At 42.2% G+C, this 72,089-nt stretch overlaps 2 protein-coding genes across 2 annotated transcripts; one reads left to right on the top strand and one right to left on the bottom strand.

The window, feature by feature from the left end:
- Positions 1 to 14,750: 14,750 nt before the first annotated feature.
- On the bottom strand, positions 14,751 to 16,849 carry LOC148826651 (uncharacterized). Its single transcript, XM_088926292.1, has 4 exons — positions 16,793 to 16,849; positions 16,391 to 16,471; positions 15,382 to 15,750; positions 14,751 to 14,936 (listed from the first exon to the last, which is right to left on the bottom strand). Exons 1-4 carry the CDS (start codon positions 16,847 to 16,849, stop codon positions 14,751 to 14,753), a joined length of 693 nt encoding a protein of 230 aa, XP_088782418.1.
- Positions 16,850 to 16,937: 88 nt separating this feature from the next.
- On the top strand, positions 16,938 to 59,241 carry LOC148826650 (antigen WC1.1-like). Its single transcript, XM_088926363.1, has 20 exons — positions 16,938 to 16,956; positions 26,766 to 27,071; positions 33,319 to 33,624; positions 33,951 to 34,119; positions 34,154 to 34,299; positions 39,341 to 39,568; positions 39,717 to 39,815; positions 41,216 to 41,530; positions 42,959 to 43,261; positions 43,709 to 43,766; positions 43,836 to 44,020; positions 44,894 to 45,037; positions 45,324 to 45,422; positions 45,788 to 45,859; positions 46,319 to 46,405; positions 46,902 to 46,988; positions 47,382 to 47,434; positions 47,646 to 47,696; positions 49,375 to 49,503; positions 58,843 to 59,241. The coding sequence occupies exons 1-20, from the start codon at positions 16,938 to 16,940 to the stop codon at positions 59,239 to 59,241; spliced, it is 3,255 nt and encodes a 1,084-aa protein (XP_088782489.1).
- The last annotated feature ends 12,848 nt before the right edge of the window (positions 59,242 to 72,089 follow it).

The following is a 72,089-nucleotide window of genomic DNA, read 5'->3' as shown; positions in this document are numbered from 1 at the left end:
CCATTGACACAGTAAAGCTCTTCGGTATCAGATGAATGTTCGACTAACAACGCTATAAAAACAATGCAGTGTCGACCATGAAAATGTCTGAACAGCCGAAATGTTGTTTCTCTTTCTCTCCTGTTCATTTGCGGGATCAACATGCTGTAAACGAGTCGGTGCTCCGGGATTTCTCTACGTCAGCTTGTTCAATGTGTTTCCCCCCGGTTGCCATGACGACTGGAGTCCAGCAGCCGCGGAGCCAGTGAATCGTGTTTGCAGTGACACCGCGCTCTCGCGTTTGATAAAGTTATTTTAGACACTTCCCACCCTTTTCTGAATACAAATACGCGAACAAATACACAATTAAAATTAGGAAAAGCCACTGACAGGACAAACCGTGATAAGTAAAACATGCTAAAACCGACGCGAGACTCGGGTAAATTACATTCACTCACTAAAACACAGTGAGTTCGGGGTTCCCAGTCCTGGTCCCTGGGTCACCTGGCTCTAGGTGAGCTCTGTCCCAGGCTGATGGTTCAAGCTGTCTGTGCGCCTAGGTGTGTCGCCTGCTGTCACTCAGAGCTGTCTGTCCCGCGCGCACAGGTCTGAAATAACCCTGCCAAGGAGTATTAGTGCTTTATCAACAAACTGTAATAACTTTTATTTTATACAGTATCTTTCCTGGGGCCTCTCATGACATCAGTTTGTATAGAATTTCCCTATGTCGGATTTTTTACCAGTAAAAACAGTATCTGCGACACACACAAGCAAATACGTGTAAAACAAGTCTAACAGGTTACCGAAACCGAAAGTACTTGAGTGTTATGAAACACTGGCGTCCTCACCTGCACAATCACCTTCGCTTTGGTGTTTTAAGGGCTCTTTTTCTTTTTCTTTTTCTTTTTTAAGAGCTCGAATCAAACAGAGCAGGGGCATGATGATGCTGTTCGCGGTTCTGGTGGGTTTGGGTCTTCCAGGCTGGGTCGCTGGAGATGAGTCCTGCTGGTGCTTTTCCAGATGCACGAGTAGTAAACTCGTGATAAAAGCTCGCTGTTTTTTTATGTTTATGTATGGCTAAAGCTATACTTTAATCAATATTTTATTGTCGTCACTTTGTTTGCATCTGTACATTTTGTTTACAGCCTTAAGGGTAATTAATTATGATAATTATGATACGCTTTCCGTGAACAACAACAAAAACATAATTTCCTCTTCACGTCTCAATTCCATAGATTTAATGTACAAACAGGCCTGTTGTCATGACTGAGTGATTTCTAGCAATTTGTGTCTTGCCAGACTCACCTAGCTGGGTAATTTCATAAAGGTCCAAGGAAAGTGTGCTCATATTTGGAGCAAAAGTGTCTACAGCGCTGAATATTGATGGACCTGAAAAGCTGGGAGAGGCAGTGACAAAAAGGCTGTATTTATACACATGAACTGATTTATGTTAAATCAGCTGATTTGGAATGAAAAAAAAATGCAAACAAACCATCTCTCCAGGACCACTGTTAATATAATATAATGTTGAGTGTGTCTGTATTAAACTCTCTTAATGCAGTGTAATGTCCAGTCAGTGTGTATTAACCCCTCTCTCTCGGTGCAGTGTTAATGTACTGGAGTGTACATACTGTGCAGTAAGTATTAACATACCATTTCTTTTTTTTCCAGAGAGACATATTTTGGTAGACTCATATATGGTTGAACTTGGTTCGGTGCAATGGGAAATTCCATGGCTTAGTCACTCTGGATGGGGAGCCCTTGATGGAGTACAGCAGTGTGACACATGAAGTGTGTCGTATTCAAGCAGGACTGGCTGAAGCAGGTCGCAGTAGATTCTGCAAACCAATGCATTCTGGAGGAGCTTTTCTTCTATGAAATTATGAAAGAGCTAAAAAACATAACTGGTGGTGAAAGGAAAAACCTAATATTTTGTCACAAATATGTGATATTTTGTCCTCACATGTATAGAACTCTTTGTTGACACATAATGTTGATTGCCTGTGAATTGTGTATGTTATTTCTCTGGTGGTCTCTCAGATGTTGAAGAGAGGTAACAGTGCAGCTCATTCTTGTCTGTCTCTCAGGGGTTCATGTCCTGCAGAGGTTTGTGGGCTGCTCAAAGGATGAGAAAGGGAGGGTGGAATCATTCGACTGGATCGGGTACGATGGTCAAGTTCGACAGCTTCAACACCCAGTGGGAGGGTCTCTCTCCCATCCACCAGTCTCTCAAGATGCACATGGACCGCAACACAGACTACAACAGAGAGAACAGAGATGATCTGAAATACATCTGTCCCGAGCTCATGGACAGCTACCTGAAGGTCAGGGGACATCACTCAGGTGAGTGTGTGAAAGGAAATTGTGAAAAAATATGGCCCAGGACTTAAGTGTGCATAAATGTGACAGCAGCCATATCACCCTGCAACTCACAACTAACAACCCACTGAAGCTCAGCAGGCATGTGTAGCGGCGAGGCTTATTAAAATACAGGAATTAAGTGTTGCGGTGCTTTCCCAAATGAGGCCCCATCTCACCCTCCATCTCTGTGGTGCAGCCATAGAGAAACTATTCATGCAGGCTGATTTAAAGATGTTTTCTTTTGATAAGGGACAGCTCCCAAAGGGGGATGCACTTAGCTAAGCCTGGCTATCATGATCAATGGTCATCCATTGGCGCCTATCTGTCTAGGGAGTGCCAGATGGACATCTGGACTGCATTCCTAGGTGTCAGGAGTAAGTGACTCATATCTCACCTTGATCAACCAATCAGGGACTGGTAGGGCCAAGTAACCCACGAGGGTCTCTGATGCCCATGAAACTTTCAGCCAATGAACGAGCTGAAGTTCCTCCAGGTAAAAACAGGCAACAAAGAGAAATTCTAAGGAGAATCTCTAAGGAGAATTCCAGGGGTGCACTATGGCTGCCTTTGCATTGTCCAGGTGGGGGCTACACTTTGGTGGTGGTGGAGGGGAGTCCCCATTACTTGTAAAGTGCTGTGAGTGAAGTGTCCAGAAAAGTGAGACGTAAGCATAATTATAGAGGGAGTGTGCTTTGGGTCTAGAGTTTTGAGGAGCCTCTACCCTCTTGACCCTGTCTGTTTAAAAAATTGTAGTTTCCTCTGTGCAGGAAGAGAACTTCAAGTCCCAAGATACCTTGGGGGGGAAACAGCCTGCTCATTTTTTTCTGAGCTGTGAGGAATTACCCGCCTTCTCTCTGGCTCCGAAGATGTTCAGTGTGTGTCTGTTGTTGTTGGTCAGTAGTCAGTGGCTGTGGGAGCAGTGATGGCCAGTGTGTCTGTTGTTGTTGGTCAGTAGTCAGTGGCTGTGGGAGCGGTGATGGTCAGTGTGTCTGTTGTTGTTGTTGGTCAGTAGTCAGTGGCTGTGGGAGCAGTGATGGTCAGTGTGTCTGTTGTTGTTGGTCAGTAGTCAGTGGCTGTGGGAGCGGTGATGGTCAGTGTGTCTGTTGTTGTTGGTCAGTAGTCGTGGCTGTGGGAGCAGTGATGGCCAGTGTGTCTGTTGTTGTTGGTCAGTAGTCGTGGCTGTGGGAGCAGTGATGGTCATTGTGTCTGTTGTTGTTGGTCAGTAGTCAGTGGCTGTGGGAGCAGTGATGGCCAGTGTGTCTGTTGTTGTTGGTCAGTAGTCGTGGCTGTGGGAGCAGTGATGGTCATTGTGTCTGTTGTTGTTGGTCAGTAGTCAGTGGCTGTGGGAGTGGTGATGGTCAGTGTGTCTGTTGTTGTTGTTTGTCAGTAGTCAGTGGCTGTGGGATCGGTGATGGCCAGTGTGTCTGTTGTTGGTGGTGGTCTGTAGTCAGTGTCTGTGGGAGTGGTGATGGTCAGTGTGTCTGGTGTTGTTGTTGGTCAGGAGTCGTTGGGTGTGGGATCAGTGATGACCGGTGTGTCTGTTGTTATTGTTGTTGGCAGTAGTCAGGAGTCGGTGACCGTGGAATTGGTGATGGCCAGTGTGTCTGTTGTTGGTCTATCAGGTGTTTCTTCACAAATCAGTTTGGAGGGGAGTACCAGTTCCAGTGTGACAGATAGAGGAGCTTGCGATCAGGCTGAAGAATTTGACCCCATGCTGCCCCCTAAAAGCCAGAAGCTAAACAGTGATGCTGAGACAAAGCAAATAATGCTGGAACATAATTTGTGACCCCTAGTTCACACAATATATTGTCATAGGTGTTTTATACACACTGACCTACACAGTTTCACCAGTGTCTTGACTGCAGCATCAAGAAGCAGTGAAACACAATGCTTAAACAAACACTCAGCTCCTCCAGCACTGAGAGAAATGTGTGCCAGAGCAGAGAAGCAGGTTTAAAGTTAGCTGTGCCGAGACATTTTCACCAGTAATCTTTCATGCCCTTCTTCACTTATTCTGCTTGTTCTTTAATGTTTGTTTTTTTAGGCCTGTGATTGTATCTAGGTTTCTGGGTTGTATTGTATCTGGGTGACTGTCTCAATGAGATATGAAACTGGCATAGTTGCTTCAGGCTAATTATCCTGATGTATCTGAGACACTGCGCTGTTCAGGGCTCCTCCTCTTGGAGGCACTGTTGTGACAGGAAGCGGTCAATAATCTGGGAACGGAGACAAGACAGGACTAAGGGAACAACCTCCCCGTCTTCCCTGCACCCCAAGAGGAGGACATGAGGAGATCAGAGAATCAGAGGATTTACAAACCAGCCAACAGCTGATGATACTGGAATCCAGCTACAGTGAGACTTGAGCACTGGGGCTTGGTCATTGTTGCACTACTGAAATTTGAATTTAAAATCAAAATATTAAATTTCCTCTTTTCTTTCTGGGTATTATTTAGCATACGTACTGTATTTGACCATGTTTGAAGATGATTTGCGATAAGTTGACAATGGTATAGTGAGTGGAACATTGGAAAAACATGTTTGCACCTGAATATGCTTTTCATTTTATATTAATTAAATCCATATTGTAGCACATTAAAATGCACCAAGAAGAGAATCAGAGAACTAATTGCATGTTTCTCAGCTCTCAAAAACCTTTCTAGTCTGTCTGTTTGAGAATTTTGCAGGACTATGTTTCGAAACTTTTATTGTAATATTTATTTCTAACCAAGGTCTTCAATAAAATAAGTCAGACTTTAATATTTGAGGCTTGCAAGCAATGCTGCATGTTAGTGACTGAGTATTGGTTTACTAGATGCTTCCCTACAGGCCTGCATGTTGCACTATGAACCTCAGGGGTGAAGACTTGATTTAAACTGTTTTCTGTCAAAAAGGAGCAGTTTGAAGTGAAAGGTGAACAGGGTGCACAGTGTTTTGGTTGAGATGACAGGTTGGTGATGGGAGAGAGGTGGGGGTGGGGCTGGACAGGAGATGTCAGAATGGCGGGAAGTTTGGGTGGGGCTGTGCAAGTACTGAGTGCCCTGTAAACAGATATCTGAGATAGCTACAGCATGCAACTGGGAGAGAGTCACTGTGCCAGGGCTCTGGGCTTTAACACAGGTCTCAATCACAGAAGAGAGGTAGTACATTTTACCAGGTGAGAGAGTCATTGTCTCAAGGTGAAACTGTCTTCGAGGGATGTTGCATCCAAAATACAATGGAAACCAACACATTTAAGCTTTTTTGGGGGGATCGAGAAGACGATCATGGTGAGACTCAAAACATACCTGTATTTTCTTCTTTTGAGAATGAGTGGATTATTGAGGCTCAAATATTGGTTCAAAATAAAAAATCCATTCCTGTCATTGTTTATCCTTTGATAGATTCTTCAAATCCTTCCTCTGAACGTTGATATTTAGTGATAATATAAAAATTGTGGTTTTCTCTTATTCGCTAATTTTATTAAAATAACAGGCTCTTTTACAATTGTATTGGATGTTTGGAACAGTCCCTCGTGCATCCACAGCTAAAAAATATATATTTTTTTAAATTACAAAATATTGAATGGCATTTGTCTTTAGATTCACATTAAAATTAAGATAAATATGCCAAAAGATTATAATAGAACTCTACAGTCCTAACCTAATGACGCCGGCGAGCTGTCATTTTTACTTGTCAAGTTCTCTAACAAATCTGTACTGTATTTTTAAAATATTTTAGCTGAGGAGACAAGAGGAGTATAAATGAATTCTTCTGCCACCCACTCAATAAATATTTGCATTAAACTAAATCAAGACGTATGTTGTCCATGACTATAAATTCTGTACAACAAGACAGAAAGAAAGGCACCACTGGGATTTGAGTGTAGGATCTGGGATGTTTACTAGACAGGTGCTTTATCAGCTAGGCAACAGAGTGCTCCCCTTTTACAGCCACTTGTACACACCGCTCTGAGACACCCAAGTTCGGTGTGCGCTGAGCCTGCTCGCTGAGCAAGCTGTCTCCTTTACAAGCAATAGTAGCACTGAAACTGAGAGAAAGGATGAGAAAATGCTATTATCTGGCACTTTTCATGTTAAAGGAGCTCAATGTGCTTTCTGTGTACAACAGGATGTCCTGTACACCCGCCACTGAAGCACAGCACAGCCTTGGTAGCTTGACAGCTCCCAAGAAAAATTTTGAAATTGCAATTGGAAGAGGAAAATGACCCTCACCTACAGGGAAAGATGGTCATCTAGAGCATGACACCTCATGCCTGGAGGTGCTAGTTTTCTTGACGAAGTGGCCAAGTAGTTAAGGCGATGGACTACTAATTCATTATGCACTGCACCTGTGAGTTCAAACCTCATCATTACCAAGCTCACAGATGTGCCTTGTTTTAATAAAAAAGCTGGGTATGCTTTCATTTCCTTTTTTGCTCTTGTAGTACATCAGCAGTATATCTGGACTGAACATGCTATAGCAGGCTTACAGCAGGAACTTGTGAGCCACAAGCAATGACAGTATCAGTATCATATCTGGCTGCAGTATATTGGTTGAAGAGAAGCAGTAACGATTCTGTGGAAACAGGTGAGCTTGCTTTAATACAGCTCTTTGAGCAGAATGTGTCACAACAAAACTGACCTAAACTCAACTATTTCAGTAGCTAAAGACATAAGTGATGTTGCTCCAGCTGAGACTCGAACTCATAACCTCGGTATGACTCCGCTGTGCACTAATGACCGATTGCACCCCTGGAGCTGCGTAAGTTTCTCTCTCTACACAGACTGACGCTGCACAAACACAAGGTGAAACACAGGGTTTTGACTGTGGATCCATCTCCACGTGGGGGAAGGAGACAGTAAAATAGCAAGGAACATACAAAAGAAGGAACCGAAAGAATTGTGCTCGCTGCAAATTAAAAAGGAAAGAGGTGGTCAGACATGTAAAACAGCTCGGCGGATAATTTGTAGCAACATTTTTTGCGTCAATCAGCATACAGATTTCTCTTTGTGTGCCTTAAGATGTGCAATTTGTGCAGTCGTTGTATGACATTGGTTTCTTCAAAAGTCCAATCAATTGGCAGTAGAGAGCTAGGCAACGCATGCCTTCGTGAAGACCCTCTGTAAGGCAATTACACATTTTATTTTCAAGTCGCCTCCTTAACATGCAATAGCAGCACCGACACTAAGAGAAAGGACGAGAAATGGCTTTTATCAAGCGATTACAGCCTTTGTTTGAAGGAGGGTATTTGTGTGCTGAACTGGCTCCTGGAGAAGTGCAGAACAGTAGGATACAAGGTTTATCAAAACTGACAGCAGCCCCAGACAATAAAGCTTCACACACGCATGACAAAATGCGTGTACGTCTGGGCTGCTCGCCTTAATGGTATAGTGGCCAGTACTTTGTATTGACACCACAGTACTCCTGCTTTGAAACTGGGTTACAGCAACCCAAGACGAGAGCTGCCATCTATGATATTTGAGTGAAGGGGAAAACGGTCATAGAGCTGATGTGCCGTCCCACATAACCAATCCGAACAAACACTGCTTTACAAAGGAGCACTGCCTGAGCTTATTGTTGGCAAACTCTTCAGTGACGAAAAGTAGAGGACAGGAGCCGCAGTGTTTAATATAAATAAAAGATTTCAGTTTTCTCTGGAGCAACTAGTATGAAACTCTGAATCTCAGGGTTGTGAATTCAAGCGCCATTCACTATGGCAAGAAATTCCATAGTTAATGATAAGATTTACTTGTATTCTAATAAAAAGACATATTATGAAACTTTTCCCGATACCAGTTTCACAGTGACTTTGTTGGTGTTCTTTATGAAAATAAGATTTTGTATGTGATCAATAACCGCACCAGAAAAAATGGCCTGTCACTAACGAAATTCATTAAGTAAAGCAGAGACATAATCAGAAAATCGACATAATTGTAATGTTAATCACTTTGCATATTCTTTTGCGTTTTTTTATATAACGAAAGTAGTTCAAGATGTTCTAGTCCCTTTGTATCTATTATCATAGATAATCTAAACGAAATCACAGTACAGTACAGGACACGCAGTCAGAAGCTCAAGCAGTGAAAATACTCTTGAACATGACAAGAGTAAAGGTACACTACACAACTGCGGACATCACGTCCAAGTTTAGTGAGAACTACTTCAGAGATTGTAAGCTAGGAAGTTTCAGATCGTTTTTTTAATGAAAGGTTTAAGCAAACCTGAAAACCTTTGCAGGAGACATTTCAGAATCCCAGTCAATTCCAGTACGATTGCTGGATTCTTCGAATTCGGCTGAGCTATAGCACAGATCTGCAGTCCACAGTTAGAATACTGTGGGTGCGTTGTATAAGACATACTGCCCAAAACAGTTCTTAAACAGGAGACACATTCTGATTTCAGAATGTGATATACATAAAGTGAAATGGTCTGGGAAGAGTCTTTTGTTTGAACAGTTCAAAATAGATGTAAAGGCGTATTTACAGGCTACTTTGAAATGTCTTTAATATGCCTTGTTCAATCTTTTTTTTAATAAGGTATAATTTATTATAGTATGTATCCCTGACAATGTTATTGATACTTTATATGTGTTCTTGTTTGTATTGTATCTAATTTTTGTTGTTCAAATAAAAAGTAAAAAAACAACTTTCCGGAAATAAAATGACTTCAAGGGCGCTGTATGAAGAGATCTGAAGACTGCTCAACAGAGGAACTATATCCAGAGGTGCCAGAGAAGTCGAGAGGGGAGAGGGGAGAGGGAGAAGCATCTCAGAAAATGGAGGTGCAGTCGCTTCCAGGCGTCATAAAACCACTAGGATGAACAACAAGAGCTGAAGCCACCCAGCATTCTCCGAGCAAGTAATGTGAAGAACAGACACAGGGTATAGGGTAGTGTGACCGAGGGTCTAAGGCGCTGGATTAAGGCTCCAGTCTCTTCAGGGGTTGGAATCCCATGGCTGCCAGTTGTTTCAGGAACTGAACCACGATCACCTGCTTGGGAGGCAGCTATGCTCATCATTATTTTACCAATGCACATGTAAGATATGTGCAAATTTTCACTCAAAAGTTATGTAGACAAAAGTGTTCAATAAAAGTGATTTTTGTTCACTCAAAGCCCCACTAATTACTTTGTTGTGATGATGTTTGAATTACTATTTCCCGTGATAAGGTGTCATTGTGTCTCAAAGTTTAAGAGTCTGCTCCCTTTTTTACTATTGGCTGGTATAGGAAAAACTCAATCTTTGTTTTCACAGCTCCATTATAAATTATTTGTCGACGTTCTAACACCTGTGTGCGTTTACAAAGCATGTCTCAAAAGGACATATTAAATAAGAACACAATCCTTCCTGTTACCATTCCTCTGGTTGGGGCTGTTGTTTTGCCTTTTTTAATTCTCGTACAATATTCACAGGCAGGGCTTTATCACTAGAGTTCTACAGAACAAGTGCGCATCGGCCCATGAAAATCATCAGCAGTGATGGTTTTCTATGCGTGGTTTAAGCGAGAGCACTTAAAAGATGTAAAAAGCTTTCAAAGAAGACAGAATTGAACGACAGTCTAGTAAGAAGGTAGAGAAACAACACATCCCCATCGGCGAATCAACCCCTGTCTCCTGTGTGACTGGATATAGAAACAGCTGATTCATTAGTGCCAAGTGACTGGAAACTTTAATGTGCTATTTTTTCCTTCCATTTCTCTTCATTCCTATGAATTTACTCTGTAGTAAAGGAAACGCATAAGTGGCAGACTGCAGGCATTTTTCATTTATGTTGGATTGCTTGTGTGCAGAGAGCTTCAGCGTTTCCTAGGTAATCTCCACAGACACACTGCTGTGTACAAGTAATTTTCTTATTACTTTAGGTTTTTAAAAACCGCACACACCAGGAGCTACTGAAACTGGTAAGGCTCATATAATGTGCAACGTTTACATTAGCAATAGCAACGTTTACACAAGCAATAGCAACGTTTAGGAGGGAGAAATATGCCTTGCTATGAATCCTAACACTTTACAGGAGGTATTTTAATCATAATCGGCTCAGATATAGCTGTCAATAAATACATCATGCATTTCAACTCCATCAATATCAGCAGTGCTAAATGTAGATCCTGGTAATACTTCATGAGTTCTTACATCCACATTACAGTATTAAACAAAATGTCGGAAGAATCAATTGCATGCTGCTGATAAAATCTCTCTTCGATGGAAGTTATAGCGAAGAGATGCAAGGAGTCACAGCAGACTGAGTTGTCCTATAGTTTAGACTTGAAATAGTGTATTGCACATACAAGAATACAATGCAACTGTATTGTTTGTACTCAGTTCAGCTTTAAGCAAAATGATACTGCACGTGAATTCTCTCTAGGTTTCTGACACATACACGCTTTTATAACTTTCCCTATTAGGTTCTCCTGTAAAATAGTAAAGATTTCATCTAAGTGTATTCTTATGTTGTGTTAGACCATTGCAAAAGTCTCATTTCAATGTTTTGGTTCTTCTTTGTCTAGGCTTCTCCTAGTTTGATTAAGGGTTTAAGTTGCTGCAATTTTAACTCTGGGAGCTTCACTTTCATGTTGCTCTTTATATACTCACCTGTCTCTTATATAGTATATAAAAGTATATACTAAGTAAAAGTATAAGTATTAACTTCATTAATATTTATTCATATTTAATTGGGCTCGATATCACAGTAAAAAAACGCATACTTTTTATAATTTGATTAATAGGGAATATAATATGGAACCGTGTATCTAAATAAATTAATAACGATATTATTATATTCATATAGCTCAAAATATTACAGTAGTAAGCTTTCTTCTACATCTGCATCAATTTGACTCATTCACCCGCGATTACTTGGAAACTTTTGGCCTCCCCTGTTCAGTTATAACTTGAACTGTCAAGCAGTGTGTTGGTATAATGGCTTAGGCATCTGACTTGTATGCTGTAAGTTGGGGGAATGAACCCAGCTCTTGCCATGAGTTTTCTTTTAACAGATAAACATTTCTCTGAAAAACTAAAATAGTGAATATTATTGACAAAATATTGAATTTGATGGTATTTCTAAATATCATAACACATTCAAAGTTAACTGAGTTAAGTGATTAACCTTTTCTATGAATACTTGTGCTCGTTATCGCAGTAAAAAAAACTCATACTTTTTAGAATCCGCTAAATAGGAAATATAAGATGGAATCGCTTATCTAAAGAAATTAATAATGATATTAATTTACTGTACTCCACATTCTTTGCAAACATGGTTTATTTTTAATTTGACTCAATCGCGCATGATTACTTTCAAAACATTTTAAAACTGTTTGTCTCAGCTGTGTTTTCGAGCAGCCCTTGACAATCCAAGTTCAATACCTGCTTACGGCACAAGTTTTTCTTCTAACAAATACTTTAAAAAAATAAAATAGTAAGTATTATGTACACTATATTAACATGTTTTTATATATATATATCATAACATATTCAATGTTAATTTATATTAATAATGAAATAAAAACGTGAATTATCAAACGGGAATACTGTCAACTGTTCAACCGATTTGATTCAAAACCCTTTATTCAGTTGGGCAGTTAAACAGACGCCTCAAGGCTTAAAACGAAGTTGTATATATTGTAATTAGAATCGAGAATAACAAATTAAAAATACCACTGAAACTATAATAATGTGTCTGCTCATTATTAACAGTATTAATTTAATAATAATAATTCCAAGCTTTTTCAGAGTCATTTTTTTCTTCGGTTTTCATAAGCTTCGCTTATTAAAATACCCGTTTAGGAGACACAATGTTTCAGATGTCGATAATTTTGTGAACAAATGACAGAGCCTGCAACCTACAGTTTTAAAGATCGTGATTTGTGAAACATTTCACAGCTTTAATTTAAACAATATCTAGTACCTGGTTGCAGTTTTAGAAATCCTAGTTTGAATAAAGCGGATCCCAGGTGCAAGTGATAACGCGAGAAGACATTATGGTATATTTTTTATGCATCACTTGAAGCATGCTGAAGTCTCTCAAAAACATAAAAATGTAACATAATATTGTGTGGCACGATGGGCAACCGATTCTTTTAATTTTTAAGAAAATCAAAAATAGGAAACATTAAAGTGTGTGTCTCAAATAGACATTGCATGGTTTTAAAACCCATAAAAACTGGTTTAGTTAAAAATACGAAAAAAAAACATTTTTCTTTTGTGTGATCAGCTTAGAATCTTTGTGCAAGCTGTACATTTTTTAAACTTTTTAAACAGTTTTTTAATTAAAGACTTTAATATTGTAAACGCAACACAAATTTCTTACAGATACAGAACAATCACATTCTCCGGTTTTCCCGTGGTGTGAAATGAATTAGCAGTCAGAGAAAAGGAGGGCACCGTAAGGACACCATTCTGCAGAGCAGTGTTTATGGCTCTGAGTACGCCTGCCTTTAAAACTTAATAATAGAGTGTAAATAATTTATTTTAACTTGAAATATTTTATTATTAAACATAGCTTTCTCACCAGTTCGTTTTATTTTTGAAATGATCGTTAAACAAAACAGGGGCTTATTGTACTTTCTAATGACATTACACATGGAAAGATTATACATTTTAATCATTTTTAATTAAAAAAAATAAATTTTAGAAACATTTCATCTACACAAATATCACAGACTATTTTATTTCTGATTGTTATGTCACAAAAACGATTACAATCTAATCTTTCCACGTGTGACGCCATTTGGAAGTACAATAGGCTCTTACTTTGTTTAACGATGGTATGAAAAATAAATCTAAAGGATGAGAAAGCTATGCTTAAAGTTAATTAACAAACTTAGAAGACAAAGATAACGATTTATGTTGCATTTGTCAGATTGTGAATCAATAAAGACATTTAATTAAACACGCGTTTGCGAGTTGTTTAATTTTAAAAACTAAGTGTTAAATGCAGATGCGATTGGTGCCATTTGCACTGCGAAAGCTCAGGCTGTGCTGCTTTCCCCCGTCTCTGACTGGGAAAAAAAGACCAGCTGATCTGACCTACATATCAGGAAGAGAAGAGAATGTGATTTTTTTCTGTATGAAACGTGTGTTACGTTTATGAAATTAAAGTATTTTAAACTTTAATTAAAAAGTAAAAATCTTACAGCAAACACAAAGATTCTAAGCTGATCACGAGGATGAAAAATCACCTGTTTTTTGCATATAAAAAGTGTTTTTTAAATAAACCATTTTTAACAGCTTTTAAAGTCATGTAATGTTAGGCATGGACATGTCATTGTATCTAATTTTTTATTAAATTATTTTAAAATTTTAAAAATCGTTTGCCCATCTGGTTGATAGGCTGTTCTCCGATTACTGGCAATTGTAATTGACTTTTCGTAAAATATTTCTGCATAATTAAAATATTTATGATGAAGGTGGAAGGTTGTGTACTTTTGTCCACATGAGAAATCTTGTTTTTATAAAATATACCTACTTTTTAATGTTTAATGATTGACATTCTGTAATACACAGTTTCAAATGATTAAAAATCTTAAGAGTATGCAACTTAAATTCTTAATTGTAAAAAGACTGTCCCTCAGCAGTGACTGGGATTCGAAACCAGGCGTTTTCTGGTGACAGCTCAAATGCTGTATATGAGATGGTAAGCTTTATTAGCTCCACCTGGTGATTTTACAAGGTGCTTCCAGATACTATTATCATATTTCAATTCAAATGTGGTATGATTCGCCATGCCCACCGTGCTTTACCGCCATGTACTCCACACATTTTGAATGGCTGGATCTGTAGGTGCCATTGCTCCGGGTGAGGCGTGAACACACAACATCGCCATGACTCTGCTGTGGACGCTGACTGATTGTGCCACTGGGGCTTCGCAAGTCGCAAGTCAGTCCAAAGACTTTGAACAAACAAATGGTGAAACAGGGTTTCGTCTGTGGATCCATCTCCACATGGGGGAAGGGGACAGTGAAACAGTAAGGAAAATACAAGAGAAGAAACTGAAAGAATTGTAATCCAGGTGGATGCTGCACATTGGTGGTGGTGGAGGGGAGTTCCCATTACCTGTAAAGCGCTTTGAGTGGAGTGTCCAGAAAAGCGCTATATAAGTGTAAGCAATTATTATTATTATTAATCACTGCAAAATAGGAAGAGGTGGTTGGACATGTTAAACAGTTTGGCGGTTAATTTGTGACATGTTTGGTGACAATCAGCACACGGATTTCTCTTCATGTTCCTTAAGATGTGCAGTATATATTTTCATTGTAGATTGGTTACTTCAAAAGTCCAGTAAAGTGACAGTGGAGAGCTATCCGATACACATCTTAAAGAAGACTCTCTGTAAGTCGATTAAACGTTTCATTTTCAAGTCAAATCCTTTACATGAAATAGACACCAACAATAGAAGGGGATGAGAAATGTCTTTTATCAAAATAAACCTGCTATTCACAGACCTCGGCCACAACATCTCCCAGGTACTTCTGCAGGATAAGGTCAAGCTCGGCTGCAGCCTGGCGGAAGCACTTGTCCACCTCAGATAAGTCACACCTGACCATTGTATTTTCGAAGTAGGATTTCAGCGCCTCTTTCACCTCCTCATAGCTTTCCTGCTTCATGCTTCCTGTGCCCTGGGAGAACAAGAAAGGTGAATATTCATCATCATCCCTCAATGATTCTCCAAATTGCCTGACTGCAGACACCACCATGAGGAGGAGCTGGAGTGACATAACATCATCAGTAGGCAGTGAGTCAAGAGAGGGGGAGTCATCCCACTGTTATCCTTATCCATAATCAAGAGTCTCACCCCCTGCTTTACGCTGTCCCTAGTGGTGATCTGTAGACAGTGTGTCTTCCACCTCACCCACCTCCTGAGGCAATGATCTTGAATAAACAGAGGGCTGGAGGCCCAGCCCGGCTCCTGTCTCTCTCCCCTTGGGGACGGGAGATTTTCTCAGAACCATGTTGAGGTGAAATGGGAGTGGGATGATGCAGGTGTCTTGGAGAGGTGAGTCGCCCCAGCCCCTGCGTACCTCAGTGTGATTCAAGCAAGGGGGAGGGGTTTAAGGGACTTACCAATCCCGCGTATGCACCCTCTGATTCAAAGTCAGGCAGGACTTCATTGTACAGCTCCAGGCAGTCCAGCTGGATAGATGATATCATGTTCTGAGCCCAGGTCCGCACCCGGCTCTCCTCCTCCTGGAGCAGCCCCTCCAGCTCGACCTGCAGGCCCTCCCTGAGCCGCCACAGGGCCGCTGGGGTCTGGCCCGGGTGAGCGGGTGTACCAGGGGGTGGGTGAGGGGGTGTGTGAGGGGGCGAGCAATGGGGTATGTGGGCTGCCAAGGAGGAGGTCCATGCCCTGTCCTTCTGCAGATCCCTCTCCGGGCCCTTAGGGCAGTTCCACAGCTGGGTCTCGGTCTCCTGCCTGGTGATTGGCTGGCTGGCCTGAGGGGACAGGGGCACAGAGAGGGCATGAGGAGGACAGAGAGAAAACCGAGAGGGTCTTCTTTAGGAGGACCAAGCCCTACCCCTGGTCTCCCAGCAATCACAGTCATCATCATTGCAGCTGAAACCAAACTTTCGATAGACATCACAGACATATCAGGCTCACAGACTTGCAGCTCTCGGCTGCCTGGGGTGAGACACAGGGGGAGTCTGCTCCCTCTTCCTCTAACAGTCCTATCAGATGACAGCGGCAGACCTGATCCAACCCCACCTTCCCTTTCACACACAGCCACACACAGGCATGACTGTGTCACCATCATCACCACCTCCACCATCACAATCTCCACTATCTTCCATTACCATCATCATCACTTCCACCATCACAACCCCTACGATCTTCATCACCATCATCATCACCCCCACCATTACAATCTCCACTATCTTTGTCACCATCATCTTCATCACATTTCTAATAAATGATCTACACCATCTTCATTACCATATCCTTCTTCATCATGACAATCATCATGTCCACCATCATCATCATCAACACCTTTCCATCAACATCATTATCATAACCACCTTCATTATCTACACTATCATCTGCATCATCCTGAGCAGAACACATTGGTTGTCTTACACTGGAAGAATCTTTGCTCAGCGCCTCAGTATTGGACGACCCTCTATGGCCTTTCAGGGTCACGTCCGTCTCTGTCGAGACCTGTCAACAAGTTGACTGCTTTAGTCTCACCAGCAGAAGCCAACCAAGTTTGTGTCTCAGTACAGGTTTATTCTTAGTCTAACAGAATTAATACTTGGGGAAGAGCATTTAATAATGAGAGCAGGAGGCACTTCTTTACATAGAGGAGGGTGGGGGTGTGAAACAAGCTGTCTAGTCATGTTGTTGAAGCCGATACCCTGGCTTGTCTCAAGAGAGAGCTGGATGAGACCCTACAGTCAGGACAGGAGGCACTACTGTACATAGAGGGTGGTGGGTGTGTGGAACAAGCTATCCAACCATGTTGTTGAACCCAATACTCACGTTCCTGTGAGATCTGCCCCAGGTCTCGGTGTGACGCCCTTCTCTCTGCTCGGCCATTCCTCTCTCAACGTGAGGGAGTTTCTCTGGGGAGGAGAAAACAGTTACCAGACAGACAAACACACTGTCATCATCATCATGGGCCAAGATGACCCTACATGACAGTGGTCTGTCCTCGATTCAGAAGCAGTGTCCAGCCCTCGTCTATACCGCTTCATGATCCCCAACATCCCTGCCGAGACCTCTTGAGGGGCCAGTTCTGGTAGACCATGGGTCTCAAGCCTAATCACAATCCCTGGAGGGCCAGGTGCATCTCCAGGCTTTCTTTCCAAAAGGGGCTAGCCAATTAAACAATTAAGCTAATTATTTTCATAAGAAGATGTGGAAATAATGTGTTTAATAATATATTTTGATGTCTCTCACTGTTGAAGACTCAAAATATTCAAGGCACAGTTGGATATTTAAGGTCTGAATAAAGGTACAGTATTAGAATATTTTTTGTTTAATTCAAAAATTAGATCAACTTTGTAACCAAAACCTCTGGGCAGGAAACCAGATGATGCACCAGACCCTCTAGGAATGGAGTTTGAGACATGCTCACCCTCTCTCACACACAACCTCACACACACTCACCCTCTCACTACAAATACTACTACTACTACTACTACTACTACTACTACTAATAATAATAATAAAATTAATAATGCAGACTCGCTGTTCTTGGAGTCTTGGGTCTGGCTCCACAACCTGTGTTGGCTGAGTCTCCTGTTACCTCCTTCCTGATCTGGGGATGTCAGACACAGTTGTGTTACAGACATGGGCTGGACTAGACTCACAAGCACACACACCCACAGACACACACTCCCACACACTAACACACACGCAGATACAGACACTGTCAGGTAGAGTCTTTCTCTTCTTCAAGAGAGGACAATAGAGCCCTGCTACTGCGATGAGCTTTAATTTCAGGAGGATGAAGAAGAGGAAGAATCACAATATGAAGAAGATCAGCATTGGACTCACAGCTCTCTGGGTCCGGGGCCTGACTCTCAAACTTGTCTTCAGTCTCTGGTGGGTTTGGACATCTTCTCTGTTCACCTCTGTTGACATCTGTGGACAGAACAGTTCAGTTAGACAAACAAGTTCGACCAGACTTCACTCTCATAGTCAATCAATCAATCAATTTTTTCTTATATTTTACCTTCTAATCCAGAACATCAAAGCACTTTACAAAACATACCTGGAAAATAGAGTATAAATGTGTAATACTGTAGTTCCTGGAGTAAGTGCTTGGATAATCCAACTACCACTGCTGTTACTTCTGCTGCTACTACTATGACCATGACTACAAACTCTAATACTAATTCTGATATTAATACTACTACTGCTGTCATTACTAGTAATAGTGATAAAAACAGAGCACTCACAGCTCTCTGGACGTTGGTCTGGAATCTAGAAAGTGGTTCCATTCTCAGGCGACTCTGGACCTCAACACCTGTTGATGGGTCACTTCTGTCAGACACACGAGTGGAGCCCAAGCCCACCTACACACACACTCACACACACTGACAGATATACACCCACACACTCACACACATTATCACACACTGACAGACACCCACCCACACATATTCACACACAGACATTACACACACTCACAGACACACATTCACACACTGACAGACACACACACATACACTACACACACTCACAGACACACATTCACAGACACACTTATAGACACACACCAACACACACACACAGACAAAAACACACACACACTCATAACTTCAAATACAGTATAACTAACACTAACACAAATGCCACTAACATTAAAACAGTAACACTATCACAAAGAATTACAGTATCATTATCAATGACACAAACTACTACTACACTACTAATACTAATAATAACAGTAATGCTATCACTAAAACTAACATGACTACTAGTGTAAATACTCTAACAGTAACTCTATAATTATCACTAATATTAACATGAATACTGGCATCAAAACTATCAGAAGTGCAATCACCATTAATACTGACATGAACACTAGCATTAATATTAAAGCTACCGATTGTACTCTCACTAATATTAAATATGAATACACTCGCATTAGTACTAGTCCGTGTCGTCAAACCACTCTTTGTGACGAAGGCGAGACACCTAGCCGGGCACAGTGACGTGGCACGTGTCGCCGTGGTTACCATACTTATAATTTGTAAACAGTGGAAAAATGCATTTAAACTGTTACCTACACAAGTTTATCAACTTGGAATATAATTTTCAAGCTCTAGAATACAATTTCTAAACAATCATTTGAATAATCATTCTTTAATTTGGGATTGAACATTATAAACACTAAACGCACAATGGTATTTGATCGATACAGGCTGTATTGACTGTTTTGTAGATATTTAAAGAATTTAAAGAAAGAAAAAAATCAGTACTCACCAATCGGTGAAGTTAATTGATGATTCTAAGGTTTTTTAGTTGAATTAATTGGTTGTCGATAGATAAGTGATCAATATCTCTCCTCCGTGCTCTTAGCGCTCCTCCCGCGGTCTCGCTCTCTGATCCCGGAGCTCTGGCTGGTGTCTGTGACGTCACAGCGCTCTTTCTGACAGAGCAGAGCGCGTCTCCGCTGGAGGAGACTCCTGTCCGGAGACCGGGGGGCTTTTCTTACACATATAACATCTCCAAAAATAACACACCGGGCTGTGAAGAGAGGCGATTCATAACAGCTGGAGAAGGAGACCGACAAACCGAGGAATACAATTTATTAAACAAAAAAAATAGTTTACTAATCTGTTGTAAAGCATACTCGCGTAGAGCAGAAGAGAAGGGGCACAAGTCCCTGTAATGAGCGCTTTTAAGCGTTTTACACGAATCTCCACTCCTGATCCTGGAGGTTGAAGAGCATCTCCTGGTTTTATTTCCACTCCGTGAGAGACGTGTGGGAGACGCTGTATCCCAGGGCTGGTGTGGAATCACACACAGACAGGTCTTCTGTGTGATCTGAGTCTAACTGCTCAGAGGTACAGACTGGCCAACTAGTCACTATTGTAGACCATCAGTCTGCTGCTGCTGATAATCATATTACACTTATAAGAGTAGCAATACTGATGTTCATTAAATCAGTAAAAATAATAATAAGAGATAAACACATATTGCTCAATTTTCAGTAAAACACTTCTGACAGAGGGTTGGAGGCTGACTTACAGTAAAGACAATGAATCAGGGCAGTAATACTGAAGGGCTGGAGGTCCTGGAAAGGGTTAATAGAAGCTTCTAGCTTCTGACCTGGAACAGCCCACAGCTGCCAGATCAGTGACCTCTGAGCCCAGTTCACAGAGAGGAGAACCAGGAGCTCTTCTCTGTCTCTAAGAGGCTGGGAGGAAGGAGAAAAGGGGGAGATGTGACCTGAGTCCAGGCTGTTCTGTCTGATATTATTCATGTAGCAGCACTGATTGTCTGAATGTCCTCTGGTTCTGGATTGTCAGGATAGAGAATAGTATGAGAATAGTATGAAGATGAGCTTCTGTCTGTTCAGGAGGTAGGAGTTTGTGTAAAGTACTGAGGGTCCCAGAGCTCTGTGTGTGAGCCTGACTGAGAGGAGAAAATATTTTTGTTTTATTCTGCCTCTGAGAAGTCTTTTCCTTTGCCAAGCAATGTTCCATCCCCTTCAGATACTCTGCACAGACTGTCAGAGTAAGCAGAGAGGAGAGAGAGAGATGGACAGATAAGAGCACACACTGCGAGAGAGACAGAAAGGGGGAGAGAGAGGAGAAGGAGCAGGAAGACAGTGCAGGTGTTCAACCACACTGTGACCACAGGAGACAAGAGGCTTTTCTCAGCTGCTGAGGAGCTCAGTGCTCATGGCCACTCAGGCTCAGAGGCTCTGGCAGCAGTCAGGTCTCTCCTCATACTGACACTGGAGCTCTGAGAGTCAGCCTCCATTCTGACAGGAACAGCCCCTCCTGTTCAGCCCTGAGAGACACAAAGAGAGAGCTGTGTGGGGAGAGGACCTGTCACCCTGTAGAGCTCTGAACACTGGGCTCTCCTGTGTCTCCCTGTGCAGCACTGGAGCTCTGAATATTGGGCTCCCTGTGTGTCTCTCTGTACAGCTCAGCTCTCAGCTGCCTCATCACACTGACACCCACAGCCTCACAGTACAACCTGGCTTCCTGTGCTGGAAGAGCACGGAGGAGCACAAACCACAGACTCACTGCAGAGCCTGACCTGTAGCTCCAGTGAAGCTCTGCCTTAAATCACCGCTGTATTAACAAGGACTGAACTTTTTTTTTCATAATTTTGTTGCTTTTTCAAATTTGAAACTGACTCCTGCTCTGTGGCTCCTGCTGCTGCAGCTATTATGGTGAAGCTGTAACACAAGAACTCTGCTATATTGAACAGGAGAGTTTAAATACAGCATAACTGCTAATACTACTACTGCTACCACAACTGCTGCTGCCACTGCTACTAGTAATATTTTACTGCTGCTCCTACTGCTGCTCCTACTACCTATAATAATAAGGAAGAGGATGTGAGCTGTGGCCTCACACTGTTCAGACTGGGGGTGTATCAGTGTATCAGTATCAGTTCAGCTCCACTGTGCTGTTAGAAAGTCTCAGTCATGCAGTCGGCTCCACACAGAGAGACACTGGGGCCACAGCTGGACGGGTTGGAACATCTGTGTGGACTGGAGATGCACAAGGACAGACTCAGGGTCTGAGGGAGTCAACTGGAAGAGCTGCTGTCCAACAGGCTCAGTACAGAGGGGATAATCACTGCTGAGCTTTTCTTTCTTTTTCATTTAAATTATTGATCACAGTCACAGGACAGCCAGCTCTTATTCAGTCCACCTTGTCTCTATATTCCTGTGCTGGCCTGAATGACCTCACTGCCACCTTGAGCACAGGCTCTCCTCACACTGCCCTTGACCATGACCAGAAGACATTACTGTCTGGAGACACAACAACTCTGTGACTCACTGCAGGACACCAGTCATTGGACACTGCCTGACACCGACAGCAAGACAGGACCATATTCAGGACACCAGTCACTAGACACTGCCTTACACAGACAGCAAGACAGGACCACGTTCTAGACACTTCCTGATACAGACAGCAAGAATTACAGGACCCTATATACATAATTGATTATCTTGATACTGATTTAAAAATATAATACTTGTCTACAATTTTTTTAGTTTAATATCTGATCTCTTCCTGCCCCTGCAGCACCTGCAGCCCTGCTGTCTGTATCTGTATCTGTGTTTCCTCCAGTGAGACACAGAGCTGCTCCTGTCTCTCCTCTCCTTCGCGCTGCTGGGAGTGTCTTCAGGGAGAGGAAACAGTGATGTGGCTCTGATATATATGGAGAAGACTGAAAGGGCCCTGTCTGATTGGCCATCCCACCTGTGTGAGAGGTTCCTGCTGTCAGTCTGAAAAGGCAGTGCTGTGTGTGATTGGCGGGGCGGGGGGCTGTGTTGTTACTGGGGGTCTGGGGTGCGGAGCAGCAGCTCAGTTGCCCTGTGGGCTCAGGGGTAAAGACAGGGGTCTCAGCAGCGCTCTGTCCTGATGACAATGGAGAGCTGCCTGTCCATCTTCTCTCTCGCTGTCCTGGTGCTGCACAGCTCAGCCAGTAAGTGTCCAGTCTTCTCCTCTCCAAACAGACAACAAGTGCAATTAATATTTTAGATGAAAAAGTATTTTTTTTTAAATAGTTTGGGTTGCGAGGTCCAGACAGACAGACAATAACTGGAATTAAAGTTTAGATGGAAAAGTAGCAAGAAGTGGGTAAAAAAATTAATTATTTACCTTAAAATGTGTCTGTATTTTTCAAAATAATTATGTATTTTTTTCTAAGTCTGTGTGTGCAGAAACATAATTAGTTGCTTAGAAACGTTTTAAGTTGAGATCTTTGTGTTTTATTTTAAATTCAGCTCTATGGGATTTTATTTAAATGTTATTAAAATAATACATCTGAAATTATTAATATTATAATTAATTTTATTCTGATAGTATAATTCAGGAAAAAAAGCTATTGCCTAGAACAATTTTTTTAAAGCACTGTATGAATAATTTCATTTCCATCAATGTACAATCATATGGTTATAGTTTTAGATGGAAATGGAGCAAAAAAGTAATGGGAAAATGAGTGAATTTATAAAAATTGAGAATTTATTTTAAATGAAACTGTGGTATTTTATCAAAATTTGTTCCAAATTACATTTTCTGGGTTTGTTAGTTCCAAAAAAGTTAACAATCTACAATAATTTTATTAATATTTATTTAGTATAATTTCATATAGGAAACATAATTAATATTTACACCATGGGTGCTACATGTACTCCACTCATCTCCCCAGTATACTTCAATTCACTTCAATTTATTTTTATATCATGACTTTCACAACAGGGTTGCCCCAAGGCACTTAATTTACTTAATTACTTGTCAGTTAATTCCATATTCACGTTGGTAATACACTACACTGTGTCAGGCTGGGTCAGAATTGGGTTATTAATTGTTGCCGTGTTAATCATCTATAGTAGCGGTTGGTCACAATCATCCTCTATTGATAATTTGTGAAAATATTTTGTGTGCTAATCTCTTACAACGTTATGTACAAATAATAACAATAATACAATTCTTCATATAGTAGCAGCAATTTGAGTGATTTGCTGGAACATGTGCGACATTCTTCATTTACGTGAAAACAGAAGAAGTGTGAGCAATAAAGAAAAATGGTTCTATAATAATATTATACCATACAGGGTGAATCAGAAATATTTACCTGGGATGTTTATTGTTTTATTGTGCTGAACGTTGTACAAGCTATTATTACAGACTGGTGTATTAACAAATATTAGTGTGTTATTAAAGACTAGAGTATTATTAAGACACAGATATTTTATTATTACAGACAGAAATAGTAATAGAATAAGTGTGTTATTAAAGACTGGAATATTTTTGAGATTCTGATATTTTAGTATTAAAGACTGATGTTTTAATAGATAAACAGTAAGTGTGTTATTAACAACTAAATATTAAAGCATGTATGTGCGATAATTAAGACTGGAGTTTTAATGCTGACATTATGTCACTTGTTTGTTCAAACAGTCACAACAAATGAATCTCACACAGCCTTAATCTGTCTTTAAGATGTGTGAGATTCATTTGTTGTGAAAACAAATATTTCCTCTGTTTTACAGGAATAGGTGTTCCATTGTGATAGGAAGTTATATAATTATGTTTTAAAAATGTAAAGTACTGGAGTGCTAGAACAATTGTAGTTTTTTAAGTGTTAAAATATTAGTACTACCGTATCTGGTTCATGTAGACCAGGTTTTCTGTGTTAAGACATTGAAGAGGCATGCTGTAATGCAAATGAAACATTCTTTACTGATTTGGAAGTCAGAAAATGCAGAATTTAATAACAGTTGTGAAAATTGTTTGTATGGATGCTGCATTATTAGAAACTGGTGTCTTATTAGAAACTGAGGTGTAATAGCAATAATTTAAGAGCTACAGTAGAATGTCAAGAATTAAAAAATGGAAGTTGTGGTTTATGTTAATACAGGATTTGACTGCTATTTCACAGCTAATTAATTTAGTTTGTGTTTTTAGATCTTATCTTAGTATCATAATAACAGGGGTTATTTTTGCATATTGTGACGTTTTAATAAGAATGTGTATTTGTTCTGTGTACATTAGAAATGTATAAAAATATGTAAGTATGTACATAAGGGAAATGCCACTTAAATATGCTGATGGAAAAAATAAACATTTCTGGAATGAGAATACCATAGTTAAAACTTATGTCCTTTCACAAAAAAGTTGTCACTTTGTTTTAATCCCTCTGACCAGCAATACAGCTTGTGCAGTGAGGCATTGCAACTTTCCAATCACACGAAAGCTCGTTAGGTGCACTTTTACCCAATGAGGTCCAGGTGTAACAATGCCTGAGCAGTACACCTTTAAAAAGGCCTTAATTCAAAGCTTAAGTCACTGCAAGATAAAGGCCACACTTCTTAGTTTTCTGTGCATTCCATAATGCCTCGAATGTCACCAGAAGCAATGGAGAGGGCCATTGGCATGCTGCAGGCAGGCATGTCATGTGCCCATATTGTCAGACACTATGGAGTAAGCCGTTCCACTGTGTCCCAACTGCAGAGAAGGTTTCAGCACACCAGCAGGACAGATGTCTGTCCAAGATCCGGTCACCCTCAAGTGACCAGACCAGAGCAGAACTGCCACATCAGACCATCTGAGAGATTGTTTCAGATCTACCACCTGTACTGCTGCTGAAACTGTCGGCAGACATAATGCCTGCATCAGTGACAGGAGAGTGAGGCTAAATGGTGCTGGCCTTAGAGCAAGGCGACCTGTCAGAGGCCCTCTGCTCACACCTTCTAGACGTCACACCCGACTGGCTTGGGCCATCATCAGCAGTGGCATCAGGTCCTCTTCACGACTGAGTCACTCTTCAGCCTGTTCCATGCAGAAGGCCAGAGTGCGGAGGGGAGGTGTTGCATTTCTTTTTTCCATCAGTATATTTAGTTAATTAATATAATATGATTTAAGTTTTGAAATATTAAACAGGTAATCATGTAGAGATTCATACAGGACTTTTTAGCAGTTTTTCAACATCACAATCATACAATGACTGTCATTATCAGTGTTTGTGAAACCCCTCTTGTCACAGGAGCTGGGACAGACCAAAAATTCGTTCATCTGTCTTCCAAACCAGTCCGCAATCCGTTTTCTCTATCCTTATTCAGTCCGTGTTCCAAAAGTCCGTAAAACCCCACAAATCCGCGCCGAGTCCAAATCACAAACCGTATACCGTTATCCATTATTTATTCCGTAAATCCATTGTCCTTAAATCTTTATCCACACCAACCTGATTCCACTATCTCCTCCAAAACGCATTCACCTACTGGCTTCCGTGCCGGTTCACTGTTTCCAGGCCATATATATTTTGTTTCCTGATGAGACCCACCTGCGTCTCGTTGTCTTTCAGACTGAGCCCTTTCCATCTGCGGGTCAGCTGGTTTCTCTTAGCGGCCATCTTGGTCAGGTCCAAGTCAAGTATAGTGAGCAGATCGTTCCTAAAATACCTGTCCTGGATGACCCTTCCTCTGGTCCTCTTACAGTGTCTAGAAAAGCAATATATAAGTGTAAGGAATTATTTTTTTTTTAAAAAAACATAAATCGAAGCCCCCGGAAGTCATGTTGTCACTACAGACACTGTCCACGTTAGTAAACACAGGTCCCAGAAAAAATAAAGGAACACAGGTCCCAGCCCTCTGAAGTAAAAAAGTAATTAAAGCCACAGACCACTGAAGTGACCACAGCTCCCAGAATCCTAATAATACAGTCATTAGTCACAATAATGACCAAAGCTTACTAAAAAAAACAGAAACAGAAGTCTCAGCCCCCTGAACTCATAGTCATTACAGGCACTGTCCACTGTAGTGACCAGAAACCCAGGAAGTTTGAACCCTCTGAAGTCATACAGTCATTAAAACCACTGTCCTCCGTAGTGATCACAGTTTCCGGAAATGCTTAAACACTGCTTCAGCTGTTTGAAGTCATACAGTCATTACAGCTGTCCACTGTCTACCGTGGTGACAATAGCTCCCAAAATCCAAGTAACACAAGTCCCAGCACTTTGACATCATGAAGTCATTATAACCAAGGTCCAGTGCAGTAACCCCAGCTCCCAGAACCACTGCAACACAAGTCACAGATTTCTGATGTCATACAGGCATTACTGTCACTGTCTGCTGTCATGACAACAGCTCCTAGATTATAGAAAAAATGAAGCAATATTTCCATCTTTTCAAACATACAATTCAATCTTTTTCTCTCATGTCAATGACATTAGTTGTGTGAGTCAGTGTGTATTAATCAGTGTGTCTGTCTCTCCAGACATTGTGTTATTAGATCCTGTCCTCTCTCTCCAGGCAGCACTGATGTGAGGTTGGTGAATGGTGCCAGTCCCTGTGAGGGGACAGTGGAGATTCATCGCAGTGGACAGTGGGGGACGATTGATGACAGTGGCTGGGATATCAATGATGCTGCAGTGGTGTGCAGACAGCTGGGCTGTGGATCTGCTGTTACAGCACCAGGAGGAGCTCACTTTGGACCAGGGTCTGGATCAATCCTGCTGAGTCACATTTCCTGCAGCGGGTCAGAGTCTACGCTGAGGGACTGTGGCTCAGAATCAAAAGTTTACTCCCATATTTATGATGTTGGAGTAATCTGTTCAGGTAACAGGCTGCATTCAACAATGAATATTAACTTATAAAAATACATATATCTCGGTTAAATAATAAGAAATAAAACATTAAATATAACAATAATTTAATACTATTTAGAAATGTGAGGAGTTCATTTATCTTATTTTATTTTTCTTCCAGTAGCTCTTTAATCCAGGGACCTCTTTCTTTCTCAGACCTTTGTTAAAGGAAAGCAGGGTTTTGGCCACAACAAAATTGTTAGGTATCTTGTTCCGAACCCCCAGATCCTTTTGTGTAAAGAGCTGCATCCTGTTCTCACTTTTAAATGTTTCAACTTCTGTCCTCTGCACCTTGTTTCTCTGACGTCCACAGGGTTAACATTGCCATGGCCCATGTCATGAGGATTTCTAAATACATATGTCAGTTTCCCTCTCTCCTGAAGACTAGAAAGGTGTTGTTCCTTCAGCCTGTCAGTGTAGAATATCCTTTAATACCCCAATATGTATCTGGTTATCCTTTTATGGACTGATACTAGTGTAGCGGTTTATTTTGTTTTTCCTAAGCGGTGACCAGAATTGCACCACTGTGTCAGGGGATAAAGGTACAGAGACACTGGCCAAAAGGGATCAGCTAGTGCCTGTTTGTTAACATGAAGTAACTGATGTCCCTCAAGTGACTTAAAAAAGGATAAAATATGACCCACATGTTGTCATTTGGGCTGCATACTCTAGTGTGTTAATTTCATTAAACAGTGCTGAATTGGTCAGATCTGCATATTAATATCTGTTGTATCTCTGCTACAACAGATGTTCTACTTGTCTCAGAATTGCTTCATAATCTGCTTTCTGTAAATTTGTGAGATTGGTCTCAACCTGTTCAGTTTCAAAATGTACTTCAAAGCACACCATACTATTATTGCAGTTCCATAATTATTCTCACTTTTGTTACTCTCTGTCTTGATTGTTAAAAAAATAGATTTAAATAAGCATTTCCTCTTGTAGATTCTCTAACCAACTGGACAAGAAAGCTGTCACTATCCATCTTCCATTTTGTTTTCTGTTCCTACATTTCTTATAGGTTTTTTCTAATCTACGTATATGGGGAAAGTTAAAGTCTCTCATAAAATCCATGTCTTCAAAATAAATTCTTAATTTCATTACACAGTGTTGGAATATTATTATCCGCAGTTATTTCTCAGTGGCATATGCCTACTGTAATTTAGCATTAATCTTCTTTAAAACTAAAGGCATTCAGTTTTTGAACAATCGAAAAATGTTTGCAGGTAGAGATATTAATGTTGTCTGACTCTTTGGAAGGTACTCTTTTTTGGTTGGTTTAACCTTAAGGTACTGTAGGAGTGCACAATTTGTATTCCAATTTGTAGGAATACAAATTGAATGTTATTTTGAGTTATGGTGTTGGACTATTCTTGTATTTGTTATGTTTGTGAGCTCGTGATGTGCAAGACAAATTCCCTTTGAAGAAACAACGTTCCAGGATAGACAGTTGCACTAGCAGTTCCAGTCTGTGACAACTCACAGTGCCAGTCTGTGGTCTTGTCCAGAGTGTCTGTGAGTGCCGAGGTCAGACAGTCCTGCTCTAGCAGTGCCAGGCTGTGATAGTCCTGGTCTGTCAGTGTCCAGGTCATACAGTCCTGCTCTAGCAGTCCCAGGCTGTGGTAGTCCTGGTCTGTCAGTGCCCAGGTCAGACAGTCCTGTTCCAGCAGTGTCAGGCTGTGACAGTCCTGGTCTTGTCCAGAGTGTGTGTCAGTGCCCAGGTCAGACTGTCCTCCTTCCGCAGTGCCAGGCTGTGACAGTCCTGGTCTTGTCCAGAGTATCTGTCAGTGCCCAGGTCAGACAGTCCTGCTCCACCAGTGCCAGGCTGTGACAGTCCTGGTCCTATCCAGAGTGTGTGTCAGTGCTAAGGTCTGACTGTCCTGCTCCAGCAGTGTCAGGCTGTGACAGTCCTGGTCTTGTCCAGAGTGTGTGTCAGTGCCCAGGTCAGACTGTCCTGTTCCAGCAGTGTCAGGCTGTGACAGTCCTGGTCTTGTCCAGAGTGTCTGTCAGTGCCCAGGTCAGACAGTCCTGCTCCAGCAGTGCCAGGCTGTGACAGTCCTGGTCTTGTCCCGAGTGTCTGTCAGTGCCCAGGTCAGACAGTCATGCTCCACCAGTGCCAGGCTGTGACAGTCCTGGTCTTGTCCAGAGTGTCTGTCAGTGCCCAGGTCAGACAGTCCTGCTCCAGCAGTGCCAGACTATGACAGTCCTGGTCTTGTCCTGAGTGTCTGTCAGTGCCCAGGTCAGACAGTCCTGTTCCAGCAGTGTCAGGCTGTGACAGTCCTGGTCTTGTCCAGTGTGTGTGTCAGTGCCCAGGTCTGACTGTCCTGTTCCAGCAGTGTCAGGCTGTGACAGTCCTGGTCTTGTCCAGAGTGTGTGTCAGTGCCCAGGTCTGACTGTCCTGTTCCAGCAGTGTCAGGCTGTGACAGTCCTGGTCTTATCCAGAGTGTCTGTCAGTGCCCAGTTCAGACAGTACTGCTCCAGCAGTGTCAGGCTGTGACAGTCCTGGTCTTGTCCAGTGTGTGTGTCAGTGCCCAGGTCAGACTGTCCTGTTCCAGCAGTGCCAGGCTGTGACAGTCCTGGTCTTGTTCAGAGTGTCTGTCAGTGCCCAGGTCAGACAGTCCTGCTCCAGCAGTGCCAGGCTGTGACAGTCCTGGTCTTGTCCAGAGTGTCTGTCAGTTCCCAGGTCTGACAGTCCTGCTCCAGCAGTGCCAGGCTGTGACAGTCCTGGTCTTGTCCAGAGTGACTGTCAGTCCCCAGGTCAGACAGTCCTGCTCCAGCAGTGCCAGGCTGTGACAGTCCTGGTCTTGTCCAGAGTGTGTGTCAGTGCCCAGGTCAGACAGTCCTGCTCCAGCAGTGCCAGGCTGTGACAGTCCTGGTCTTGTCCAGAGTGACTGTCAGTCCCCAGGTCAGACAGTCCTGCTCCAGCAGTGCCAGGCTGTGACAGTCCTGGTCTTGTCCAGAGTGTGTGTCAGTGCCCAGGTCTGACTGTCCTGTTCCAGCAGTGCCAGGCTGTGACAGTCCTGGTCTTGTCCAGAGTGACTGTCAGTCCCCAGGTCAGACAGTCCTGCTCCAGCAGTGCCAGACTGTGACAGTCCTGGTCTTGTTCAGAGTGTCTGTCAGTGCCCAGGTCTGACAGTCCTGCTCCAGCAGTGCCAGGCTGTGACAGTCCTGGTCTTGTCCAGAGTGTGTGTCAGTTCCCAGGTCTGACAGTCCTGCTCCAGCAGTGCCAGGCTGTGACAGTCCTGGTCTTGTCCAGAGTGACTGTCAGTGCCCAGGTCAGACAGTCCTGCTCCAGCAGTGCCTGGCTGTAACAGTTCTGGTCTTGTCCAGAGTGTGTGTCAGTGCCCAGGTCAGACAGTCCTGCTCCAGCAGTGCCAGGCTGTGACAGTCCTGGTCTTGTCCAGACTGTCTGTCAGTGCCCAGGTCAGACAGTCCTGTTCCAGCAGTGCCAGGCTGTGACAGTCCTGGTCTTGTCCAGACTGTCTGTCAGTCCCCAGGTCTGACTGTCCTGTTCCAGCAGTGTCAGGCTGTGACAGTCCTGGTCTTGTCCAGAGTGTGTGTCAGTGCCCAGGTCAGACAGTCCTGCTCCAGCAGTGCCAGGCTGTGACAGTCCTGGTCTTGTCCAGAGTTTGTGTCAGTGCCCAGGTCAGACAGTCCTGTTCCAGCAGTGTCAGGCTGTGACAGTCCTGGTCTTGTCCAGAGTGTGTGTCAGTGCCCAGGTCAGACAGTCCTGCTCCACCAGTGCCAGGCTGTGACAGTCCTGGTCTTGTCCAGAGTGTCTGTCAGTGCCCAGGTCTGACAGTCCTGCTCCAGCAGTGCCAGGCTGTGACAGTCCTGGTCTTGTCCAGAGTGACTGTCAGTGCCCAGGTCAGACAGTCCTGCTCCAGCAGTGCCTGGCTGTAACAGTCCTGGTCTTGTCCAGTGTGTGTGTCAGTGCCCAGGTCTGACTGTCCTGTTCCAGCAGTGTCAGGCTGTGACAGTCCTGGTCTTATCCAGAGTGTCTGTCAGTGCCCAGTTCAGACAGTACTGCTCCAGCAGTGTCAGGCTGTGACAGTCCTGGTCTTGTCCAGTGTGTGTGTCAGTGCCCAGGTCAGACTGTCCTGTTCCAGCAGTGCCAGGCTGTGACAGTCCTGGTCTTGTTCAGAGTGTCTGTCAGTGCCCAGGTCAGACAGTCCTGCTCCAGCAGTGCCAGGCTGTGACAGTCCTGGTCTTGTCCAGAGTGTCTGTCAGTTCCCAGGTCTGACAGTCCTGCTCCAGCAGTGCCAGGCTGTGACAGTCCTGGTCTTGTCCAGAGTGTGTGTCAGTGCCCAGGTCAGACAGTCCTGCTCCAGCAGTGCCAGGCTGTGACAGTCCTGGTCTTGTCCAGAGTGACTGTCAGTCCCCAGGTCAGACAGTCCTGCTCCAGCAGTGCCAGGCTGTGACAGTCCTGGTCTTGTCCAGAGTGTGTGTCAGTGCCCAGGTCTGACTGTCCTGTTCCAGCAGTGCCAGGCTGTGACAGTCCTGGTCTTGTCCAGAGTGACTGTCAGTCCCCAGGTCAGACAGTCCTGCTCCAGCAGTGCCAGACTGTGACAGTCCTGGTCTTGTTCAGAGTGTCTGTCAGTGCCCAGGTCTGACAGTCCTGCTCCAGCAGTGCCAGGCTGTGACAGTCCTGGTCTTGTCCAGAGTGTGTGTCAGTTCCCAGGTCTGACAGTCCTGCTCCAGCAGTGCCAGACTGTGACAGTCCTGGTCTTGTTCAGAGTGACTGTCAGTGCCCAGGTCAGACAGTCCTGCTCCAGCAGTGCCTGGCTGTAACAGTTCTGGTCTTGTCCAGAGTGTGTGTCAGTGCCCAGGTCAGACAGTCCTGCTCCAGCAGTGCCAGGCTGTGATAGTCCTGGTCTTGTCCAGAGTGTGTGTCAGTGCCCAGGTCAGACAGTCCTGCTCCAGCAGTGCCAGGCTGTGACAGTGCTGGTCTTGTCCAGAGTGTGTGTCAGTGTCCAGGTCAGACAATCCTGCTCCACCAGTGCCAGGCTGTGACAGTCCTGGTCTTGTCCAGAGTGTCTGTCAGTGCCCAGGTCAGACAGTCCTGCTCCAGCAGTGTCAGGCTGTGACAGTCCTGGTCTTGTCCAGAGTGTGTGTCAGTGCACAGGTCAGACAGTCCTGCTCCAGCAGTGCCAGGCTGTGACAGTCCTGGTCTTGTCCAGAGTGTCTGTCTTTGTAGAAGTAAAGGCAATTTATTTCAAGTTCCAGGTCAGACAGATGTCCCAGCAATGCCAGTCTGTGACAACCCACAGTGCCTGTCTGTGGTCTTGTCCAGAGTGTGTACCAGTGCCCAGGTCAGACAGTCCTGCCCCAGAAGTGCCAGGTTGTTACAGTCCTGTTCACAGTTTTTGTCAGGGGGCAGGTCAGGCAGTCCAGCTACAACAGTAGCTGGACTGGGTATGTTAGGCTTGGTTTTCTATAACCTCTGCACCACTTTGGACGTGATGTCTAAAACAACTTTATTAAAAATAATTTACAATTTTTGAATCCAATTCCCTTTATTTTTTATATGTAAGTGTTCATTTCTGCTTTATATTGAAGGACATTGTTTAGTTCCCAGGTTTTCTTCAGGTTTATCAGGAAGCTTTGGGGTAGAATGTGTTCTTCATCTTGGTTCAGGGTCTCAGATATCTGCAGGTCAATTACTTGTGTTTCACAACCAGATTCCCACTTTGAAGCCCAGAGTTCTAGGATGTCAGCTCCTATGACACAGTGGCGTGTCTAGAGGTTCTGGTCATTTTAATTATTTTTCATTGATCTCTCAGTGTTTCTGTGACAGTGACTTGATCTGCAGTGAATGTGTGCTTGATAATTTACAGATTAATTTTTGGCTGAGCAATTTCCCAAAATTCCAAAACAGTGTATAGTTTTAGTATTCTTTAGAATTCCTCACAATTTTGTTCAAATAATGAATACTCACTCTCTATTACTGCTCTCTCTTCCTATCTTTTCTTATATTCAAGCATATCGAGTGGTCAGGGACAGTGATCTCTGTTATTGTTCTGATATTCCAGCTCACTGAGGGGTCCGACTGGTCAGGGACTGTGATCTCTGTTATTGTTCTGATATTCCAGCTCATCAAAGGGTCAGACTGGTCAGGGGCAGTGATCTCTGTTATTATTCTGATATTCCACCTCATCGAGTTGTCAGAAAGGTCAAGGACAGTGATCACTGTTATTGTTCTGAAATTCCAGCTCATCGAGGGGTCAGAGTGGTTGGAGGCAGTGATCTCTGCTCTGGGAGACTGGAAGTGCAGCACGGAGAGACCTGGGGCTCAGTGTGTGACTCTGACTTTGACTGGCAGGATGCAGAAGTTGTCTGTCGAGAGCTGGACTGTGGGGTTCCCTCACAGGTGCTGAAGGGGGCTCATTTCGGGAAGGGGGAGGGACAGGTCTGGACAGAGGAGCTCCAGTGCCAGGGAAGTGAATCGCACCTCTTCTTCTGTCCAAAGTCCTCCACAAAGACACAGAGCTGCACCCATGAGAACGATGTGGGACTGGAGTGTTTTGGTAAGAGGGGGATAATTCATTTCATTTGTTCTTTAATGGAGCTCAAAACTGAAGTTTAAAAGAGAAACTGATGATTGCTACAATAACTGTGTCAGCACTGGGGATTGGTGTTTAACCATGAAGATTCACTACACCAATCTTCTTATTAACAGTAAATTAAATAAACTTTAAATTGCCACCTTTGCTGATGAATAAAGCATTCAAATTCAATTGGACTGAACAGTAACACGTTCAGGTACTTGTAGGACAGTATTGGTTTGTGTAAGTGTGAAGAGTGTGTGTAAGTACTGTACAATTCCTAACTATAATCCCTGTCCTGTGTGCAGGATACACAGGGTTCAGGCTGGCGAATGGCTCGGACTCCTGCTCTGGCCGAGTGGAGCTGCAGTACGACAGTAAATGGGGGACAATATGTGACCAGTACTGGGACCCGAGAGATGCCAGTGTTCTCTGCCAGCAGCTGGGCTGCGGGGAGGCTGTAGCAGCACCAGGACAGGCCTCTCTGGTTTGGTTTGCCCTGGTTTGCCCTGCCCTGGTTTGGACAGGGCAGTGGACCAGTATGGGCTGATGTGTTTGAGTGCCGGGGCAATGAGAGCCGTCTCTCACACTGCGCTGTCTCTTCATGGGGCAGAGCAGGGTGCTCTCATGGACAGGACGCAGGAGTCATCTGCTCTGGTGAGAACCAACACACATTTACATCTTGAATATTAAACATTGTAATTATGATGAAGCAATGATTGGCAGACATGAGATAGTTTTGCATGCCTTCATTACGTGCAAAATGAGAGACAATCTTGGGATGTAACAGTAGTCAATCAATGTAATAAACACACACCTAAATAATAACATGATGTACAGATGCAGCCATTCAAAATGCGTGAGGTATTTCGCGGCATACCCCGGTGGGCGTGTCACAGTATCACGCGGTATGACGCAGTTAACGTGGTGTCACGTGGTTAACTATCCGGCGTCGCCTTGTAAAACCGCCAGGGGGAGCTTAACCTCTCATGTACAGCATTTGAGCCTTTAATTTTGAACTGTGTATTACAGCATGTTAATCATCAGTCATTAAAATGTTGGTATATTTTATGAAAGCAAGATTGCTCAGTTGGACAAAAGTACACAGCCTACCTTTATCATAAATATTTATGCATCAAAGCCTTTACTGAAGATATTACTAATAGTATTAATAATGGATGACTTTAGACAAGCTGTATACTCAAAGTATAATTTCTTTAGCACATTTGTACAAGCACTTGGAATCTGTCCAAGCCATACTTTGTCAGGCATTTTGTTTTACTTCAACGGGCATAAAAACTTCCTTGCTTTTAACAGGGCGTTTCATAATTTCTAACTACGAAAATGATTTAAAATGCGACACTTATCATTCAACTAGAGCTTAAAATATCACAAGGATCCTCAAGAGCACAGCAAAGAGTGTATTAAAAGACACTTGTATTTATCAACGCTTTCTTTTCCGTATACCAGATTTTATGGAACCACTTCAGAGGGGTGTCAGCCAGTCAGATTCCAGGATTCGGCACTTTAAAGGAAAAATACACACCGGTATTCCATTTCTCCCTAACGATTTTAAGCATCGAAGTATTTAACTAGCATGTGAAATAGCGTGTGAAAAAGTGGTAGTTTTAAGCTTTTCTGCTAATATAATATGGAATCGATATTGATTTAAATCGTGTTCTGATTTAAATCGCAAACGCGTGTTTAATTATATGTGTTTTTTAATCATAATCAGGCTAATGCAACATAAATTGATACAGTATCTTTGTCTTCTAAGCATCTTAATAAACTTTCAGCATAGCTTTCTACCCGTCAAGATTTATATTTCTTGGGATTTTGGGATCAAACGTGGAAGGATTAGATTATAATCGTTTTTATTTGTCAAATACGTGATTGTATTTCTGAATGTTATGTGACACCTACAGTAGTTCACTGCTTTAAATACATCGAATTAAGAAAGTTATGTGTAGCACTTTAGATCTTTTTTCTGAACCAGGGAAAATCTGATCATGTTTCTCTATAACAATAATAAAAAAAACTTTATTTTACATATCGCCTTTAAAAGTGGCATCTCAAAGCAATACAGTAGATCGAAAAACAGTTAAAAGGGACCAGATTAAATACCAGACAATCGCAAACGCATTTTCAATAAAATTATTTTATTCATTCAGCAGTTTGTGAGAGGAACATCCAGCAGGGAGAGACACACACACCGGTTTTCATTGACAAAATTGTTTTTTTTCAATTCCTTTTGTCTAACAGGAATGTTTTGTTTGTGGACAAACTGTTAGACAAGAGGAAAAGACCGCCTCCTCCTACGAAGCATTAATCGCGTATCTAAGGAAAATTGCAGTATACCTTTGTTCATGCACATCATTATACAGTACAGTATCTCAATTTGTATTTCGATAAAAAAAATCGTTTGCCCAGCCACTACTGTTGTTATTGTTTTTATCCTGTAAAGCGTTTTCTTTTTCTGCGTTTTCCATTTCCTTTTTCTGATCACTCGCTTTCTGGATACACATCTCACCTGTCCTGTTCTTTGTTTTCCTGGTTTGCTGATTATGCCTGCTGCGGTCCACTCCTACCCTCACACCTAAAGAATACTATTTTAAATTTCTTGGCGCAGTTCATTAACCCTTGTATGTGCTGTCCGCGCCCAAAATGCAATTAAAAAAAAGTAAAAAACCGCGCTCAAAATGCAATTTAGAGCTTAATAAGATACACTCCACAGGCAAAATTAAAGACAAAATTAAAGACGATTAAAATCTGTAATCTTTCCACTTGTACTGTGAGTCATCGGACAGTTTCTGCTTTGTGTAAGGATGGTGAGAAAGCTGTGTTCAATGTATTTAAGGGACTCAGAAGTAAAAGAAGATGCTTCATATTGCGTGACTAATTTTAAAAACCAAGTTATAAATGCAGACGCTCCCTCGGTGCCGCGCCGGGTGTAAATATCAAAGTATACATTCCCAACAAGAATTGTACCCATCTGTCAAACAAATAAAACACCTTGAATTGAATTGAGGGAGAGATGGGGGTAGTGGGACAGAGATACTGTAGACAGACTCAAGGCAAATAAGATACTTATGGGTACGCAGGCATTCACGACAGCAACATACGAAACGTTTGCACGTACTGTATAGTTAAGTTATTACTTGGTTTTCAAAGTGCAACGAAATACAATATTGTTGTTGCTGCTGTTCCGGTTGTTTTTATCCCGTAAAGCGTTTTGAGAAGCCACCTTTAAAGGCGATATATACTGTAAAACCACTGATTCTTATGGAATGTGCTCCGCAGGAGATTCAAATTTTTATTTATTTATTTTTTAATCGCGTATCTTAGGAAATCTCAGTATAACTTTGTTCATGAACAGTGGCATGTTACATTATCATTCGTTTTTTTAACAAGGCTCGCCAGCTAATGTGAATCGAAACCTGTCTTGCTAGCTTTTAAAGTCGTGCATGTGTAAACTGTACTAGAGGGCATGCAAGTTACTCTGCCCCTTTCAGCGGCAGGGAGTCCCTCTGCTGCAACACACAGCAGACAGAACGGGAGACTATTGCCTTTCATATCTGACACCAGTGAAGTAAAAGGGGTGTCTAAAGGGGTGATTTTAGACCACATTTTAGTTACTTTATTTTGTTTACTTTTAACATTTCTGTAATTTACAGTAGATGTCACAATAGAAGCCCGAAGCCTATTATACTCAGTCTAGCCTTGGATCCTCTGAGTCCCTTGACTCAGTTATTGCATATTAATTTCTTGAGATACGCGATTCCATATTATATTCCCTTTTAATCAAATTCTAAAAGTATGCTTGTTGACTCCGGTATCGCGTTACTTAAAGACTTCGATGCTTAAAATGTTTAGGGAGAAATGGAATACTGGTGTGTATGTTTTCTTTAAAGTACCGAGACCAGCCATATACTGAACGTTTAAGTTCCAAAATTAATATCGTTTATGGACTTCACACGCGTTGCAGTATGCTCCTATTCTTTTTATGCTCAGGCACTAAAATCTCCCTTCTGCTTTGTGTAAGGATGGTATCAAGAGCAATCTTAAGTGGTGAGAAAGCTGTGTTCAATGTATTTAAGGGACTCAAAAGTAAAAGAAGATGCTTCATATTGCTTGACTAATTTTAAAAACCAAGTTATAAATGCAGACGCTCCCTCGGTGCGCTGCTCTGGTGCGCCGGCTGTTACACAGTGCCTGTCTGCCGTAAGCGTTACAATATACATACCCAACACTGCTTGTACCCATCTGTCATGCAAATAAAACACCTTGAATTGAATTGAATTGAGGGGAGAGGGGGGGAATACTAAAGCCAATACTGGCTCAATACCCTCAATGGGCTTTGACGTGCTAATGCGTTGGTTTAACAGTCCGGGTGTGGCAGGCTTCCAATGTCAACTCGACTCGATTGGAAGACAATGAACGTATTTTAGCCCTAAATGAATTAATAGCAAACATGGTTTACATAAAATACATTTTTCCAAGAAAGTTTATAATAATACGATCTATAGTTGAAATCTGAGCCTACTTTAAAAATAAAGGAAAAGCATTTTCAGAGAGTAATCATGCTGTGTTTATGTAGAAAAAGCGATTAGGTTTACGAGCAATCTAATTACCTATTCGCTTAAAACGCTATTAAAAATTTACTCTGTTGCACACACACACACAATAGAAGCAGGCACCGCTGTCAGAAGGGAAGATATGTTCAAAATATCGCAAATATCGATCATGTTGCGATATTTTGAAATATAAAAGTCAATTGATTGTCCATAATATCGCTATTCTATTTTTTCGAAGAAATGTTTGTTAAAAGAAAAGACCAGCACCAGCTGGATTCGAAAACACAACCTGTCAGCTGGTAGTCACGTCTACAAGACAGCTCACATGAACAGGCAGGCGAAACAGCCCTACACAGCCCTGTCGCAGCACACGAATACCATTATTAAATTCTTTAGATACGCGATTCCATATTATATTCCCTTTTAATCAAATTCTAAAAGTATGCTTGTTGACTCCGGTATCGCGTTAGTTAAAGACTTCGAAGCTTAAAATGTTTAGGGAGAAATGGAATACTGGTGTGTATTTTTTTCTTTAAAGTACCAAGACCAGCTATACACTGTATGTTTATGTTCCAAAATTAATATCGTTTATGACCTTCACACGCGTTACAGTATGCTCCTATTCTTTTTATGCTCAGCTACTAAGATTTCCCTTCAGTGGTAAAATTCAATACCTACAACGGGCACAGCAAAGACGTTTACTGTCTTTCTACGACAGACCAACGGACCACGAGTGCCCCTGTCGGTCAACCAATCACGTACTGCGGTGCCCCGCGTCATCTTGCGTCATACTGAGCGACGTCACCTGCGGTACGTGTCTGTAACGCGCACTTTGAATGGCTGCATCTGTACCAACAACATTTGGTTGTACATGAGATAATGGATATTTAAAAACAATAGTTTCTGATAGAGAAAACAGGGGCAGTTCATGTTAAATTTACCCAAAGGTTGTGATTGTGCATTTGACAGACAAATAAAACAAGTGAAATCAGTCAGATGTTACTGTAACCTGGAGAGGATGAAGCCTCTCATTCTAAATGCAGGTCAGGAGGCTATGCCTCTGTGAGCTTGGATTACAGAGTTGATGTGTGATGATGAAACCTGATGATTATTGATTTTTACAGGTTCCTCCCTGTCAGCTCTAGACGGTGGAGTCCGGCTGTCAGGAGGAGAGAGCCACTGTGATGGCCAAGTGGAGGTTCACTACAACAGCACCTGGGGGAGACTCCTCCAGCACTCCTGGGGCTACAGAGAGGCCTCTGTGGTCTGCAGACAGCTGGGCTGTGGCTCTGTGGTGCAAATATACCACTCCTCTGTGTATGAGACAGGCGACAGTGCACTGTGTCTGACAGGTATTCAGTGCTCTGTAGTACAAGTCTATAACTCCTCTGTGTATGGGACAGTGACAGTGCTGTGTGTCTGACAGGTATTCAGTGCTCTGTAGTACAAGTCTATAACTCCTCTGTGTATGGGACAGTGACAGTGCTGTGTGTCTGACAGGTATTCAGTGCTCCGGGGACGAGTCTCACCTGGTGAACTGCAGTTCTCCACAGACAGTTAGCTGCAACACTGGACAGGATGTTGCCCTGCTCTGCTCAGGTAGGAGCCATTCAAAGTAATTTTTTTTTAGATGCACATTGATATGTAGGACATAAAACACAAACCCAAAAATATTTGTCACAAAATATAACAACTGGACCTGTCAGCAGCAGTTAATATATTGTATGAAGTGATATTTGTTTTTATTTTAAGTCCATTAATATGGACTTGCAATAAACCAGTGATAAATGTATGAAATTTGAGTATGATTGTAGAAGAGATTCCATATATTGTTCAATCCAGTCATCCCATTCTGTAGAGATGCAGTGTTTAGTCATCAGGTTAATCCACTGCAGATCACAGATGTGAGGCCTGTGCTTCTAATTAATGAAGATCTCCTTTGTTGCAGTTGTAAGCAACAGAGATAAAAAAATGAGAATATTTGCATGATAAGTCAATAGATTAATTAAGACAGCTGGGAACGATGAAAGCCTACAGCCTAAGGATTTTTATCTATTTCTTTTTTGAAAAGAATGATTGGTGGGCATTACCGGAAAGTATGGATGTAGATGCACTTACTACATCATAAGCATTGAAAGTACTGGCTTATTAGGTTCATAAAAATAATCTTTTTAGTTGTATTAATGATATATAATATATAATGATATGTAATATGATATATAATTATATAGATATGATATATATGTTTTATAATGAATGAGCTGGATTTCCATTGATATAACAAGAAAATAAATATTAAAACATTCAGAATCTTAACAAATCCATTGGAGATGGAGTCTCAGGTTGTCACAGAATCCAGGGGAAATTTCCGCCTGGAAGGATGTGCCCTTAACCATTTTGGGGTGCAATATCTTGTGAAGTATAGACAGTAGAGGCCTGGACCAGGGCTTGAATTGAAGCTAAATCCTTGGATATTAAACCTGAATCATCAAATTTCTCGTATGTCTTACTGTGTGCACTCACTCAAAAGAAATATGGAATGTTTTTTCATCTTCACTAACAAATAAAAAAAAATCAAAAGCACTGAACTAGGCAGTGCTAAAGAGGCTATATATAGGATTTAAGCAGTAAAAAAGAAGACGTCTTACTAACTGATTGCTAGCAAATAAGAATCTGATGAAATTGACATGCAGACAATGAAGATTAAACAAAAACTTGGTTTTTGCTCAGCATTGCCCCAAACAGCAATGATATCTCTCTAAGCCTCCGAATGGTCAGAATTCACTGACTAATAGCTATTTCTATTCGGATTTTCTACAGACAGTTAGTTTGAAGACAGGCTAAAAATCCATAGTTTACCCCTTGTTATATAAAACTTTTTTTCCCTTATAACTCTATAATCTGAAATCCTCTATGATGCGTAAACAGGCTAACCAGAGAATTACCACACCACCTATAATGATATATGTCTCTATATCACTGGGTATTGTCTCTCCTAGCCCAGCGCTCCCTCAGGCTGGTTGGGGCAGGTAGTGACTGTGCTGGGAGGCTGGAGGTTTATCACAATGGCTCCTGGGGGACAGTCTGCGATGACTCCTGGGACCTGGCAGACTCTCAGGTGGTATGCAGGCAGCTCCAGTGTGGGACGGCCCTCAGTGCCCCAGTACCGGCCTCCTTCAGCCAGAGAACTGGACCCATCTGGCTGGACGAGGTGGAATGTCTGGGGAATGAGTCGTCTCTGTGGGAGTGTCCCTCAGCAAGGTGGGGACAGCATGACTGTGGACACAAGGAGGATGTGAGAATCCTGTGTTCAGGTAAGCGAACAAAAAAAAAAATCATCCATATTCTTGAATTCCACAACGTGGATATGGTTTGCATTTGGAGTGCTTAAATATATCCTATTGAGGAAAATTCAATTCAATACAGTTTAGTTTTATTTGTATTTTTTCAATGGACATTGTCACAAAGCAGCTTTACAGATTTCCAGGCCTGAACCAAGGCTCGAAAGGGGGAGCCTATCCTCCTCTGTTAATTAAAATGAACAGACATGGTGAAAAAAGATAGTATTTTTATTTCAGTAATGTGTAGTGAGGTCCAGCAGTGTCTGGAATGTTCAGTAGTTTCCTTTGGTTGAAATTTCTCTGGGAAGTTGAGTTCGACAGGTAGAAGGAGCTGGATTCTGGGCCTGGCTTCCTAACAGTCCACCTCAGAATAGACAAGAAATAAAGTATTAGTGAATGACAACGAAAACAGAAATTGGTAGGTTGCGTGGCTTGCTTTTCCTAAATATTTATCCGAAGGCTAGACTGAACAAATATGTTTTTAACCCAGATTTGAACACTGGGAGTGCGTCTTAATTCCACACATCTGCGGGGAGGCTATTCCAGAATTGGGGAGCTCTATGAGAAAATGCTCTGTTGCCAGCTGTGACTTTTTTAATTCCAGGAACAACTAGGTAACCTGCTCCTTGTGATTGTGAAGTGTACGAGAGGGATTATAAGGGACTAAAAGATCACTCAAATATTTTGGGCCAAGATCATGCAAAGCTTTGTAAAAAGAGACTAAGATATAGTTATGATACAGCTGGGAATGCACATATTCACATCCCAGCAAAAATAAAAATAAACAAAGAAAGAAACTCTGGCACTGAACGTGAATTCCCCTCCACTAGTGAATGGGGATATATTCATCTCAGTGCTCCAGCAAGATCTAGAATCCAATCTTCACACTTCTCACATCAATTGCCTTTACTGATTTTCTGCCTCAAATGTTTCAATTTGATTTCTTCCAAGAATGGCTTCTGGCCAGATCCTGATGAACCACACGGTGTTAAATGTCACCCCAAGCAGCACATTCTCCTCTCACAGAGCAGCACCACTCACCCTGAGCCACGCGTTCTACTTTCATACTCAGTTCCTTAGTTGTGCTGCTGCTGAATAGCCAAGCTGATCAGAATGACGTTTTGAATCAGAACCTGATCTTCTAATGGGATTTTAAAGCTCTGTGTGATGCACTGTTCAGATTCTGAATGAACAGAACCACACACTCCTGTCACCTTCATGTCAGCTGTGTCATTGTACAGCTGTCCTTGTTTCATTACGTGAGTCAGTTATAACTGGATTAGTACAGGAAATGAGACTGGTTGCTGTTCACATTGTTTGCTTGTAGTTTCTTACCAGTTCAGAATGAAATGCTGTCTTGTCAGAGTTTGCTTCCTTTGACTTTCCCTGCTGTCTTGACAGATCACAGTCTCCTGAGGCTGTCTGCAGAATGTTCAGGACAGGCAGAGGTTTACTACAATGGCACCTGGGGCAGCATCTGTGCCAACGGCATGACAGACACCACAGCTGCAGTGATCTGTAAACAGCTGGGTTGTGGAGACAAGGGCACCATCAGAGAGACAAACTCCAGGCTGAGGCCTGATCCCAAATGGCTGGACTTTATCTCCTGTCGCAAACACGACTCCACCCTGTGGCAGTGTCCCTCCTCCCCCTGGGGTCAGAATGACTGCACAGACCGGGAAGTGGCTAACATCACCTGCTCAGGTACAGGGTGAAGAGTAATGCTCTGTGAATTAGTGTTTTGCCATATTTAGAACAGACAAAAGCTTTAAACTGAATTCTTATTAATTTATATCCAAACATGTATAAAAATGAAAGCAATGTCATTGTTATTCATTTTATAATAATAATAATGTTTTTATATGATTATTAATCTTTGAAGGTCCTAGAAAAGAAGCTGACAGAAGCACTCCAGCCCCTCAGGAAGAGCAGCCTCAGCAGCACTGCCCAGGTGAGTTCAGTGTGTAAAACAGTCAGAGACACTGCAGCCCTGAGCTGAGGAACAGTAACCATACAGCTCTCTTCTAGAGCCACTCAATACCTCACTAACCTCTACTACAGTCACTGAGCTGAAGACACTCAGTATCCTCTCTGCTCTCATCTACAGTCACAGATCTAATGACACTCGGTAATCTTGCTGTTGACTTTCAGTCCCCCTGGCTCTGCGCCTGGCTGGAGGCACTAACTGCTCTGGACGGGTGGAGCTGCGGTATGAGGGCTCCTGGGGGACAGTCTGTGACGACTCCTGGGACCTGCAGGATGCCCAGGTGGTCTGCAGACAGCTGGGCTGTGGGGACGCAGTGAGCGCAGCAATAGAGGCCTCATTCGGACCAGGAAATGGCGCCATCTGGCTGGACGAGGTGAACTGCACAGGCAGTGAACTTCACCTGTGGGATTGCTGTCACTCTGGACTGAATCAGAGCGACTGTCGACACAAGGAAGATGCAGGGGTTACCTGTACAGGTGAGGAGAGTCTTAGAACTGTAAATAAACAAGGTAGCAGATCAATGGAGAAGTTAGACTGATGTTACCCATACTCTATCACTGCTTAATATCTAACTGAATCAACTAAGATCATCAGTGACAAGATTGGGATGTTTTGTAGCCCTGTGTGTGTGTGAACAGCACTAGGCTTTAATTCTGAGCAAGACACCATTCATCCTGCAATCCTAGATTTGACCTCAAGGAAGAAATGTAAAGATTTTTTTTTTATTAAGACCACTCTGGATTCAACTTGCTTTAAAACCAAAGGCAAAATAATGACAGTTCTCCTATCTCTTTTACAGGTTTGTCAGAGACAACAGCCAGTCCAGCAACAGCTACAGGTGAACAGAAATCTTCCTTTGTCATTGATAACTCCTGTCTTTCTGTCTCTTCAGTGTCTCCTCTCCTCTCTCAGGGTGAAGATCAGTGTCTCTTCAGATTCCCAGTGTAGCTGTAGTGTCTCCTCTCCTCCTTGAGTGTGAAGATCAGTGTTTTCAGATTCCTTGTGTTGTTGTAGTGTCTCCTCTCCTCTCTCAGAGTGAAGATCAGTGTCTCTTCAGATTCCCAGTGTTGTTGTAGTGTCTCCTCTCCTCTCTCAGGGTGAAGATCAGTGTTTTCAGATTCCCAGTGTAGATCTTGTGCTAGTGTCCTCTCTTTCCTCACTGATTTAGTGACAGTCCTGATGGGTTAGATTGGGAATCCTTAACTATTCTTTGGTGATCTTGGATTAACCCTGAAGCCATGATAGCCACATATCGGAACAGGAGGAGAACAGGACATGTGTCGAAGTGTATATGAGCCCAGGAGCACCTCTCCTGATCCCTGTTCATCCATTGTCTCCCCCTCTCTCAGGCAGAACCAGGACAACACCCCAGACACAGCCACTGGGAGGCCTGTCTGCCTCGCCCCTGGTCCTCCTGCTGCTGGGGGCTCTGCTCTTTGTGGTGCTGGCCCTGTTAGTGGGGCAGCTCATCCAGAACAGGAATCTGAGGAAAGGTAGGGAGGGAACTCTCCAGCCACATAGTGACCTCTAGTGGTCAGTTCTGTCACTCACATGGAACTGATATTTACATAATTACCTTGAGGAATAAACCTGGTAGAGAAAACCATTTAAAGTTGAAAAAAGATTATCAACAATTACAGATGGAGAGATCAGGAAATTTGCAAATCCAGAAGCATAACATTTATGTGCTGTAATGTCCAAAGAAGGTTTAGTAGTCAATGTTTGATCTTGTACTCCTCTCCCTGCATGTTAACCCTGAGTGTCTGTTTTCTCACACAGCCCTATCTAAGGGAGCACTCGCCCCCTATCATGATGCCGTTTACGAGGAAATAGAGTACAAACTGGCCAGAGAGGGAACCTACAGCGCCCCCAGGAGAGGTGAGTGGAGAGAGTCTTCAGGTGTGATTGATCTCCACCCTCTGAGGAAGATCTGAGGACTTAAAACTTGTAGAAAATCTAACCATCCTGGTTTCTGACTGGTTTTCTCAAGAGGTGTGTTAAGGTAGATAAAGAAAATGATCACATCACTATCCCTGGGCTGCCTTATAAAAAAGTATTTTTTAGTTTTAAACCTGTATAGTTTTCTTTCTCAACTGGCGTCAAACTAAGTGAAGAAAATCAACACAACACGATTCTGGATCTGCCTTATAAACACAAACTCACACCCTGGCTTCTCCCCCAGTGGACGACAGTGAGGCTGCTGTCTGACTACAGGTAATATTGATCTGTCCTCCTGTTCACAGGGAGATTCCTCTCTGATGAGCTGCCCTCTGGATACGACGATGTGGAGGACAGTGAGGGAGACCCAGTGCCAGGTGAGGGGAGGTGGAGTCAAGGGGCGCAGTGTGTGAGTGAGGGGGTCTTCAGTCCAGTATGCACTCTCACCTCAGAACAGGCTGACATTTAGAGAACTTATGTAGGAAATCCTGAATTATATAAATATAACCACATGTGTTTGATACCTTATAAAGCCAGCTCTTCAGTGTTGTCTCAAACTAGTCTTATCTCGGCAGATCACAGATGCTGAGCAAAACTAGTATTGACCTGGTCAATACTGAGGTGGTAAACAGGGTGCTGCTCTAATTGGTTTTGATAGAAAACAGCATGCTGTAAAAACTGCCTTTCAGATCAGATTAATCAGCGACCCTAGAGTTCTGGCTTAACTATACACTACAAAATATTTAAAATCACACTTTAAAATAACTTTGCAGCTCTATGGTCAAACTAAGTCTGAGTCCTGAAGTGTAAATTCTCTGTCTCTCTGTGTGGTTCAGAAGAGTCGATAATCTCTCTGAAAGAAGAGATCCCAGAGTACTATGATGATGCAGTAACAGTACTTCAAACCCCAGATGCCTTGTCAGGTGGGTTATTTCAGTCCAGTCAAATGGGGAAACTCTGCACCAATCTCAGTGAGTCTGACTCTCTCTTTGATCTCAGCCTCTGAATATGGAGTCTGTGTTATTCTGCACCAGTCTCATGAGTCTGACTCTATCTCTTTGTGATCTCTGCCCTGCATACTCAGTCTGTGTCACTGTGCTGCCAGTGTCCAACTCCTCTTTAGTTGCTCATAGTGTCCACATCACCACTCTCTCTGTCCAAATACAACCAATCTTTCTCTGCCCTGTTGTCCTTCAACATCTTATTTTAAAATTCAGGAATTTTCTGGAGTTTTAATTTATTACTGAATTGAATAGAATTAGAAATCAGGTTCCCTGATCTCCTGTATTTAGTCTGGAGTTTTAGTTCCAATGTGATGTTCAGTTAATCAGTGTGTTCTGAGGCGCTCCAGCAGTCCGGTGCTCTAGATAACTCAGTTCTCTGATATGTGTCACTGAATCTGTGCTCTTTGTGGTTCAGGAGAGCTGATGTCCCCTGTGACAGAAGAGGCCCCAGAGTACTATGATGATGCTGTAACTGTACCTCAGAGCCCAGATGGCTTGTCAGGTGGGTTATTTCAGTCCAGTCCCATAAAGGAACACTGCACCAATCCCAGTGAGCCTGATTCTCTCTCCTCTCACTGTGCACTGCACAGCTCATCACACAGAGTCTGGATTACAGGGCTCACAGAGATGTATTTCTCTGTCCAAATACATCTGTACGTCACTGCCCTGTTGTCCCTCAACATCTTAGTCCAAATTTAGGATTAATTTTAAATTTATGACAGACATGAATAGGAGAGGAAATCAGGTTCCCTGATCTCCTGTATTTAGTCTGGTATTTTACTTGTAACATGATGTTCAATAAATCAGTGTGTTCTGATGAGCTCCAGCAGTCCTGTGCTTTAGATGAGTCAGTGTTCTGATGACTGATAGTGACATTGTGCTCTGTGTGCTTTAGGAGAGCTGATGTCCTTTGTGAAAGAAGAGGGTCCAGAGTACTATGATGATGCTGTAACTGTGCCCCAGAGTCCAGACACTGTGTCAGGTGAGTTATTATAAATAAGACTAAGGAGTACCCCCTGTACCAGCCCACAGTAGCCTTTGTCATTAGAAATTAGTCTCAACCTAATTTCATATCTGCAAATAAACACTAACTGGAAATGAAGAGGCCAGTTTGTGTCAGAATGACAGAGACATTACTGACCTGCTCTTCTGTTTACAGGAAGACTCCTCCCTGATAAGACACCCTCTGGATACAGTGATGTGGGGGACAGTGAGGGTTACCCCACTTCAGGTAAAGGGGGCTACAGCCAGGGGGCCCAGTGTGGGTGAGGTAGTTCAGGGATGGGAAGATAACCTCCAGTAATCCATCTCTGTGCCACTCCCATCCAAGACAGGGGGCAATCAGGCATTTTGCAGTTGCGGTAGCTTCACTCTGTCATGTCCTACAAGGATCAATAACAGCCAATAAAGGCTGAGAGACCTGAATTGTACAAAGTTAGACCACAAAGATCAGAGTGTCATTGAAACTCACCTACTGACACACCCAGCCAATCAGATGATTTAAATTGATCAGCATCTGAACAATGATGAGGGAGTAAGGTCTGGACAGCGCAAAGCTTTAGATTCCCCAAGACCAGGAATTCTATTCTCTGATTGCAGAGACAATTACTAGGCTCAGAAATTACTAGGTCTTCCTCACTGTGATTTTAGAGCATTGATACTGCATAAGTATAAGTGAATTCTACACTGAATCATCAATTTTTCCAAAAAAGATACAATTTAATTAAACAAATCCTATTAAACACTTTTGACTACAATATTGTAACATCTATTCTGTATACTATAACTGTAAGTCCACTAATAGCCATTGATATCAAAGCAGATTACTTCTCAGATATGTTCTATTATGCTTATTTTTTGTTATGCAAACTATGATTATATCAATAAATTGTATATTGTTTGGTTAGAATACATGTGTGAGAATATTGATTATTATGTTTGATTAGTTCCTAAAAGTCTACAAGTACTCTCAAAATATACTGCTATAATTTCCGATTGTTACAGAAAATTAAAATCCCCATTCACTACACTATTTTGATTATGTAAGTGTTTTAAAAAACCTAGGTACACCTGGGTAATCTCATCAATTCCAATTCCAATTCCAATTACAGTACATGGCTAGGGGCTGCAAAGCAAGGAGATGTTTGCTGAGATGTTGAGGTGTGAGATTCAGTGATCAAAGCAACCATAAAGTTTAGTTAATTTCTGGGTAAATGATTGTCAATCAACCGTCCAGGAATGATAGAAGGCGAGAGCTACTTCTTGCTTCTACTTGTCCAGATCAACTGGAAAGACCAGATTGGAGTTTAGTCTTTGACCCTCATAAAGAGAGCTTGCCTTTCTGTTGTTTTTAGAAACTTTAATTTCTTGTTTAGAGAATCCCTTGGTTAAAAAGTGCCTCTCCTGGCTAGTGGGAGCATCTTTAGAACAGGGAGATAGGTTCCTATTCATTTTGTAGCAATTGGGTTCACAAAGAGAGATTTAACTGTAGGTTGTAATGTCTTAGGTTTAGAAGGTTTGGTTTCTCTTTCTTTTATATAGGTGTTCTGTAAAAGCTGAATACTTGGTAGCAGTTTGAGGATTTTCTGGATGGTTAGGATGTAGGTGTCTAAAACACCTTGTTAGCAAATTTGTAATTGTGTGCTGTATGTTTATGTCGTGTGTAATTTCGTGTGTGTTGTCGTTAATAACAAATATTTAACTATTGGGAATATATTTGGCAAAATCTTTACAAGTTGGAGGCTTATGATTATGACTTTATGATTTAATTATTAATTTATCTACTCAGTCATTTCTGATATTTACCATTTTCATAATACTTATTTGTATCAATATTATGTTAATAACTGAGTCATTTTTAAAAATCTGAGTCTGTGTCTCTCTGTCAGGTGTCCCCCACGCTGGCCCTGGAGTGGACAGGGTCCTGCCCACACTGCCCTCTGAAGAAGGAGCCCCTGCCCCTGACAGGACTGACTACGATGATGTTGGGGACGAGTCTCAGGGAGAGGATGGATGCTGTGAGACTGACAGGGCTGTCTGGGAGAAGCTCCTCCTGTAGGTCTAGACACAGAAGAGCTTCACCAACAGAGTCACGCAGTCTTAGAACAACTCTGAGCACTGAGACTGTCTGTGACCTGAGTCCACTTCACTCCACTGTTTCCACACTGACACTGTCTGTGACCTGAGTCCACTTCATTCCACTTTTTCCACACTGTCCTGCATGTTGTGTTTTGCAAAATTGAGACTTGAACATTCCATTTCTGCTCAGCCTTTCTTTTAATACCTTTTGATGTTCCAGATATAGGAAATAAAATTGTTGATTGATGTACAGTTCTGAATGTACCACTTTTGATGGGAATATTCTTTGATACATTTTATTAAAGTTTTGCTTTGCAATAATCTTTGGTTTTGATATGCTCATTTCTAATGTATGACATTAAAGGTATCATTAAAAATTAAGGAGCCCTTGGTCACTCGCAATGATAAAAATCATAAGAAAGAAGAAAGTTACTTGTTTGTTTCAAATCATAAGTATCAGTAGATCTACACAAAGGACAAAAAAACAGTGTACACAAAGATAGACACAACATGATACAACCTAAATGTTATTTAAATTTCCCTACAAATCAAGAGAAATCATGGGTCCTGCAAGAAGACACTGTACAGCATCACTAATCCTAAACCTACAGAAATTGTATAGCTACAGTGAGTTACAAAAGCATCTGGATTTAAATAACTGGAACACAGGAAAGCTAAAACTATAAACAGGAATGACTGACATTGTAAAACTCATGATCATAAAGGTTCAGGCCTTTTTAAACTAACTTGCTAAAATAATATCAGAATGTTTTTGGACTGTGGTAATAAAAATATAATTCATAATTGCTTGTACTTATATAGCACTTTTCTGGACACTCCACTCAAAGCACTTTACAGGTAATGGGGACTCCCCTCCACCACCACCAATGTGGAACCCCACCTGGATGATGGGACCACAGCCATAGTGCACAAGAACGCTCACCACACATCAGCTCTCAGTGAGAAGGAGAGCAGAGTAATGAAGCTAAATCATAGATGGGGATTATTAGGAGGCCATGATTGGTTAAGGCCAATGGGAAATTTGACACATCTATGTAGAACAGATGGACAGTTAGTCCTCAGTAATATACTCTACTTTGGCCTCTACTCTTTCTGAAAGAGGTCCCAGCATTTTTAATAGCCACAAAGAGTCAGGACCTCAGTTTTACATCTTACCAGAAGGACAGAGCCAGTTTACAGTATAGTGTCCCCATCACTATACTGGGGTATTAGCACCCCCTGCTGGCCCCAATAACACCTCTTCCAGCAGCAACCATTTTTTTTTCCCCAGGAGGTCTCCCATCCAGGTACTGGCCAGGCACACACTTTTTTAGCTTCAGTGGGCTGTTAGTTATGAGTTGCAAAGTGATATGGCTGCTGGCAAGAAACTAGACCACCTGAAGGAAACTAATGCACACATGGGGAGAAACCACTCAGCTCTACTCAAGGACAATTTTTATCTTCCATCTACAATTTCAACATTTTCCTTGGAAGATGTCAAACCACAGAGCCTGTGCTGCGCTTCAGTGCCGGCTGTAGTGGACATCCTGTTGAACATAAAAAGCATATTGAGTTCCTTGGACATGAAATGACCAGATAAAAGCCATTTCTCGTCACTTGCTCAGCGAGCAGGCTCAGCGCAAACAGAACGCAGGTGTCTCAGAGTGGTGTGTCCAAGTGGCTGTAAAAGGGCAGGCCTCCACCAGGGCCACAGCTTAGCTGGTTAAAGTACCTGTCTAGTAAACTGGTGAACCTGAATTCAAATCCTGCCAGTGCCTTTCTTTCTCTCTCGTCGTGTAGAGTTTATCATTATGGACAGCAGCAGGCGTCTGCCTTAAGTTTAATGTAAGTGTTCATTTCTGGAACAACTTGATTTTCAAAAACAAGTTGCGATAGATAAAATACTAATCTCCCCTGTCAGTGCAGAATTACTACCAGCTGGCAAGAAAATAAAAAAGATTTTTTTGTCATTAGCCTTAAACCTATGAATGTAGAAGAAAAGATGATACAGAAGATAACCCTTAGACGTTCATCGAAAGCTCAGTAAACGATAAAGCAGAGGCTCGTGTTCTGAATTCTCCTCGCATCTGATTGTCTTCGACCATTAAAAATTACACTGTGTAGACATGTCACTCTTCCTAACACAATTAAAGAGCCACAGGCAAAAGTGCCTCTCAGGAGTTTAGTTCAGTGGTAGAGTGCTTGCATTGCGTGTGTTAGGCTTTGTTTTCTATTGCCACTCTGGATTTCTTTTTAAACGCGATATCTTATCTGCGATTATCTTTCGTGTGACTTCCCCCGTGTGTGAATTTCAGCGCGACACATAAAACCGTTTGTCTGTTTTAAAGAGATGCTATTTTTAAAACAGACCAAATGAAAGACCTAGTAGCTAAATACAAGTAGGAAACACGAGAATCTAATTGAGAAAAATTGGACCGGAGCAATGTACAGTATTACTAATAGCGGCACAAAGCTCATAGTTAGGAAGCACACTCGCAGGGCCAGTGACTTCAGATAAGAAGATTGTAGGTTCGACTCCTACCTGGAGTTGTGAAGTTTTAAAACCACGATTCTCAGTGCTGTCACTGTAGTGTGCGCGGTCCTGCACAACCTTTCTATCGACTGGGTGAGTCTTCTGTTCCATCTCCGATTCTTTCCGCACATTCCACCTACTTCACCACCATTATTGTAGGACTACAGACATAGATACGAGAAGAGATACTTTTCTGAGCAACTGTCTTAAATAATCACGTTGAAAAAGGTGACAAAGTTTTTTTTTTAAAATTTAACATAACCTTACATTTGCCTGTTAAGTTCAAGTTATTTTCTGTACGCGCAAATTCCCCAATTTTTCTGCTGTCTCCTGAGAAATACAAGTATATATCAAATCACAATAAGTAATACAAAAATCTATTCAGCTAACACCCAGATGTGACAAAACACATGTAAGACTTACACCCCCTTTAAATATGTATTTCCTTCATTTCCGTTTTCTTCCCTCCCCAGGATACCTGAAAATTCACTATCCCATATTAAGGGCTGTACATGCATTACCGGTAATACAGCTACAAATAAAGATATACGTTAATCTGAATTATTAATAAATTACACTTTTATTAATAAAGACATGTATTGATACAATTCATTGTGAATAGTTGTGGTGCCTAGAAAACAATTTTAGCTAAATATTTCAAGGGAGTGGTGCATGTTCGTTATTGTGACTATATTATCTCCACTACATTCAGAACAGTTCAAATGTGATCGACTGTTCCACTACTGAGCTACTTAAACCCTGTGAAGAGGCGGTTTAAGTTAGTCTCCTAAATCAGTAACATCTAATGGGCAGCAGATGTTATTTTAGGTTTGCTGCAATTGAGAACAGGTTTAGTACAGCGCTGCTGACAAATTTCAGCAGCCACGTTCGTTGCAATGACCCCTTGTAGATACCAATCAGCCGCAAGAAAAAAAAATAATCTGTGCCTTTATTAAAAAAAAAGAAAAACAGAGTAGTAGTTTATGTGGTAATTTCAGGTACAATGTAATAACTTAAGTTAAGTAGTCCCACAGTAATGCGTCTGGTCCTATCAATAGAAAAAAATACTTGTAACCCGAAAACACAACAACCACAAAGCCAGAAGTCTTCCGGGAACCTAGGAAAAGTAGTAGTCTAATGACTACAGAAAATAAAAAAACATTAAAAACAAATCTGAGGAACAACAAAAACACAGAATCTAATGCGAGAGCTTTTTCAAGTCTTCATCGTGCTCTCTTAGTCCCAGTAGACCTCACACATATACAGTATCTGTGTACAGATCAGCAGGGGGTCCACAGCTGATGGGAATTTAAGTAGTGACCTGTGTCAGTATACGTGGGCTGCAAATGAAAAAGTATAGGTTTATTCCATGCTGAAAAGAGAAGGAAACACTACGTGGACCCTTCTTCGGGTGTGATGTGGAATAAACCTGTACCTGTTCCTTTGATGTTAATTTAGACCGGATCTCCAGCAAATACCTTACAGACTGCAATCCCACTGGATAAGGTGTTAAAGATGACTTATAAGTAGCAGCATCTAAAGTGGACAGTTGCTTTCAGTAGCTAAAGACATGCTCCAGGTGAGGCTCAAACTCATAACCTCGGCATGACTCTGCTGTGCACTGCTGTATAAGTACCGCGCACTGACCGATTGCTCCACTGGAGCTGTAAAATTTGCTTTCCCTTCACAGACTGACGTTGCACAAACACAGGGTGAAACAGGGTTTTGGTTGTGGATCCATCTCCACATGGGGGAAAGGGACAGTAAAATAGCAAGGAAAATACAAGAGAAGAAACTGAAAGAATTGTGCTCACTCCAAAGGAGGAAGGAAAGAGGTGGACGAATAGGTAAAACATCTCGGCGGATAATTTGTAACGACATTCTTTGCTGACAATCAGCAGACGGATTTCTCTTCATGTTCCGCTGTGCAGTTTGAACGTTCATTCTTCCAGATCGGTTGGTTATATGAGATCAACTGATATAAATTAGGACTAATCAGAATCAATACACTTGATGTCTGGCGAAGGCAAATAACCTTTGTACGTGATCTGGAATGTGAATGGTTAAATTTCAGCACAGTTGCAACACCTTGACTCCTCGTGTCGTTCTGTATTTCTCTCTCATTCTACTGGGAGTGGTGCTGTCGCTTCTGGATAAAGTCTGTCAGTGGTCATTCCAGATGGGTCAGGAATGACTGCGCTTCGGCACAAGAAGAGACATGTGACTTGCGAGGATCCTGACAGTGTCTGTTTGCTTCCAGAGCCTGAATGGCTCAGTTGGTAGAGCATCAGACTTTTAATCTGAGGGTCCAGGGTTCAAGTCCCTATCCTGGCAGTTGTGCTTTCCTTAAATCTATTGTGAATGTCATTATAAATCGGTTAGGTGTCGGTCTTTACTTTATCTATTTCATCAATTGTTTTGCAATGTAGAAATCTCTGTAATAAGAAGAAAAGAACTATCGGTAGTAGTTAATAATCCTTCGACAAAGCAAAGGGGGCATTCAACACACCAGCCTCCACTGCTTGTCAGGATGGCTGAGTGGTCTTAGGTGCCAGACTCAAGGACTCAATCATGTGTAGTGAAGGTTTATGTTATTCACAACAAGGATTTCCATTCATGTTTATTAAGATGTGCAATTTGTATGTTGGTTGTATGAAAACAGTTTCTTCAAAAGTCCTGTCAATTAACAGTGGAGAGCTAGCTGACATATGTCTTCATGAAAACTCTCTTTAAGGTGATTGCAAGTGCCTTGAACAAATCTGCATCATATTTTTAAAATAGTTTAGCTCAAGATGCAACAGAAGCATAAATGAATTCTCTCGCCCTCCATTCCAAGATAAAACTCCATGTGTGAATCTTATTTTACTTGAAGTTGATGATGTTGGTCATTATTGGAAATGCCCGATGATATTGTCTCAGGTACAGTACTCAGTTGTTACGTGCTGTAATTTGATACCTTGTGACAGATGAGCCTGTCACGAGGTACTGATAGTACGGAAAAATACAACATTCATACACCTTCCATGGAGCTGTTGCTAGATACGTTGCTGAGGATGCACACTCAGGGCTTGACTAGAAACTGCTCTTACTTAATTTCATATACATTCACGTACATAAACATACCTAATTTCATATACATTCAAATACTTAAACACAGGTATAAGTGAGTATTGTGGTGTGAATGGAGAGCGCTCTCAAAACGGATGTTACTCACTGTTTGTTTGGTGTCGGTACTTCCAGGGTGAGTCAGCCTATGGTGGCCTAAGAAGGCCAAACCTAACCCAACTTCTCAAGGGTTATTTAAGGAAATATGAAAAACAACTTTGAATTTTAGAAATGGTTTGTTCCAGAGGGGGAGGGTTTAGGTTTACATGCTATTTAAGCTGGCTCCTCAGGCTAAGTGGTTGGTGGTTGTTAGGTGGTGTTATATCAACAGAGAGAGAGAGAGAGAGAGAGAGAGAGAGAGAGAGAGAGAGAGAGAGAGAGAGAGAGAGAGAGAGAGAGAGAGAGAGAGCCTCTTCCAACTCTGTCAAGGGCTGGGCCTGTACATCGTCAACGGCAGGACTAGAGGGGACTCTCTAGGCAGGTTCACCTACAGCTCAGCTCTGGGCAGCAGTGTGGTGGACTACGCCATCACCGACCTGGACCCCTCCTGTATCAGTGCCTTCACTGTCAGGCCACAAACTCCTCTCTCCGACCACAGCCAGATCACACTCTACATGAAGAGAGCACACGAGTACAGAGACACAATGACACACCCCAGCCTGCTGTACGACCTCAACCAGGCATACAGATGGGACACAGACACCCTAGACAGATACCAAACTGCACTGGGCGATGATGAAATTCAGACACTGTTGGACACATTTCTAAACACTCTGTATCAAACCAACAAATTAGGCATAAACTTGGCCACACAAAAACTAAATCACCTATTCCACAAACTAGCATCAAAATCTAAGCTAAAAACAACTAAATCAAAAAAGTACCAAAAAACAAAAGCAAAAGAAAAGTGGTTTGATACGGAGTGCAACAACATTAGAAATGCACTACGAAAAGTCTCAAATGAAAAACACAGAAAACCACACAACACAGATCTGTGCCTCAGGTACTGTGACACGGTAAAACTTTACAAACACACGCTGAAAAAGAAAAGAAACATATGGATAAACAAACAAATTGCAGAAATTGAGGAGTCACTAAATCAGAACTGTTTCTGGGAAAAGTGGAATAATTTAAATAAATCAAAACCAGAAGAATTGGCCATCCAAAATGGAATAATCTGGCAAACATTCTTTGAACATCTCTATCAAAAGCTCCCAAATACAAATCAATCAGACCAAAACACCATTTATGAAAAACTCGAAATTTTGGAATTGGCTATCAAAGACAACCAAAACCCCTTAGATTCCCCAATCACTGAGCAGGAGCTACTGGACAAACTCCAGGCCCTCAGACCATGCAAAGCTTATGGCCAAGAAGGAGTCATAAATGAGATGCTGAGAAACAGCAGCCCAAAGTTGCAACAAGCCCTGCTCAAACTCTTCAATCTCATCATGACAGCCAGATGTTTCCCTGAGGCCTGGAACCAAGGACTGATCACACCCATCTATAAGAGTGGAGATAGACTTGATCCCAACAACTACCGGGGCATCTGTGTGAACAGTAACCTGGGGAAGGTATTCTGCAGTATCCTAAATACACGAATATTGGCCTTCCTTACCGAACACAATATCATGAGTAAAAGTCATACTGGATTCTTACCAGATCACCGCACATCTGCTCACATTTACACCCTACACACATTGATAGACAAACACGTCCACCAAAAACACAAAGGAAATGTTTTTGCCTGCTTTGTCGATTTCAAAAAAGCATTTGACTCGATTTGGCATGAAAGATTGTTTTACAATCTACTCCAAAGTGGCATAGGGGGCAAAGTGTATGACATAATTAAATCAATGTATTCAGAGAGCAAATGTGCAGTGAAAATTGGAAACAAAAGGACCAAATTCTTCACCCAAGGCCGTGGGGTGAGACAGGGCTGCAGCTTGAGCCCAACACTGTTCAATATCTATATCAACAAATTAGCAGGAATGTTAGAACAGTCTGCAGCTCAGACAGTCTCACTCTACACGACACAGAAATCAAGGGGCTGCAGCAGAACCTGGCACTGCTGGAGCAGTACTGTCAGACCTGGGTGCTGACAGTCAATCTGGACCAGAGTTATGGTTTTCCAGAAGAAAGCCAGACCTCAGGGAAACAGGTACAAATAAGAAGGAGGCTCTTCAACATCAATCCACCAACAAGAATCTGGCTCCAAATATTTGAAAGTGTAATCCAACCCATTGCTCTATATGGCAGTGAAGTGTGGGGTCCCCTCACAGACCAGGATTACACTCAATGGGACAAACACCCCACAGAAACTCTGCACATAGAGATCTGTAGAAACATCCTCCTTGAGCAGAGAAAAACACCTAACAACGGGTGCAGGGCCGAATTAGGCCAGTACCCACTATTGATAAGCATACAGAAGAGAGTATTAAAGTGTTGGCTACACTTAAAAAACAGCAACAAAAATTCCTACCACTACAAAGCCCTGCTGAGCCTAAAACAGAGCCCCCTGAGCCAGCTAGCCCACAACTCAGATTCAACCACATCACAGCACAGATCAAACAGCAATATCTCACACACTGGGACACACACACACAAACACAACATAAACTGGAATGCTACAGAACCCTAAACAGACAATACACACTAGCTGAATATCTGACCAAGATAAGAAACACCAAAAAGAAACAGACCCTGACGAAGTACAGGCTCAGTGACCACAGCTTGGCCATAGAAACTGGGCGACGCAGGCAGACCTGGCTGCCCAGAGAGGACAGGCTGTGCTCCCACTGCCAGTGGGGAGAAATAGAGACAGAGGTAAACTTCCCACTGCACTGTGACAGATACTCTGGGATTAGAGAAACATTCTTCCCTAAATCAGAAATCTAATCCCAGAGGTCCCACACCTGCCAGAATCACAACAGGTCCCAATCCTAATGGGAGAGGAAGGAGGGAACTCAGTGGAACTGGCAGCCCAGTATGTGATGTCCTGTCACAGCCAGAGGAACAGTGAGTCTGTCTCCCAATAATGCTCCTTCTGTCTACATGAAATGTAAATATTTTATCATATGTCTTTGTTTGAATAATTAGTTTTGTTTCTTTTTTTGGGTGTTTTGTTTTCTGGTGTGGGGGACTGGGAGAACTGTAAATAGACTGCACTTGTTTGCTTGGGTGCTTTTGCGGCGGAGCCAGTCTGAGATAAAACGGACCTACTCTGGCCTTGCTCAGGCCATTGTGTGACATTTTGGTGGCAGCAGCGGGATGGCCAGCCGTAAGACAGTGCATCCTGTGAGGAGAAGGAGAGGCCTGCATTCACAGAAAAATGCCTCATCCTCAACCCCAAAGACAGAAGAACCCTGGAACACAGTGACTTCTACGGAAGAGGAGGAATATGAAGACTTGGGAACCAAGCCTAGAAAGTCTTCACATCAAGTTGTGCAGACAGACACTGCACAAGGGACAGGATCTGAAGGGGCAGTGGTGACTTTGCTTCAAGAGTTTTTGAATATGCAACAAAAAAGAGAGGAGATTCTTTTGACAGAATTAAAGAAACTGAATGTGGAACAGAATGTCATAAACCAGGGTACGCCTGAATTGCGAACGGCACTGACAGAAGCCTCGTCTCCACCAGGAAGCCCACGATTGGCTCTTCCTACACCATCAGTACGACAAGCCCCCAAGGCAGCTCCTCAGGCGTTATCAAACAAACCCCTCCAGAGGAAGGAGCCCAAAATGCCCTCATCAGCAGGGAGAGGACATTGAAAATTACCTGCTGCGCTTTGAGCGCATGGCCCGGATGTGGGAATGGCCAGATGAAGAATGGGCAGTCAGACTGGTGCCATTACTAACAGGCAAAGCTTTGGAAGCTTATAGTACTATGGACGAGGACCGGTCCAACACCTACAGAGACCTGAAGGAGGCGATACTGGTGAAGTTCGACATCTCTCCAGAGACTTACCGACAGGGCTTCAGAGATCCGAGACTTCCACTAGGAGAGATACCAACGGAGACATACTGTATAACCGCCTAAAGGGACTATATAAGAGACGGATTCGTCCAGAACAGAGTACCAAGGAACAAATTGGAGAGACTATCATTTTGGAGCAACTACTGAATGTACTTCCATCTGAAACCAGGACATGGGTAAAGGAACTTGACCCACCAGATGGATTAACGGTGGCAAAATTGGCACTACAGTACGTGCATGCTCATCAAGGGGAACAAAGGAAATATCCATCGGTAGTTTCCAGAGGTATCCGGACTAGTCAGGACTTCAGAGGTAACGCAATAGATATGCAAAGACCGTAAGTGGAGGATAAAGCACCTATAAGGAGGACTTTTGTCAAAGAACTGGTTTGCTTTTATTGTCAACAAGCAGGACATAAAGCTGCAGTGTGTCCAGTGCGTAAACCAAAATTGACAGGGTTTTGTTATGTACCTAGAGAAGGGGACATATTTAAGGAAAGAAATGGAGATAAAGAAAACTGTTCATGTTGGCCAGTAATTTTCAATGGTCAATCTGTGCAAGCTTTATTGGATACGGGCAGTTCAGTGTCTCTAGTGAAACATTCATTAGTCTCAGATAGTAGAATAGACTATGAAACGCAAATTATGGTTCAGTGTGTACATGGAGATAAACGAAAAAACCCAATGACAGAAATAACTATAAAAGTAGAGGGGCAATTTTATTGATTAATTGTAGGAGTTGTTCAGTACTTACCTGCAGATGTTATTTTGGGAAGGGATTTACCATTTTTGATTGATTTGCTGAAAAGTGTAAATGCTTCCATAATGGCTAATGTACACCTATCATGTCCAGTGGTCACTAGGGCCCAAGCAAAAGCTGGTCTGCAACCCTTGCCAGACCTAGACGATAGTCTGTGTGAAGGTGGGACAAAAGGGCCTAGGAAAACGCGTCAACAACGTCATTTGGCTAAATATATAGGTACACCAGAACCCAAAGTTGATCATTCTGAACTGGTTATACATGAATGGAAGGTCCCTGATGATATTGCTAGGTTGCAAAGGAATGATCCATCGTTAAAGCCTTTATTTGATAGGGCCATGGTTGACAAAGAAAAAACGGATACCAAGTATGAGTACAAAGATGTTTTTTCTATTGAAAATGACATTTTGTATAATGGGAAAGCTGGGAACAAGTGTCTTGTGGTACCAACTAGTTGTAGACCATCGGTAATGCACCTGGCACACACCCCAGTGGGCAAAAGACGTATAATATACGTCTATTAAACACATACCTTAGACGTCTAAATGTGGTCTGCAATTTGTCTAGAATGAAATTCTAATATACGTCTAAAGTTATACGTCAATTATACGTCTATGTTTAGACGTTCATTATACATAAATGGTTGGAGTTCTATTATACGGATAAATTTAGAGGACTATTATACATATATGGTTGGAGTTCCGGATAACTTTAGAGGTCTATTATACGGATAACTTTAGAGGACTATTATCCGTATATGGTTAGAGGTCTATTATACGGATAACTTTTGACGTCTATTATACGTACATGGTTAGAGGTCAATTATACGGATAACTTTAGAGGTCTATTATACGTATATGGTTAGAGGTCTATTATACGGATAACTTTAGACGTCTATTATACGTATATGGTTAGAGGTCTATTATACTTTTATACTATTATAATTGTCCACTATTTGCAAACCCTGTCTAATTGTCCTAACAGTTAGAACCAAAAACCTATTATTTTCAGTGTCCAGATCTCCTGGCCCCCTGCCTTGCATATGCATTCTTCAAGTAACACATTGCGTGCTCCTTTATGTCTTTTTCTGTTGATGTAGGGTGGGACTTCAGCACCGCAGCTAGGAGAAAATTATATAATATTACTTCCCAAATAAATGATGATTAATATCTTCTTTAGTATAATCTAAAAAATGAATGGTTTACTAAGCTCAAAGCTGAAATAAATGTATAAAATTTGGCTTGCATCATAGCAGTTGAGCAATAAAGTCTGTCCTAATTAAAGAGTACCCAAAGTTTGAAAGTACAACATAGAATAAGAATAGAGAAACGGCAAAACGATTTTGTGTCATCTTCCCCATTCACACTATTTTTATGTGCCATTTTTTGCTTATTCACGTACTATTTTAATCAAAATAATATTAAGGAAGATCTGTATGTATTCAGATAGTATTATTATTGTTCATACTTACTCGTCAAAAGAGGATTGCTGAGATATTTGCGGATATACTTCTACGTTTGAAAAACGTGTCCAAAATGGTGACCAACGAATACTAGCAATGCATTGTGGTATATAACCGGAAAATATACTGGGTTAGATATTTTCTCAACGTATGCGTTTATTAATGTTGTCGATATTATGGTTGAAATTTAACATTGATAATACATCGCGGCTATGTGCCCCCCTGATGTGCAATTTTAACGCATGCAGTTAGTAAGGATCGGGCACTGTTGTATGGTATTATATATAATGACATTATGGAATTGGATGGGGACAGGCCTGGCATCACGGGGGGAGGGAGGAATGTCGCCCCTTCAGTTTTGGGCAAAAAGATTTACCTAACTTAATTTGCGCCCTAAAAAAATAGTTGTACTTTGTCAATGGTCAGACAACACTAAATGACACGAACAGTCACTCATTCTGTTTGATGGGCAGGAGGGCTATCCGTCCAGGAACTGCACATATCAGTGTCGTTATTGAGTGTCAACATTACGATCCTGTTTGCTCAGGTGGACCGATTCCTTGCAGTAGTTTATCATTATACTTAAAATCGTTATATAACTAGGACTAGTTATAGCAGTCTGTGCTTTCTGTTGCTTTTACAACATTTTTTTCTTAACGATTCAGAACGTCCATGTAGCTGCAAAAATGAACGCTTATGGTACTTTTCGCTCCAGGCAATACAAACCGTGAGAGTGACGAAAAATGTGAAACTGAACTTCATTGCAAATACCAGATTGCTAGTCGTTATCTTCTATCATGAAGCACTAATCAGTGGCATAGCTGCGAGATTTCATTTGGGTAGCTGCACCGTACAGCTCCGTTTCAACCGAAATATCACCCCCCCTCAGAATTTCAGACGCCCCCCTACAGATTTTTCCCCGGGCACCGCGCACTGATGGGGACGGGGTGTCCAGGAAATGGTATCAACTTTTCTCAAGAAAATAAAAATAGAAACTCTATAGGCACTCAAACATTTTACTGTTTTTTTCAGGCAGGTGGCAAGACCCCCTCAGCAAAACCCTTGTATGCCAAGCTGTGGGCATTGATTCGTCGAATATACGTATATTCACGGCGAAAATACGGCTATACGTATATATACGTTGCCTCGACGTATAATCAACGTCGAATTGTAACCATAAAATCGACGACATGAATAAACGCATATATAACGTCGAAAACACATCTAACACAGTACCTGAGGCTTTTTACTGTATGTATCGTGTGTGCCGCAACTAGGAGTATACGGCACTCTGGACAGTGTACGAAGTAAATTTTTTTCGCAGTAATTAATTTATTATATTTACTATATTTATTATACACGTGTAAATTAATTACTGCGAAAAAAATTTACACGTGTATAATAAATATAGTAAATATAATAAATTAATTACTGCGAAAAAAATGTACACGTGTATAATAAATATAGTACATATAATAAATTAATTACTGCAAAAAAAATTTACACGTGTATAATAAATATAGTAAATATAATAAATTAATTACTGCGAAAATAATTTACTTCGTACACTGTGCAGAGTGCCGTATACTCCTAGTTGCTGCACACACGATACTTACAGTAAAAAGCCTCAGGTACTGTGTTAGATGTGTTTTCGACGTTATATATGCGTTTATTCATGTCGTCGATTTTACGGTTGCAATTCGACGTTGATTATACGTCGAGGCGACGTATATATACGTATAGCCGTATTTTCGCCGTGAATATACGTATATTCGACGAGTCAATGCCCACTGGGACTGTTCCATGGGCCGGACACCTGGGACAAAATAAAACATACATACGACCTAGTTCACGATTTTATTGGCCAACCATGTACATAGACATACAAAAGTACTATGCTACCTGTGCCATTTGTCAGAAGACCAGTAATGTCCGTAGGTCTGATAGAGCTCCTTTGCATTCATTACCCATCATTAGCACTCCATTTCAGAGAATTGCAATGGACATAGTGGGACCCCTAGAAAAGAGTAGCACCGGGTACCAATATATACTGGTAATTTGTGATTATGCTACTAGATTTCCTGAGGCATTTCCATTGCGAGCTATTACCACATCCAGGATCATTAGTGTTTGATACAATTATTCGCAAGAGTAGGCATCCCAGAGGAAATTATTACAGACCAGGGCACCAATTTTACATCTCGTTTAATGAAACAGCTGTATAACCAACTTGGTATTTCAGCAATCAAAACAAGTCCATATCATCTTCAAACGGATGGGTAAGTGGAACGGTTTAACAAGACCCTTAAAAATATGCTTAGGAAATTCATATCCGATACAGGTAAAGACTGGGATAAATGGTTACCTTTCCTCTTGTTTGCATATAGAGAAGTTCCACAGGCGTCTACAGGTTTCTCCCCCTTTGAACTGTTGTACGAGTAGACTGTCTAGGGACCCCTGGATTTATTAAAATAGAGTTGGCAAGGCGCATCTGCTAAAACAACCGAAAAGGGAATCTTGCAGTACGTACTCCAGATGAGAAACCGGTTAGAGACATACCAGGAAAGAGCAAGGAAAAATCTCCAGGAAGCTCAACAAGCCCAAAAACGATGGTATGACCAATATTCACGGCATAGAGAGTACCCCCAAGGACAGAAGGTTCTGCTGTTGCTTCCATCTACAACTAGCAAACTGTTAGCAAAGTGGCAAGGACCATATACTATTCTGCGGAGGATGGGACCAGTAACATATGAAATTCATCATCCAGAAAAAGGGAAAGGAACAGACATATCATGTGAACCTTATTAAAGAATGGAAGGAACAAGAACCTGTTCAAGGAAGTGTGTGTATGGTACGGAAGATTGAGAAAGAGGATGGGGACGATAGCAGAGAGCCAAGAGATTGGAAACAGCAGACAGAAATTTCATTTACACATTTGACAACTACACAAGGAATAGAATTGCAGCAAATGTTTACTGAATTCCCCATCCTGTTTTCACAAACACCAGGAAAAGCAAAGGTACTCCATCATTCAATAAACCTTAAGGACCCCTCTCCGATCCGTCAACGACCATACCGAGTACCAGAGAGATTAATTGGACCGTTAAAGACAGAGATTCAAGTGATGAAAGACTTAGGGGTTATTGAACCTTCAACTAGTGAATGGAGTAGCCCCATTGTGATTGTACCAAAGAGAGATGGTTCTCTATGAATTTGTCTAGATTTTCGGAAGCTCAATGCGGTATCAAAGTTTGATGCCTATCCTATGCCACGAGTAGATGATCTACTGGAAAAGATTGGATCAGCCAGTTACATTACAACTTTGGACCTTTGTAAAGGGTATTGGCAAGTACCACTGAAAGAACACTCCTGACCATACACAGCATTCCAGACACCACTAGGCCTGTATCAATTCAGTAATGCCTTTTGGATTACATGGAACTCCTGCCACGTTTCAACGACTCATGGACTGCGTACTGGAGGGATGTGATGCGTATAGTGCAGCATACTTAGATGACGTAGTCATCTTCAGTAACACCTGGAAAGATCATATCCAACATTTGCGACAAGTCCTTACGAAGATCCACCAAGCAGGACTAACCTTGAATACCCAGAAGTGTAAGTGGGCCAAGTCAGAAGCTCAGTATCTAGGTTATCTCTTGGGGAAGGGCAAAGTCAAACCTGAGGTGGGTAAAGTAGAGGCCATCCGGAATAGCTCTAGACCACGGACAAAGAAACAGGTCAGATCGTTACTGGGGTTAGTTGGGTGGTACCGGAGGTTCATACCACAGTTTGCGTCCATAGCAGCTCTCCTCACGAACCTCACAATCAAAACCGCCAAAAACCCAGTAGTCTGGACAGAGGAATGTGAACAGGCCTTCAACACATTTAAGGAACAGTTAACTTCAATACCGGTACTGAAGAGTCCAAATTTCCAAGAAAGGTTTCTGGTGCAGGTAGATGCCTCTTCTGTATAGGAGAATAGGAATAGGAGCGAATAGGAGCGGTGTTGGCTCAAGGGAAGACGGGGGAAGAACGTCCAGTCCTTTATTTAAGTAGGAAATTGTTACCACAGGAGACACAATACTCTACAATTGAGAAAGAGTGTTTAGCAATTAAATGGGCCTTAGATAGTCTACGCTACTATCTTCTAGGAAGAGAGTTTGAGCTAGATACTGACCATCGAGCATTATCTTGGTTACAAACAATGAAGGATCATAACGCCAGGGTGACAAGATGGTACCTGGCATTGCAGCCCTATAAGTTTCATGTTTGACACAGAGAGGGCAAATACAACATTACAGCTGACTACCTGTCGAGATTGCCCCTCCTTGGCAATCCTGAAGAGGAGGGAGGTAATGTGACAGAGGAGTCTGTCACAGGGTACAGATAGCACAGAAAATACAACATTCATACACCTTCCATTGAGCGGTTGCTAGATAAGTTCCTGAGGGTGCACACTCAGGGCTTGACTAGTAACTGCTATTACTTAATTTCATATACAGATGCAGCCATTCAAAATGCGCGGGCGATACCGCATTATTTTGCGGTACGCTGTACGCAGTCTACCGCAAGCTACCGGTAAATACCGCGAGTTACCGTAAATTCTCCTATAATACGACAAGCAAAATAATAGTATCCGGAATTTCCGCAAGGTGGAGCTAATAAAGCTCAACCTCTCATGTTTGAGCTGTAGCCATCAAAGTCTTTAACGAAGATATTACTAATAGTATTAATAATGAATGACCTTGGACAAGCTGTAAGTGTGAACTCAAAGTATTGCCCTGGTCAACATTCTTTTTTTCATTGACCGTCTTTGTAAAAGTAACACCACAGCATTTCGCAATCACGCATTTGTTTCCAATCATGCAAAGTACAGTGATTCACCATGCCTTTCACATGCTCATAAAAGAGATTGATTTAGGAACATAAACATATTACCTTATGCAAACTGTACTGTATACAGTATGTATATGTATATTTAATGTCTTAACTGTGCCCGTTTAAGTATTGAATATTCATATCTAATTTTACCACTGAAGGGAAATCTTAGTAGCTGAGCATAAAAAGAATAGGAGCATACTGCAACGCGTGTGAAGACCATAAACGATATTAATTTTGGAACATAAACATACAGTATATGGCTGGTCTCGGTACTTTAAAGAAAACATACACGAAACATGGTTTCATTATGACCAGAATCGGTCTTGAGATATTTTTAACTTGATTTACAGTATTTGAGAGGTATGTCTTAACACCGATACTACAGTGCTTAAGTACTGCTCACGTATATGTTTCTAGGTTTATATTATGCATTTCATACGGTCAAATTACTTTTGAGCAACTAATAAGAAGCGCGAAACGGTATGCGTTTTAGTTTCGTTTTGTGCTGGGACCCGTGGATTGATTAGAGATATCAAGTACATACAAGTCATTTTTTAAATGTTGTAGTTCGGCTTGAAAAAATGTTACGAGCACATCATCTATCAACAATTACACAGGTTCTGTTTCCATATTGCGGATTTTGGTTACGTAATATTATTTTCTAGATTTCACGTTGTGAATATATGATTTGGGCAAACAGAGCCGCAAAGAAGTACATTATGGGTTGTTGTTGTTTTTTTTTTGCAGTTTTATCTAGAACAAGCGATGCTTAAACCTTTGTCTGATTCTTGTGAAACTATCCACACGACAGTTACAGTACCTAGGAGTTGACTTCAGTGATGTCACTGATGGGATGTTTCTAAAAATCCATCCTCTGTAAAATGTCTTCTCTAGTTGTCCTGCATATGTATTCGCTAATGAAGCTGTGTGTTCTGAGCCTGGATCTCTACATTTCTGTATGAACCAGCTTAGAGGGCTAAAGACAGCTTGTGTTTAAATTGAGTGTAAGGCAATTTATGCTTCTAAAGTCATGGTCAGCATTTATTATTGTACTGTGCTGTAAACTTGTTCTGTGCCAAGTCACATTATTTTATAGCGTTTTTATAGCGTTATCAAATCCGGTGGCGCTGTGTGTTAGTTTCCTGACTCCCATGTTACATGGTCTGTGATTGAAACCTGCAATACCGGTTTAATTCGTCACAGCCAGCACTCCGGTTGTAAAGTAGAAGCAGGCGAGATTTCCAGCGAAAAACACCTCCCCCTTCTTCAGGTGTGAGGGTCTTCTGCTCAGAATGAAACGCTAAAATGTAATGTAGGCTCTGAATGGGTTCAATTATGATTTGGGCTTGATTAAGGTCGCTGCCTTTCATCTAAAACCCTACTTGAATTCTTCTAAACTAAAAATCAGTGTTAGTGAGTTCTAAATAAAGAGGTATCCAGGTAACAGTGAAACGGGCTGACAGTCTGGGGAGATCGCCCGTTTTCCATGTAAATAGTTCCCTGGTTCCGCACCCCTTGGTGTTTCTCTCGCTCTCTCTCGGGTCACCTGATCATTAGCTCGAAAGATTTGAGTGCTTTGTGTATATTCTAATGGTAGTGGGGGCAGGGTGTGTGGGAACAGGTTTGGTTGAAATTGCATTGGAGATCTATGTTCTTCACACCTGAAACATTTTCTCTGAAAGCATTTTCTTCGCAGTTTAACCGATCTTGTTACAGCATGTTACAGTTTACTATTATTAACCATATTAATTTTAAGTGCTTAATGTAAAATCTTGTAAAAATATATTTTCATTGTTCAAATATACATTAAGTCTGACTATCATATAATAAGTTAAATACAAAACTAAAGAAAAAATAGGGTTAAATATAATTCAAAATATTTTGCTAACAATGTTAACTGTTTATGAATAATAAAATGTATTAACTAAGGAGTAGGATGGCACAGTTGTTAGTATGTTTTTTGTTTTGTTTCTTTTTCATAAATACAACAGTAGTACCTGATGTCTCAGTGGCTTTCAAAATTAAATTATGCATGCAAACCTGTGAACTAGAAAGATAACTAAGATATCCATCCATTATATTCCATAATATCCATGAAATATATGGCGCTGAAATATGTGTGACGCAGTGGTGGCCTGACACGGTGAGGTGCCCTGGCAGCTGTATGATGCAGTGGTGGCCTGGCATGGTGAGGTGCGCTTGCAGCTATGTGACGCAGTGGTGGCCTGGCACGGTGAGGTGCGCTGGCAGCTGTGTGATGCAGTGGTGGTCGGGTATGTAGAGGTGCACTGGCAGCTGTGTGTTGTGACGCAGTGGTGGCCTGGCACGGTGAGGTGCGCTGGCAGTTGTGTGATGCAGTGGTGGCCTGGCACGGTGAGGTGCGCTGACAGCTGTGTGGTGTGGCGCAGTTGTGGCCTGGCACGGTGAAGTGCGCTGGAAGCTGTGTGATGCAGTGGTGGCCGGGCACGGTGAGGTGCGCTGGCAGGTGGGTGATGCAGTGGTGGCCTGGCACCGTGAGGTGCGCTGGCAGCTGTGTGGTGTGACGCAGTGGTGGCCTGGCACGGAGAAGTACGCTGGCAGCTGGCACCATGCTGAAAATGTTTGTACCAGACTTTTTTGAGGCCTGTTTAATTGTGTCTGAAGTCTGATGTTGTAAATTTTATTGTTAAAAAGATCCATGAAAATGTCACTACTAAAGTTATCTGGTATTGTTGGTATTGTAAGTGGCAAGTAGAGCTCATATTTTAGATTTTGTGTAGTTGCTAGCGTTGAACTGTGTGTTGGATGCACATGAATATATTCATTATATGCCAGCGCACCTCACCGTGCCAGGCCACCACTGCGTCACAACACACAGCTGCCAGCGCACCTCACCGTGCCAGGCCACCACTGCGTCACATAGCTGCAAGCGCACCTCACCGTGCCAGGCCACCACTGCATCATACAGCTGCCAGGGCACCTCACCGTGTCAGGCCACCACTGCGTAACACCACATAGCTGCCAGCGCACCTCACCATGCCAGGCCATCACTGCGTCACACCACACAGCTGCCAGCGCATGTAACCGTGCCAGGCCACCACAGCGTCACACCACACAGCTGCCAGCGCACCTCACCGTACCAGGCCACCACTGCATCACACCACACAGCTGCCAGCGCACTTCACCGTGCCAGGCCACCACTGCGTCACACCACACAGCTGCCAGCACACCTCACCGTACCAGGCCACCACTGCGTCACACCACACAGCTGCCAGCGCACCTCACCGTGCCAGGCCACCACTGCGTCACACCACACAGCTGCCAGCGCACCTCACCGTACCAGGCCACCACTGCGTCACACCACACAGCTGCCAGCGCACTTCACCGTGCCAGGCCACCACTGCGTCACACCACACAGCTGCCAGCGCACCTCACGGTGCCAGGCCACCACTACATCACCCACCTGCCAGCGCACCTCACCGTGCCCGGCCACCACTGCATCACACAGCTGCCAGCGCACTTCACCGTGCCAGGCCACAACTGCGCCACACCACACAGCTGTCAGCGCACCTCACCGTGCCAGGCCACCACTGCATCACACAGCTGCCAGCGCACCTCACCGTGCCAGGCCACCACTGCGCCACACCACACAGCTGCCAGCGCACCTCACCATGCCAGGCCACCACTGCATCATACAGCTGCCAGCGCACCTCACCGTGCCAGGCCACCACTGCGTCACAACACACAGCTGCCAGTGCACCTCTACATACCCGACCACCACTGCATCACACAGCTGCCAGCGCACCTCACCGTGCCAGGCCACCACTGCATCATACAGCTGCCAGGGCACCTCACCGTGTCAGGCCACCACTGCGTAACACCACATAGCTGCCAGCGCACCTCACCATGCCAGGCCATCACTGAGTCAGAGATTAAATAAAACCTCACTCGGACCAAACAAATTTATATTTCTAAATATCACAACATGATCGAATTTAAGTCATTTTAATAACAATGAATAGTCACCTAGGCGTTACAATATAAACATTTATATTGATTTAAATAACGTTTTGATTTAAATTGCAAATGCGGGTTTAAATATATGTGTTTTTTGATTCACAATCAGACAAATGCAACATAAATTGATATCTTTGTCTTCTAAGTATCTTAATAAACTTTCAGCATAGCTTTCTCCCCGTTTAGATTTATTTTGGGATCAAACGTGGAAAGATTAGATTGTAATCATTTTTATTTTTTAAATACATTTTAGAAAAGTGTAATCTATACTAAAAAGCTGTACACCACCTGCTATAAAGATACATATTGTAATACTTTCGGGTTCAGATAGGACAGACACAAGAACTCAGACTTGCGGAGTTAAAGCAAGTTAAAGCCTTGATTTTATATATCACCTTTAAAAGTGGCATCTCAAAGCAAAGTAAATACCCAACACTGATTGTACCCATCTGTCATGCTAATAAAGCAGCTTGAATTGAATTGAGGGGGGGGGGGTATATTTGCTTTGTGTATAAAGTACATTGTGAATGTTTTCACAGCCTTCACTTTGTCGTTTTTATGCCATTTTTTGACCACGCACGAATATTCCTATGTCCGTATCTTCGCAAGGGAATCAGTGCGAATTTTAATACTAATTAAATGACCGCGGGCACTTTCCACCCCCTCTACATTCTCAGAGTAGAACAGACAAACCTTCTAATGAAAGACGGTCCACCCCCCACGGACAGGAAAAGTGCCCACAGGCACTTAAACTTAATATGGTCAGTAACAGTAAACAGTAACATGGTCAGAAGGAGCACGTACAAACGTTTCCGAAATAACCACATGTAAGACTCTGATGCTTAAAATGTTTAGGGAGAAAGTGGAATACTGGTGTGTATTTTTTCTTTAAACTACCAATACCAGCCATATACAGTCTGTAACGTAGGGATTTCTATATGTCTTTATTTAGTGGTTACATTAGTGACAAAGGCTAAACTTTTAGCTTCAGTAACGTGTACATGTCTCCCCTTTTTATAAAACGACATGGTTGAAAACTGTTCCAGAGCCACTGTTGTTTCATCAGTGAAAAGTACATCATGAAATGCCTCTCCCTGTTCAATCCACTGGAAAAAAGAAAAGGAGCATAAAGCTTCTGATGGTCATAAACGATATTCATTTAGGAGCAGCATCAGAGGTATGTTTTTAACTGCACTGCATTGGAGAGAATACCATAGTGTGTTTTTTTTTTACTCCCTGGCGGAAACTGGCTTCCAGAAGAATCAGTATGGCTCAGAGATTAAATAAAACTTCACTCGCACCAAACAAATGTATATTTCTAAATATCACAACATGATCAAATTTAAGTCATTTTAATAACAATGAATAGTCACCTATGCGTTACAATATAAACATTTATATTGATTTAAATCGCGTTTAAATCACCTTTATTTAAAACCCATAAATAAAGCTGATACTGTTTAGACTTTTAATTATTTAAAACTGTATTAAAGCAGCACGATACACAATGCAACGTAAATCGCTATCTTTGTCTTCTGTGTAATAATGTTCACCTCTCTGTCCAGCAAATTTACAATAGTAATAATAATGAACTTTATTGTATATGGCGCCTTTAAAGGTGGCTCCTCAAAGCGCTTTACAGGTTAAAAACAATACTGTTAGGCTGGGAAAACGATTTTTTTTTAAGAAATACAAAATGAGATATAATGATATGTTCTGGCTTAGACATTAACGAAGAGCATAACGCGTGTACTGTATACACTGCAAGTACAACCCCCCTCTCTGCAGGAGTGCTGGCTGTGACGAATTG

The sequence above is a fragment of the Atractosteus spatula genome, chromosome 10 (assembly GCF_055471065.1).
Source record: "Atractosteus spatula isolate fAtrSpa1 chromosome 10, fAtrSpa1.hap1, whole genome shotgun sequence".
Lineage (NCBI taxonomy): Eukaryota > Metazoa > Chordata > Actinopteri > Semionotiformes > Lepisosteidae > Atractosteus > Atractosteus spatula.
Note: the sequence above shows the minus strand (reverse complement) of the source record. Positions and strands in the feature narration are given on the sequence as shown.

What these genes read in the sequence shown, in the direction of transcription:
- LOC148826650 (XM_088926363.1), top strand. An exon ending in TCTGGACGGGTGGAGCTGCG is followed by an intron (nt 43,767 to 43,835) that starts GTATGAGGGCTC and finishes GGTGGTCTGCAG; the next exon opens with ACAGCTGGGCTGTGGGGACG. An exon ending in TGAGGGAGACCCAGTGCCAG is followed by an intron (nt 45,860 to 46,318) that starts GTGAGGGGAGGT and finishes TGTGTGGTTCAG; the next exon opens with AAGAGTCGATAATCTCTCTG.
- LOC148826651 (XM_088926292.1), bottom strand. Translation starts at nt 16,849, where the DNA reads ATGGCCGAGCAGAGAGAAGGGCGTCACACCGAGACCTGGGGCAGATCT. An exon ending in GGGGCAGATCTCACAGGAAC is followed by an intron (nt 16,472 to 16,792) that starts GTGAGTATTGGG and finishes ACTTGTTGACAG; the next exon opens with GTCTCGACAGAGACGGACGT. An exon ending in AGGGTGCATACGCGGGATTG is followed by an intron (nt 14,937 to 15,381) that starts GTAAGTCCCTTA and finishes TTGTTCTCCCAG; the next exon opens with GGCACAGGAAGCATGAAGCA.